This window comes from Lytechinus pictus, chromosome 1, assembly GCF_037042905.1.
Source record: "Lytechinus pictus isolate F3 Inbred chromosome 1, Lp3.0, whole genome shotgun sequence".
Lineage (NCBI taxonomy): Eukaryota > Metazoa > Echinodermata > Echinoidea > Temnopleuroida > Toxopneustidae > Lytechinus > Lytechinus pictus.
Genome location: NC_087245.1, coordinates 5,487,504 through 5,547,370, shown reverse-complemented (window position 1 = coordinate 5,547,370; position 59,867 = coordinate 5,487,504). Strand labels below are relative to the sequence as shown.

Genomic DNA, 59,867 nt, shown 5'->3' with positions numbered 1-59,867 from the left:
ACACGGTAAGCTCCTGGGCTCCCGCCCGCTGTGCGGGCGGAAGCTCCCTGGGTTAGCGTTGTGCGAGGTTAGTAAGTACAACGTTCTCGCTACCACGCGTCACGGTTGGCGGGCGCCGACAACCCTGAAAATGTTCAGGGCAAATCCGCCAACCGTGAACTTCCCCGACAACCGTGGCCGACAACTGTAAAACAGGCCTAGATCCACACTAAAAACTGAATAATATATTCAAAAGAAAAACAATCTGCTTTTCAGATCCTAAAATAAACTTGTCGATTATTTCTTCCACGATTTCTTCCCGGGATTTCTTTGCTTCGCTACTATGCTGTATACCAGGGGTTCTCAAACTACGGCCCGCGGGCCGGATCCGGCCCGCTGAGCTCCTCAATCCGGCCCGCGAGACCCTGCTGGTTTTTTTTTTTTTTATCACTTTTAAGTAAAAATATGAAACATAGCTCATAGCTCAATATGATTACATTGTGTATCCATGTAGACCTAACCGTAATAAAAGTAATGGCAGTCAAATAAATTTGACTTTTAAAAAAAGTTTAGTGGAGTCTTTTCTGTCTATTCTACTTTCTTATTTGATCACCTGCGGTAAATTGAAAAAGTAGTTTCACATCAAACGTTGATAACACGTTGCATTTGAAAACACGTGCGCACACATTCGCACATGGCTTGCGATCAATTTTGCTTTATAACGTAAACTTAAATTGCTGGTTGAGTTCTGCGGATTTTCTCAGGGGTACGCTAGTCATCATTAATTGTTAGTCAGGTCAAGATGGCATCAAATTCTGCAAAGAAAAGAAAGGTGGATGCTGAAAATCGTGTTTTCAATGAAGAATGGACAGACAAGTATGCATTCATTTTGCCGCAATCGAGCACAAGGCCGATGTGTTTGATTTGCTCGGAAACTGTCAGTGTTTCTAAAAATGCTAATTTAAAGCGTCACTACGATTCCAAGCACAACCGATTTGAGCAACAATACCCACAGAACACAGAGATAAGGGATACTAAAATAAATCAGTTGAAATCTTCCTATGAATCTTCCAGCAGACAGTTTGTTAGATGTGTGACACAACAACAAAAAGCAACTGAAGCTTCCCTCCGTGTGGCCTGGGTTCTGGGTAAAAACAAGAAACCGTTTTCCGATTCAGAACTAGTCAAGGAATGTTTGAATGAGGTTGTTGATTCCATGTTTACAGGGAAGGAAAGACAGGATTTATCAGATAAATTCAACCAAATTCCACTATCCAACAGCACTTCTACTCGGAGAACAGAACTACTGGCGGATGATGTTCTGCAGCAACTGACTGGTGATTTGAACAATGCAGAATACATTGCCCTTGCATTGGATGAATCAACTGATAATACAGATAAAGCACAACTTTGTGCCTTCGTCAGATACTTCAGTAAGGCCAAAGCTGAAATTTGCGAAGACATACTTGGCCTAATACCCCCGCTTGGTCGTACAAGAGGAGAGGATATTTATGAAGCCATCATGGAGATGCTACGAGACAGAGGAATCGATATCAAGAAAGTTGTGTCAGTTGCAACTGATGGTGCGCCAGCCATGATTGGGAGACAGAAGGGAGTTGTTAGCCGTTTGAAAGAGCATCAACCATACATGTTGTCCTATCACTGTATCATACACCAGTCAGTATTATGTGCCAGTCTTGGGAATGAGTACGCAGATGTAATGGAAACCATTATGAAACTAGTGAACTACTTGAGAGCATCTTCTGCACTTCAGCATCGTCTCCTGAGATCATTCCTGAATGAGGTGAAGAGAATACTTATCTATTTCAAGACATTGGTTATTCGTCATTATTTGTATTATCTTTAAGTATATCTCAGTATGAAAAATATCTGGACCTGGTGTGGAATAAATCGAAAATATTTGTGTACAATTTATTATAAAACATCTCAGAATATGCGAAATAAATTCACATAAAATACAAGAACATAAAGAGATACATTACCTCCAGATCTTTTTTGTTACATGTTCAAACCCAAAAAAAATCCAATAATATTGAAGGAAAAAGTAGATAGAGGCCAGGGAGGAAGAAATGTAAACTTTATCAACAAATAGAATAAGCACCTGTATGAAGAATGGTCCATCACAAATTATTAAACTTATCATTCCCTTTTTCTAACCAGGTCAATGCATCCTATGATGACTTACTCCTTCATAACAATGTAAGGTGGCTAAGTAAGGGACAGGTCCTGGGAAGGTTCTGGGCCATTAAGAAAGACCTTGAAATGTTTCTGTCACAGCAGACTACTGCCAAAGCCAGGCAGTTCCTGGACTATCTCCGTGATGACAACAAAATGGAACTTGTGGCTTTCCTGGTGGACATAACATCTCATTTGAATGAGTTTAATCTCAAGCTCCAAGGTCAGGGCAGTACTGTGTGTGACCTGATGACAGCTGTGCGTTCTTTTGAGAGGCGACTGGAGCTCTTCAAGAATGACATCACAGAGGCACATCTCCATTTTCCAACTCTACTGGGTCACACTAATGGCAATCATCATCATGACCATGTTTCATTCCTGGAGAAATTGGCTGACAATTTCAAATCTCGCTTCAGTGACTTTTGTGTAGGGAAGCAAGTACTGCTTTGCATCGGGTCACCATTCCTTGTGAAGGACCTTGTGGAACTTTCAAGAGAGACCACACGCATCTTCCCATGGGCAAACGCTGGGAAACTGCAGACAGAAATGATTGATCTCCAGGAGAATTTGGCTCTGAAGGAGAGTAGGTGTGATCATGTGACTTTCTGGACAAAGATGGTTCCAGCAACATCATTTCCAACATTGCACAAAGTGTCTATCGCTGTTCTCACCATGTTTGGATCTACATACAGGTGCGAAAGTGCATTTTCCACAATGAACATTTTAAAGAACTCATACCGAAGCACCTTGACCAGTGAACATTTGCACCAATGCCTTCGTCTGGCAATTACACCTTTTGTGCCAAGGTTCAAGCAACTTGTTGCTGACAGACAGTGTCACTTTTCCCATTGAAAGTGACTAGGAGACTGACACCCTTATTAGAGTCTACAAGAGACATATATATACTCTATTCTTCAATCTACTTTTACTACAAAAAAATATTGATACTTCAAGACATTATCTGTCTCCTCAATACCAGGTATGTATAGGTACAATTTAGATTCCTTTTTAAAAGTACCACATTTTTTCTTATTATCACTATTGACTCTTGCTGTATTTTGAAATCTTTTCTAATTTTGCCTGTGCTCCACATGAAACTGTTATAAATTTGTTGGATTAAATGCTCCCAAAATAAGGGCCAGATTGCACAAGTGAGGATCTAGGACCCCGGTCGCAAGGGGCTTTGCGCTTCGCGCACATTTTTTTTCTAAGTATCCACTTGACCCTGCCCTGGCCCTTTCAGGTTTACTTGGAGTCTCATCTGGCCCTTCAAAGAAAAAGTTTGAGAACCCCTGCTGTATACGATACGACCTCGACTCGAAGCCCAATTTAACTGTCTAAATGTAGGAAGTGCGAATTAGGTGTTTACCTCGCATTTGCGTATCGCATTGCTCTCATTATTTACGTCTTTAAAATGGTAGTAAAATACGCTCAAAAATAAAGTGAGAAGAGAGGGGTACCGTGGGTTACTGGGTTGGGCAATGTAATTTAGATGTTACGAATTTCAGTTGATATTGTCACTTATTTTGTCAAAAGTAAAGTGTGTCAAAAATAATATAAAAATTCGATCGAAATTTAGTTTCATCTCGTCCCAGGCCCCAGCCTTATTATAGCTACCGGTACATCTACATGAATTCATTGAATGCATTTCTGATGACACTGCCGTAGAGCGAATTGAGAAAATTATTAAAAGATCACGTTAATAATGACAAAGCCACAGGAATGGATTGATATAATGTCCAACTCATTTACTTACAGCAAAATGATTATTCACATTTATATTCCAATTTTACTCCATAATTTCCAAAGTCTTGATCTCTACATCGATCTTTTGAAAGTGTTGATTAATTTCGCGACGGTGTGTCTACCAAGTTCTGTGTCACTGCACTCGCGCTCGCCACGGCCACATACAGAATACAAATCGCACATGGCATCAAAATCCTTGATCCGCGGGGATCCGAGTCTTCCAAAATTAGATGGGATCCAAAACCGATTTGAATGTTTTATGTTTTTTTTTCAGATATTCATTGAATCTGTTATAATTTTCATAAGTAATAATCTTTATTAATTGTATTCACGCTTTTTATCATATTACGACTCATTTTTTAATATGAGGCATACGTACAGTGTATTTTCATTTGTATTGTTCTTTTATTACTCTTTGCCTGCCAATTAAATAATGAACGCACCTGTCACCGTCCTGAGAAATGTTTTTAGTCATTACAGTGAATGCTTCATGAATTTGTTGTACAATTGCGTAACAACTACGATTTAAAATAAAATATTATTTGAAATTAATTTGTGTAAAGGAGAAAGAGAATAATGGGAGGTGGTCGTGGGCAATGTAAATGAAAATGATGGGATGTTTGTGACTTTGTGGGGGAGGGGATTGGCGAAAAGAAGTCAATGTTCGGAGCGAATTAAATTAATATTATTTTATGGATGTGTCTACTGTGATTGTGGCTGCATAATCTTTATGGCGAGTGGAAAATCAACCCTTGGACTTGGTCGGGAGGGGTACGTGATTCAATAGATTTCAATAGAAGTACACATTCAACAAAGTGGAATGGACAATTCATTCACAGATATTCATTTCAGAGCCGCGGAAACAGGGGGGGGGGCTGGGTGGGCTTCAGCTCCCCCACTTTTTTTTTCCAAAACCGTGTACAAAATCATAAAATGGACCACCTGATTGCGTTTTTTGCACGCTGGTCAGCCCCCCCCCCCTTTCAAGACCTTTCCGCGGCCCCTGCATTTCAAGTACGAATTATTGAAGTTGATATGTGTGAACGTTTTAGAGGGTATGTATTTCGTTTGTCCACGCCCACATGAGTCGCTAGTATAATTTAAATATCGCTGGATGAATTTTTCAATTTCACTTATGTCTTTATATATGTTTTATATCGGAATTGTGTTTTATATAGAGTTATCTTTACAACGTCGTTAGCCTAATTACTGCGAGTGGATTATATTTATGAAATGAGTTGGAATGTGAACGAGACGCCCCAAAGCCGATGGCACGTGATCTAATTAGTATTCACTTTCTGGGTTGAGCCAATCATTGTGCTTGAAAACGGGTTTCCCCGAATTCCCGCCCTTGGAATGTGTACCATGTGCGTGACCTGTTAACCTGTTGTATGAATGCGAATCAGCTGGTTTCGTGACCTCAAATATTCTTTGTTGTTTACGCTGGACGGGGGCTATAAAATTAAGATCTTTCTGACTCTTTTTTTTTTCAATTTAAAAAATCTGTTCGTGAATTTCTGTAACTTAAAAACTGATGCAATTTATTGAATCACGAACCTCGATCTTCCCACTCATGGTGCAAGAAAATATTTTTAAATTTTTAAATCGCCAAAATATACATGTAAAGAAAGATTATTCAGCCGTCATCAGTAGTAGTATAGACATGTCTATAAATATGCATTCGCTTCGAATATTGACTTCTTCACCAATCCCACACACACGTACGATCTCAACATCCCCTTGTCATTGCCCACGCCACGACCCCTCCCCTTTCGCTCTCCCCCTTCGACCATCCTAGCTACAACCCTCCCCCCCCCCCTCTTCCTCTCTTTCACACACGCTGTATTTGTAGGCCTACAAATAGTGCATAATTTAAAAATACAAATCTGCTTTCCTGTCAATTAAGCTTTACTTTCAAAAATTTTAAATCGCAATTAATTATAATAAGAACAAAATCGTAATATTAAAGTATGATGAATGACTAAAAATATTTCTCCCGCTCGTGATGGACACATTCATTATTTTATAGGCGAGTATAGAACAATACAAATGAACATAGCAATAATTGACAGTGAGTATAAATCTGCTTTCCTGTCAATTAAGCTTTACTTTCAAAACATTTTAAATCGCAATTAATTATAATAAGAACAAAATCGTAATATTAAAGTATGATGAATGACTAAAAATATTTCTCCCGCTCGTGATGGACACATTCATTATTTTATAGGTGAGTATAGAACAATACAAATAAACATAGCGATAATTGACAGTGACAAGCGAATCTTGATATTATTAGTATAAACATCATCAACAGAAGTCTTAATTATGAGAGTTATAGTTTCAGTGAGTATCTGGAAACAAAACAAACATGCAAATTATATCGTCTCATGAATACCGATGCCCATTATTTGGAAGCCTCGGAAGTTTTCTTCCGAGGCTTCCAAACAAAGTCGGAACAATCTTTGGATTTAGTAAGGGCGTGGCGCGGCGCGCATGCGGTCCGTAGATGTAGTCGGTCATTGATACGCATTCACAAAATGAATCGCACTTTCTAAGGACGTCGGACGTAGCGATCTAGACATTGGAAAGTATGGAGTACATTATCGATGTCATCGATGTGAATCAATCTATAAACTGTAAGTATAAAATGAGATTGAATTTAAATCTTTTCTTTTGACCTTTTTCATCAGTACTTGCCTTTCTGTTTCAATCGCAATTCGTGCAACCGTTACGGCTGTGTGGCCGGAGAAGCATTAAATAGACATAAAATGTGGTGCATTTAGCAGCAATCTAAGCTCGTCGATATTGATATTTTCGATAGCTACCGCGCTCCGCGCGGGAGGGGGGACACCCCCCTCCCGCAACCCTCCCCCCGTGCGTGATTCGCACGCACCGAGGCCGCTGCGCGGCTTCGTCGCTTCGCGCCGCGCCGCCAAGCGTCAGAATGAACCTGGCGAGAACGTTGAGTAAGTAACCTCGCATGCTTGTTGTGTGAGTGCCGAGAACCCAGGATTAGACCCTGCCTAGCTATGACTCTAACTCAGTCACTTAGTACTGTGAGTGTTGTTAGTTTGAAGTCACACAGTGCACAGACAGTGCAGACTGCAGTGTCGGTGCACTGCATTGCACTGTCATCAATATAAATACAAACCAAATAGGTACAAATGCACAACACACTCTGGCTCTGGGGCCACTCTCTCATCTCAGTCTCAGCTCAGTCACACTCGCATTCGCAAGATTTATTTATGGCTGCCGAACGCGATTCCCACACTCTCCCTTAAACTAAATGACCCTCACCAACATCTGTATCGAACGGTGTTCCTCCAAACAACGGCATCGTGAAAATGATCGAATCTTTATCATAAAAATTTGATTTTTATACACGTTCGACTATGACTGTGACACAACATCAGATGATTAAGGGTATACTGTTTGAAATGCGCATGCGCAAAAGGTCTGACAATGACGTAATCACTGACTTTCTCACTCAATGGAATTGAGGAAGGGCCCAAGGCCATATAATTTTAATTCTTATAATTATTGATTACATTATCATTAGTTTAAAATAATATTGCTACATGTAATATATTATTAGTTATTTTTCAATTATATTGTAGTGGTAATCTCAATACAAAAACACATCGTATATAGTTGATATTTAAAATGATATGAAACTCCTTTCCAACTTTTAATCAAGCTTAGAAAAATGGCAGAGCCAGAGGGTCGTCGAGGGTTCGGTAATGACTAATTTTAATAATATATTTGCTGCACCCTTAATCTCATTTCTCTCAGAATGGTGAAAATGTGGATGACGGACAAAAGTTTGGAAACTGTGTGTCGAGTTTCAATGCTTTAGTGTTATACCCATTTCATTTGCAGTATTATCATTACCGTACTTAGGCCAGCTCACTCGACGCGAAGCTAATTGTTGCTGCTTAATTGCTTCGATCATGTCGATCCAACAGGCAACACCGAGTCGCCCGACCGGCGCTCCGGCTGAGCTTGTTGAGGAACGGTACCGTACTCGGGAGTTGGTATGCAAAGCGTCATCTTGCACATGATCATAACATAAGCGAGGGGGCCTTGCCCTGGAGGCCGGAGGATGGGCGGGACATGTTCGGGAAGGGGGCCGGGGGGCGCGTTTCCGTTTTACACCCTGGCGAAGGCAATCTCCGCAAATATAGCTAAAAAGCGACTAGTGAAGAGTCTACGTTTGTGTACATCAACGAACGTAGAGGGCAGCAACACACAAGCGTGTTGTACCAAGGAGGTAGGCACTTATGATCCAAGTTTGAAAGGAGACTCGTAAAATGACGTCACTCTCGCCGATGAATATTCATTAGATCGTGGTCGTGCGTGTTCAATACACACTGCGTGCAGGCATGCAGATAGTTATATGCGAGGAACTTTGGCTCCAGAGACAAGTTGTCAAATAACGTGTGTGTGTGTGCGTGTGTGTATCATCGGCTGGTAGTATTCCATGCTGTCTAACTCTAAGACTTCAAACGCGTCGGAGAGAGTGCATGGCAATTCGGTAAAACGAAGTTTCCGATATAAAGAGATAATAAAATAACACTATGTACAGTACGTTGAGAGGCAAATGTCAGATCAGGGGAGGCAGGAGTACAATCAGGTTTTTTTTTAAGGGAAGAATAGTGTAGAATAAAAGGTATTATATATATAGCCAAATGATCTATAGGTGAGGGAAGTGAACAATGATGTTTTTAAAAAAAGAATGAAATATATACCTTACGGCATGCAGGGCTCGACATTAGCAGTGGCCCGGTGGCCCAGGGCAACCAAAAATGAGAGTCGGACCACCAAAATTCTGTAAAAGCCAACAGTTGGTGGCCCGGTTTGTCTACCAGAATTTTGATGAATTGTAATGTTTTCTATTGTTTTAGGGCCACTAAATTTGCTCTGCGGGCCACCAAAAATATGAAATTAATGATTTTGGTGTACCGATCGGGCCACCAAGAAAAAAAGTTAGTGTGGAGCCTTGCCTTACGGTGAAGCCAATTTAAAAGGAGGTGAGACAAGTTTCAATGGAGGTTTTAAAAAATAATAAACTGTATTATGGTGAAGCCAATTTAAAAGGAGGTGAGGCAAGATTCAATGGAGGTTTTTTTAAAAAAAATAAACTATACTAAGAATTATGGTGAAGCCAATTTAAAAGGAGGTGAGGCATGTTTCAATGGAGGTTTTTAAAAAGAATAAACTGTACTACAAATTATGGTGAAGCCAATTTAAAAGGAGGTGAGGCAAGTTTCAATTGAGGTTTTTAAAAAGAATAAACTGTACTACAAATTTAAAAGGAGGCGAGGCAAGTTTCAATGGAGGTTTTTAAAAAAGAATAAACTGTACTACAAATTATGGTGAAGCCAATTCAAAAGGAGGTGAGGCAAGTTTCAATGGAGGTTTTTAAAAAGAATAAACTGTACTACAAATTATGGTGAAGCCAATTTAAAAGGAGGCGAGGCAAGTTTCAATGGAGGTTTTTAAAAAAGAATAAACTGTACTACAAATTATGGTGAAGCCAATTCAAAAGGAGGTGAGGCAAGTTTCAATGGAGGTTTAAAAAAATAAACTGTAATTATGGTGAAGCCAATTTAAAAGGAGGTGATCAAGTTTCAATTGAGGTTTTTAAAAAGAATAAAGTGTATTATGGTGAAGCCAGTTTAAAAGGAGGTGAGGAAAGTTTCAATGGAGGTTTTTAAAAAGAATAAACTGTACTACAAATTTAAAAGGAGGCGACGCAAGTTTCAATATAGGTTTTTAAAAAGAATAAACTGTACTACAAATTATGGTGAAGCCAATTTAAAAGGAGGTGAGGCAAGTTTTAATGGAGGATTTTAAAAAGAATAAACTGTATTATGGTGAAGCCAATTTAAAAGGAGGTGAGGCAAGTTTCATTGGAGGTTTTTAAAAAGAATAAACTGTATATGGTGAAGCCAATTTAAAAGGAGGTGAGGCAAGTTTTAATGGAGGTTTTTAAAAAGAATAAACTGTATTATGGTGAAGCCAGTTTAAAAGGAGGTGAGGCAAGTTTCAATGGAGGTTTTTAAAAAAGAATAAACTGTAGGATGGGGGGTCGGGTGTCCGGACACTTTATATTTTTGAAGCCTTCTTTTTTGTCTTTGGATTACACTAAAAATATGAATTCAATAGTTGTAATCATCTTCCATTTTGTTCTCTATAATATTTCCTTACATTTTGCACTAAACATTGATGAAACTTCGCTTGTAAATTTTTCCAAATGACTTTCTAAAATTGATCGTCCGGACACACAACCTGTCCGGACACACAACAACTGGGTATACTACAAATTTAAAAGGAGGCGACGCAAGTTTCAATAGAGGTTTTTAAAAAGAATAAACTGTACTACAAATTATGGTGAAGCCAATTTAAAAGGAGGTGAGGCAAGTTTCAATGGAGGTTTTTAAAAAAGAATAAACTGTACTACAAATTTAAAAGGAGGCGACGCAAGTGTCAATGGAGGTTTTTAAAAAGAATAAACTGTACTACAAATTTAAAAGGAGGCGAGGCAAGTTTCAATGGAGGTTTTTAAAAAGAATAAACTGTACTACAAATTATGGTGAAGCTAATTTAAAAGGAGGTGAGGCAAGTGTCAATGGAGGTTTTTAAAAAGAAGAAACTGTACTACAAATTTAAAAGGAGGCGAGGCAAGTTTCGATGGAGGTTCTTAAAAAGAATAAACTGTACTACAAATTATGGTGAAGGCAATTTGAGAGGAGGTGAGGCATGTCTACAATGATTTTTTTTTAAAGAATGATAAGTGTAGAATATAATTCAAATGATGAAGCAAGTTATGACATTTTAAAGTTTTGCTTAATTAAAAAAAACAGTTATATGCACATCCTGGTCTGTATGCACCTGAGGAGACTGATGACGTCATCCTCTCACTATTTCTTTTGTATTTTATTATAGGAAACATGAAATATTCTAAGTTTCTCCTTAATGTCAAGTGATACAACGATTAATTCCTCCCTGAACATGTGGAATTAACTTTGTTTAATACTATATGGTTCAGTCAAGTAGTGGGATGATAATGATGATGAGGAACAGGGCCGGTATTCAATGCTACTCTTAAAGCCACAATTTCAAGTATATTTTACTCAGTATTTTGCAAAAGTAAAATACTTATCCATCTTTGGTATTCAATTGCATTTTTTTTGGGCTAAATATTTTGCTTAAATGTAAGTCAGCCATCTACTAGACTTAAGTCTACATATACAAAAATGATACGCACAGAAATACATTCACACATTTGGCACTATTTGGCTCAAAATTTATAACATCACAATGGGTATTAGTATTTAGTTCAATTTGGATAAGGTAAATTCTGAGATCTGATCTGCATACAAGTTTAAGCATTTTGATAAGCCAGCCAAATTGCTAAGTAAAATACTTACAAAATCAAAACTGAGAATTTAATAGGCGGCCGAGGTATTATTTTCTTCCGGAGGACATGTACAGATTTCTTGTTGACAAAGGATGACATGATGATTATTTTGCAAAACATGGCTTATTAAAAAATATATTATGTATATTCCATTTCAGTGACAATTGCATTTTTGGGGAGGGGATATTACGTATTTGGGAATGGAAAAGTTCAAAATTAATGCAAACTTAACCTATTTACGCAGGGGGGGGGGGGGGGGGGCTCTGAGCTCTGCGATTTAAAAAAAAAAGTCTTTTGCATGTTTTGAGACCAGTTTTGCGAAGCCCGGGTACTGGGTTCTGAAAATTACCAAACAATTTGTAAGTGCATATCAGACAAAAATGGCTCAAAATTGTGATATTTGTGTACCACGTCAATGGAATATGCGTTTTCAACCAAAATTCATGAATGCCTAATTGTTTTTAGTTTTGTTGAACTAAACTGATTTATTTTATGCTGTTACGAGAGTCCGAGCATCGTTGAAAAAAAACAATGCAATACAAAGGTAAAAACACAAGAAATACATTATCGAAGAACACCACAAAGAGTTTCTAAACCAAAAATTAGAACATTTGGAGCTTTATTTAGGGAGTTAGAGGAATAGGTATAGTATACTAATTATGCACAAATGAGCATAATCAATTAATAGCAATTTGCATGAAATAAATAACTACACAATTTTGTGGATTATTAAAAGCAATTGCGATCTTTTTCTTCACTATTCATTGTTTTTAGAAACCTCATTGTAGACTTGCCTCATGCACCTCTCAAGATGGCTTCATCATTTGAATTATATTCTACACTTATCATTCTTTAAAAAAAATCATTGTAGACATGCCTCACCTCCTCTCAAATTGCCTTCACCATAACTTGTAATACAGTTTATTCTTTTTAAAAACCTCCATTAACTAATTGCCTCACCTCCTTTTAAATTGGCTTCACCATAATTTGTAATACAGTTTGTTCTTTTTAAAAACCTCCATTGAAACTTGCCTCACCTCCTTTTAAATTGGCTTCACCATAATTTGTAGTACAGTTTATTCTTTTTAAAAACCTCCATTGAAACTTGCCTCGCCTCCTTTTAAATTTGTAGTACAGTTTATTCTTTTTAAAAACCTCCATTGACACTTGCGTCGCCTCCTTTTAAATTTGTAGTACAGTTTATTCTTTTTTAAAAACTTCCATTGAAACTTGCCTCACCTCCTTTTAAATTGGCTTCACCATAATTTGTAGTACAGTTTATTCTTTTTAAAAACCTCCATTGAAACTTGCCTCACCTCCTTTTAAATTGGCTTCACCATATACAGTTTATTCTTTTTAAAAACCTCCATTGAAACTTGCCTCACCTCCTTTTAAATTGGCTTCACCATAATACAGTTTATTCTTTTTAAAAACCTCCATTAAAACTTGCCTCACCTCCTTTTAAATTGGCTTCACCATAATTTGTAGTACAGTTTATTCTTTTTAAAAACCTCCATTGAAACTTGCCTCACCTCCTTTTAAATTGGCTTCACCATAATTTGTAGTACAGTTTATTCTTTTAAAAAACCTCCATTGAAACTTGCCTCACCTCCTTTTAAATTGGCTTCACCATATACAGTTTATTCTTTTTAAAAACCTCCATTAAAACTTGCCTCACCTCCTTTTAAATTGGCTTCACCATAATACAGTTTATTCTTTTTAAAAACCTCGATCCATTGAAACTTGCCTCACCTCCGGCTTTTAAATTGGCTTCACCATAATTTGTAGTACAGTTTATTCTTTTTAAAAACCTCCATTGAAACTTGCCTCACCTCCTTTTAAATTGGCTTCACCATATACAGTTTATTCTTTTTAAAAACCTCCATTAAAACTTGCCTCACCTCCTTTTAAATTGGCTTCACCATAATTTGTAGTACAGTTTATTCTTTTTAAAAACCTCCATTGAAACTTGCCTCACCTCCTTTTAAATTGGCTTCACCATATACAGTTTATTCTTTTTAAAAACCTCCATTGAAACTTGCCTCACCTCCTTTTAAATTGGCTTCACCATAATACAGTTTATTCTTTTTAAAAACCTCCATTGAAACTTGCCTCACCTCCTTTTAAATTGGCTTCACCATAATTTGTAGTACAGTTTATTCTTTTAAAAAACCTCCATTGAAACTTGCCTCACCTCCTTTTAAATTGGCTTCACCATATACAGTTTATTCTTTTTAAAAACCTCCATTAAAACTTGCCTCACCTCCTTTTAAATTGGCTTCACCATAATTTGTAGTACAGTTTATTCTTTTTAAAAACCTCCATTGAAACTTGCCTCACCTCCTTTTAAATTGGCTTCACCATAATTTGTAGTACAGTTTATTCTTTTTAAAAACCTCCATTGAGGAAACTTGCCTCGCCTCCTTTTAAATTTGTAGTACAGTTTATTCTTTTTAAAAACCTCCATTGACACTTGCGTCGCCTCCTTTTAAATTTGTAGTACAGTTTATTCTTTTTTAAAAACTTCCATTGAAACTTGCCTCACCTCCTTTTAAATTGGCTTCACCATAATTTGTAGTACAGTTTATTCTTTTTAAAAACCTCCATTGAAACTTGCCTCACCTCCTTTTAAATTGGCTTCACCATAATACAGTTTATTATTTTTTAAAACCTCCATTGAAACTTGTCTCACCTCCTTTTAAATTGGCTTCACCGTAAGGTATATTCATTCTTTTTTTAAAAACATCATTGTTCACTTCCCTCACCTATAGATCATTTGGCTATATATATAATACCTTTTATTCTACACTATTCTTCCCTTAAAAAACCTGATTGTACTCCTGCCTCCCCTGATCTGACATTTGCCTCTCAACGTACTGTACATAGTGTTATTTTATTATCTCTTTATATCGGAAACTTCGTTTTACCGAATTGCCATGCACTCTCTCCGACGCGTTTGAAGTCTTAGACAGCATGGAATACTACCAGCCGATGATACACACACGCACACACACACACACACGTTATTTGACAACTTGTCTCTGGAGCCAAAGTTCCTCGCATATAACTATCTGCATGCCTGCACGCAGTGTGTATTGAAAACGCACGACCACGATCTAATGAATATTCATCGGCGAGAGTGACGTCATTTTACGAGTCTCCTTTCAAACTTGGATCATAAGTGCCTACCCTCTAAGGAAGGTCAACTCCGCTCGAATTTTGTGACCACTTTAAAAAATAAGGTGGGGTTTTGGGAAATTTGTCGAGTTGATTTTTTTTCATTTGTTAATTTCAAATATTTTTTAATGAACAATTATTTGATCGGTTATTCTGAGTATAAATATTAAGAATATTACTTTTATTTTTAAAGAAAATATTTAGCTTAGATAATCATGATTTTGACATTTTTCCTCATTTTGGAATATTAAGCCTGTAACGAGGATACCTCATATCTCTTATTTTCTTCTGCTGAATTTCGCTGCACCACTAATAAATGCATAGACAACCACCGTAATAATCGAGGTCATTTTCTGGCCTGGGTCACTGAACTAGAAATACGTATCTCTAGTTCAGTGGCCTGGGTGCGCCGAGTCTGGGCCGGTCGCGCAGCTAGCTAGTGACGTTGATGATGCGCTGGGGCTTCAGGCGACTCGTCATAGATCTAGCAACCTAGACAATGACGTCTAATTTGCCTGGCCTGATTTGAAATGTAATGGCTTCAGGGCTGATGTTTATCAACGATGATTGTTCAAGGTTAGATTTCAAATTTTAAATGTCATTTGACTTTTAAGTCTATAAATCTGAAATAAAGGCGCTGTATCCCCGAAATCCGGGTCTAAATTTCAACTCTGAGTCCGAGACCATGGCATGGACGGCGAAAAAACAACCCATGCATCGGATGCATTGCATTGGCTGCGCTGTGATGATGGGTTCAGCGAAGAGCTCAGAGAAAATAAGGTGGTTATATTCAATCCCGAAATGCTTTGCGAGTGGTCACAAAATCGTCTCGACGCAAATCACCTAATACAGCCGTCTGGTGAAATCGCTGATAACAACAATCACCGATTTGGTAATGATTTTAGTTTCCTGAAACTTATATTTGTAAAGTTTTAAATATCAAAGTATGTTTTTATATGTATGTATATTCCTCAACATATTTTTTAATTTATATTTGATATTGTTGTAGTCATATTCTTTCATATTCGTTTTTTGATCACTACTAATTTGTTGTTGTATTTGATCGGCATTTGATTTCGTTGGCATGAACAATAAAATACGCGCGCAGCTCAGTTGCATGCGCGTATCGAGTTGACCTTCCTTATAGCAACACGCTTGTCAAGGCCCTATATAAACAAGGTTGCGACACCGGAAGTAGCCGTCATTTGCTCATGGAGCTTTTGAATAGTTCCAAATTCACCGAAGTTTGTGTACAAAGTCAATGGGGGAGATTTTTCGACAGCAAATTTCAGGTAATTGAAATTGTTATTAAGAAAAACAAAATGATAGTTTTTAAAGATAATTTTATGTGCTTCATTTTGATATGATTGGTTTGCAATAATTTTGAATTTTAACATGCTTTTTTACTAATTTTTAATAGTTCCAAGGCGTAAACATGACAGTAAAGATACGGTATGGGACTGGCAACTGTAGCCGGCAGTGCTGCTGGCTCAGTAGCCCGATATACGCTGTGGTTGTGTTTCCTGACGGGTTGGGTGTCCGGACTCACGACATCTCCTTTAATTTTGAAAAGTTTACAAAAAATACAAGCAATGTCTTTGATTTTTTTTAAGCTCAGAATGTAAGAAAATATTATAAAGAACAATTAATGATGGTGATAAGCATTATTCAAGCTATATTTTTTGCTTTATTTTGCTGAGAAGTGAGATAAAAAAAAAAAAAAAAAAGTCAGTGAGATAAACAACAGCAAGCCTAAACTTCTACAAATACAAGGCTTCATTTTTCAGTGTCCGGACACCAAACCCCTCATCGATGTTCCACAGATCCAAAACAAATTTCCTGAAAATGAATCCCAAATTTTCTGAAATTCATAGACAATTCCTGGAATTTTCCATTTTGATTTTTAATGAAAATCTGGCAATAATAATTAATACAGTGAGCCTAAATTTGGTCCAAGAAGTGACCAAAATCAAGAAATAAAACATTTTTGTTCATCATGTCCTCTTGAAAAATAGGAACAAAATTACGAAATGACGAGCGCAGAAAATTTTGAGCTCCGACGACGGAGCCTATGTCTGGATCCGGAGGAAGATCTAATGTTAGATCTAAATCTTTGTAAAATATTACATGAATATTTTAAAGTTGCTACGGTAAATTGTCATTTAATTGTAATCATGGGCGGATCCAGGATTTTCCAAAAGGGGAGGCACATTTTCCTGAGGAAAAAATTGACATGCAAAAATAAAAGGGACTTCACGTTCAAAGGGGGGGGGGGCACACTTCTGCATTTCTACATTACAATTTTAAATTTTGCTTCTCAAGAGTCAAGGGGCCCCCCTTGTAATTTTTGGATTTCCCTGAATTTCCTGGAATTTTTTTCATTTCTGGAACCTTTCCTGGAAAAAGTAAAAATTTCTCGAATTGCGGGAAGAGTGGAAGCACCCCATCCTCTTGCACTCTCCAACCACTCTTTCTGTCTTGAGTATATGCAACATTCATGTACAATGCACACTCAAAAAGACAGATCCATTCAGTTATTTGTTTTCATTCTAGACTTAGAAATTTTTTTTTTATTCACAAGAGCGCTCAAAAACTTTTAATTTTGAGCATATTTTTGTGAGGCCCTCTGTGACTGATGCAGATCTTCATCTCCACAGACTCTCTTTTTAATCTCTTTTTAATTAGAATTTTTTTTTATAAATTTCAAGAATTCAATTTAGTTTTGTGCCAAGGCATTTTTTTATGATGATGAATTCACTGTATGGTCAAAATTGTTCACCACACAGGTTACTAACTGTGGACAAGGTTATCACAACCTTGTGATAAAAGTGGTGTTAGCTTAGCACTGCATTTTTTAAAAGTGGTTTAAGACCACATGGATGTTATCACAACCTTGTAGTATTGGACAAGTGCCCCTATCATACCACTAGGTGCATGTCCGGACAGGTTGGGTATCTAGACCAAAAATTTCTTCGACTAGGCCAAGTAATTTGAAATGGTTTGGAATTAAAATCAATTCTTTGTAGTTTTTCAAAGAAACTTTAAAGGCCTAATTTAGCATACATGCACATGTAGACCTCTACTCTGTTGATATGTATGGTGTGATAACTAAGTAATTACAAAAGCCAATGATAATACGTGCTTAGTTGACAAGATAATCATTGATGCACCAAACTTATCTAAGTTAGATCTAAATGTAGATTTTTTTTTCAATTTGATTGTGGAAAATAAAATAGGCCCTACATGTAATTGCTGCCGATTGATCTGTTTTGGATGAGAGGAACTACTGGATAAGCCAGTAAGCTGTGTAAGTATGATTGTTTGATTTTCATCATGATTGTAATAAGATGTGATTATATTACATACATGTAGGGCTACATTGTGCAGTCAATCTTTCTTATTTCCTTGAAATGTTCTCCTGTAAATCTTTCATCATGTATCATTCCGCCTGTCTTCTGACCGCATTTTGTGCAATGTTGGATGAGTTCGACTCTCATGAAGTTCCAAATTTAAATTAAGAACTTTCATTGGTGGCAACAGCATAAAATGAGGGTCAATCTCTCACTCTCTACCTATTGTTTCTTCTATTTCATATTTAGTGTACATGTAATGATAATATAGTTGGATCATGCGTTAATTTAGATAGTTGCCCTTGTAAAAAAGTACTGCGGTAGTACTGCGGTACAAGTACCGCAGTACTACCGCAGTACAAGTACTGCGGTAGTACTCGTGGTAAATTGGTCGGTACTACTGCGGTAGTACCGCGGTAGTACCGCAGTATCTGTACTGCGGTAGTACCACGGTACCTATACTGCGGTAGTACTGCAGTAGTACCGCAGTACAGGTACCCTGTACTGCGGTAGTACCGCAGTACCTGTACTGCGGTAGTACCGCGGTACCTATACTGCGGTACTACCGCAGTATAGGTACCGCGGTACTACCGCAGTACCTATACTGCGGTACTACCGCAGTATAGGTACCGCGGTACTACCGCAGTACCTGTACTGCGGTAGTACCGCAGTACCTGTACTGCGGTAGTACCGCGGTACCTATACTGCGGTAGTACCGCAGTAGTACTGCCGTAGTACCGCAGTACCTGTACTGCGGTAGTACCGCGGTACCTATACTGCGGTAGTACCGCAGTACAGGTACTGCGGTAGTACCGCGGTACCTGTACTGCGGTAGTACCGCGGTACCTGTACTGCGGTAGTACCGCAGTAGTACCGCTGTACCTGTAAACCTGTACTGCGATAGTACTGCGATAGTACCGTGGTACCTGTACCATGGTACTACCCTGGTGCTACTGCGGTACTTGCACACCTTTATGAAAACGATCACAATTTCATTTAGCTTAATCACAGTAATAAGAAAATTACAAAAGTATTAATATTATAAAAAGTTTATTTTGAGATATGTATATATATATATATATATATATATATGTTTTAACATCTGTAATCATGTACTTTCTTACTAACATGACTAAGTTTTGGCACACACAATGGCTAAATGGTTGGTTGAGGTAACGGGATTCCTGAAGTTTTAGCACACACAATGGCTGAATGGTTGGTTGAAGTAAAGGCAAGTTAAAGTTATATGCTTAATATTTTACATGATAAAAACTGTAGTGAAAATCATCTGTACTCGAGTTGCAACAAAAACAAAGATATCTAACATCTCTACTTTAGTACTTTTATAACAACTATGACTAACGAGTTTTAGGTTCACGCACAATGTTTGTGGTGAAGGCAAGTTGAGATTACGCTTCATATAAAAAGTCTATACAATTTCCAAGAACTGTTGAGTTGTAAAACACTGTCCACGTACTTGTATCAAAGTTGCAACAAAAACATAAATCTTCCAATCTTTGACAAGGTAAGTAAATAGAAGTAAAACATGATTATTTAAAACCATTAAAACTAAACACATGCATCATATATGTAGAAATTGCAGCAGATAATCTATCAATAATATCTCAAAACTGTAGTTAAAAACATCTCTACTGAGTTGCAACAAAAACATGTAGATATCTAACATCTCTACTTTAGTACTTTTTTATAACTACTATGACTAACGAGTTTTAGGTTCGAGCACAATGTTTATGGTAAAGGCAAGTTGAGATTACGCTTCATATAAAGTCTATAAAATTTTCAAGAACTGTTGAGTTGTAAAACACGTACTTGTATCCAAGTTGGAACAAAAACATACATCAATCAAGTTCCTTCCAATCTTTGACAAGTAACACGAATAATACAGTCAATTCAATCTTTATTTCCAAATAAAGATTGAATTGAGCGGAGAATTAAACTGACCATAAATATATATTATAGGTAATAAAGAGCAAAGAAAATGGGGTTCCATCGGGATTCGAACCCGAGACCTCCGGATTGCTAGCCCGGTGCTCTACCGACTGAGCTATGGACGGCCCTAGTCGATAATTCGTCCCATAAACCCCTTAACTTTCAATGCTCGTATGGTCAGAAGCTATAGAAACCTGACATAAACCCAAAGGATAGAATCAACTTTATAGGCCTATGCGAGGGATCACGGCGAAGTGATGCAGCTTTTTGAATATATAATTAACACGAATAATACAGTCAATTCAATCTTTATTTCCAAATAAAGATTGAATTGAGTGGAGAATTAAACTGAACATAAATATATATTATAGGTAATGAAGAGCAAAGAAAATCTTTGACAAGGTAAGTAAATAGAAGTAAAATATGATTATTTAAAATAATGAATCATAAATAAATAAATGAATCATATATGTAGAAATTGTAGCAGATAATCTATCAATAATATCTCAAAACTGTAGTTAAAAACATCTGTACTGAGTTGCAACAAAAACATGAAGATATCTAACATCTCTACTTTAGTACTTTTTTATAACTACTACAGATAATCTATCAATAATATAACAATATTTGTTACAGCACTTTATCAATGTGACCTTACACAACAAATAAGTAGGGTAAATATATTGTGTACACATATAGAAGACAATGCCTTTAAAATGTTACATGAGCATACTTTGTTATTTGGCACAAGGCAAAGTTTTTAAAGGACGAGAGGAAATTTGCCACTTAAATAAATGGCGTCAAACGCATACACATTATCAAAGTTATTTTTCAGCACACAATGAATACATTTCAGCAATATCTTTGGCAAATAGAGTACGGAACAATCAGGAACATGAAATAATTTGGTATATTCCCGTCATTCAAAATCATAACAAAAGCAATTTTAATTCCATTCGCTTTTGTTTAAAGACCAGATTAACAATACCAAATGTCTCAAATTTTAATGCATGTTTGAGGCAATTTAGGTTCCCCATATAAATTTTGATGTCTTCCAAGAGACGTAGTTTCTTGTTAGTCTGATTTGATTCCATTCTTCAAGGTGAATTTGGGCTTTTATCCGTAGATCATATATAAATGCCATTTTTTGCACAAAAAAATCTCAAATTGTTTCCTTATCAGATCAAAATTTACTCAACAAGAAAGTTCTTGACACTTATTTGTTTAGAAGGGTGCCAACAAAGAACACTGATTGATGCGTGCGCACTGTCATTTGATATCCACATGCCAAAACATAAAATTTAATATATTAGTACCAGCTGGACGGAAAACACAATACATGCCTAGAATTGATGTGATGGCCCATGAAGAGCTTTTTATCAAAATAGCTTTAGAAACAGGTGAAATGTTAAAGATCATCAAGCGTTGGGATGCTACGCTACAGATCGCCATTTTGAACTAGGCTAGTTTGTGCGCAAGATGGCACTGTGTGTATGATAAACGATGCAGGAGCACCTTTAATATATCAGATAAGGATAATTCTGGCCCCTATTAAAACATTATTATTATTTTTTTTAATGTTGGTCTGTAGCAAGCATTATAGCAATGCCTGTGGTCTAAAACATATTCCAATCAACCAAAAAAATACACAGGAGCGACGGGCGATTCAGAAGTGCCAGAAACGTACCAAACATGGCATACTCGGATAGGTCGCATCATGATGATCATACTAAATTATATTTGGAACAGAATATGCATGTGCTTGTTAAGTCCTCTGATGCTGGCAGTGTTCGGCAGGCCCATGTTACTGACCTCGTCACTGAATGGTGCGAAGAATGTGGCAGGTCGCGCAAATTTGCCTCCTCTGGACAGTGAACAGGGGATAATTAGTAAGTAACAAGACTTAGCTCATTATTAATTAATTAGTCATCTTGACAAAGTGCTTCATTTGGTCTCATCTTGTGGTTCTTGGTTTAATTCTTTGGCTTGGTTTTCTTTGGCTTGGTTCTCTTTCGGTTATAACGATGCGGATTTCCGATGATGACACTCCTGGGAACTTTGACTTGACATGACCTGCAAAGGAACACGTAAAAAACAAAAAAAAAAGATTATAGTCAAGGTAGGTAAATGAGAATCATAGCACGACTTGGGTGCCAATGGCCACTTGAAATTTTATTTGGCCACTAGAAATAAGAAAGAAGCTCTGTATTAGCCACAAACTTGTTAGGTTCTACAACACACAAGTCTATGATCAAATATATTTAATGTGTTATGTTCACCTGTAAATAAAAAGCTAAGCACTAGCCCTGCATAGATTGGGCAGTGATATCTTTTTATAATAAGTAGGCTGATACGGGCTATTCCAGAGTCAAAGACATTACAAATATGAACTAGATGGATCTTCGATTGCGAACTATAAAAAATCCTGCTTCCGCTATCGCACAATTTAAAGGATGTAACTTGTACTTTGAATACAAAGCTATGAACAAGTTTATACACTACAAGTTTACAAACATTTGGCTCATCAAATGTTCAGCTATTTCATAAAATGTGTACCATCAGGATCCATTACATAATTTGCCCAAATATGTAATGTCCATGATGGCACACATTTTCCACTATAAACGAACAATGAATGAAGAAAATATTATCAAATCAAAATTGCTGGTAGCTTTGTAATCTGAGTAAAAATTACATAATGGACGGGTACATCTGTCAGAAGTGATCATGATATTGGGAAACCCTGTTATAACGAGCTCGCTTATAATGAAGTACAGGTAACCCTGTTTTAACAAGGTGGTCGGGACCATCAAATTTACCTCGTTATATTAAGCGGTACTTCGTTATAAACGGCAGATTTAATAATACATATAAAACACAGATTTACGATCGGGACCAAAGGATTCCCCTCGTTATAAGCGAGTTCGTTATAACGGGGTTTCCCTGTACCGCTTATAACGAGGAGAATCCTTTGGTCCCAATTGTAAATGTGTTTCTATATGTGTTATTGAATCTGCCGTTTATAACGAGATACCGCTTATGACAAGGTAAAATCGATGGTCCCAAACACCTCGTTATAAGGGGTTTCATGTGCACATGTACAAATTTTAAAATTTTAAAATCCAACCACTTTGTTAGCGGAGGGTTAATGATTAAAATGAAACATTAATGGCATTGCATAATATTATCTGCACCCACCAAATTTGTAAAGCTGACAAATTTAAACACAAAAACCAAAATTGTACATCTTGACAAATGTTTAATCAATAATGAGCTAAGTCTTGTTACTTACTAATTATCCCCTGAAGCTTGTCACTGTCCAGAGGTGGCTTTGCGCGACCTGCCACATTCTTCGCACCAGTCAGTGACGAGGTCAGTAGGGTAGGCCTGCCGAACACCGCCAGCATCAAATCGCAGGTGTACTTGCGAAAATCACCAGCGTTGCACCTGTCGAGGACGTTTCGACTAAGAGAGACCTTCGATCCAAGGGCAATCTGTTGGGACTTAAGAAAATACAACATGGTTAGTGATTATATGCTGATATACCCTACTGACTTAATCATGGCCAACATAAATGAGGGTAAATTTACTGTAACATATTTAATGCAATGGTTGAAATTAACAAAGATTTATACAAACCATTGTTCACATCTATGAAATACCATTTGTAAACTGATGGATAAAATAGATGGATCTTTTGACTGTGCGCAGGAAGGGGAGGACGGGGGTTGGATTCCACCCCCTCACTTTTTGCACGATAATTCTGCAACGCACGCAGGTATTGCCGCGCGACTTCAGGAGTTTTTTCATCGAAGTCTTCCGCATCGTATGAGACCAAATTTCGCAACGACCATGTGTATACCCTTTTGTAAGCGATTGCTAGCCCGGAAATCGCTAAATTTTGTGATTTGTGTACAAATCCTATGGAAACTGATTTTTTTTTCCAATAAGAGAAAAAAGCTTCATTAATTTTTTTTTCAATCAAAACTATCTTTTGATTTTGGGCTAAAAATTGTTGACTGATGGTAAATAATTTTTCCATCGAAAAAACAAACAATAAAAAATAAAATAAAATAAAAAAAAAACATAAGAAATTCCAAAAACAAAGAAATACACCAGGAATTATTTGGCTGTCGCAATTTTGAAAACATGTTATAAGTTATAAAATATGATGATGCACAAATTGAGCATATTGTCAATTATATTTCGAGATTTATAGACAAAAGGGATTTCGCATAATTTTGCATAATTAACAATACTGATTTTTTCAAAAAAATATTACAATCTTGTAGATTATGTCGCAGGTTATGGTGCCAACTTTCGTGGCGGCGGCGCGTTCTGCGGCCGAGATTTCTTGTGGGGGGGGGGGTGCGGGCTATAGACTAACCTGGCCTGGTGAGGACTAAATACTGTTAACAATATTGACAGTACACACTTAATGCAACAAATAAATGTTTCTGAAATATTTTGCCGATTTGCAAGCTCGAACCATCATATAATTAGAAATTGTTATCTTGTATACGAGCAGTAATCAATGTTAATCATGGTTATGTACAAATTTTCTTTTTGAATCTGGGCCACTTAGTCGAACTAAAATATTTATACATGAAGTAATTACCTGTGGTCGTGCTGATGATGGCGAGGATTGGGTGGAGGACTGGGTGGAGGAACGAGCGGGCGAGGATGATGTAGATGACCCTCCTGATGGACAGTGCATCTCTTCATGATCAGCCTGCCAATGAAAACGAAAATCCATATTTCATACCATCAAATATTTACCAAGATTTTACTGCAAAGTAGGTCAAGCAATCAAAGGAAACAAAAGCAAACAGAAAATAGCAAATAGCATAAGAGATTTGCATGCATGTTTCCTCCTCTAAAAAATGACTTCTAAATAGTTACTAATTCCCACTGATTCAGTTTTCATAGACCTATACAATATAACGATCCATCCAGAGTAATTCATCATAAACACAAATGCACGCTGGCCTGGAATCGCTTTGCCTAAAGGAGTGATCACACAGTCATGACTATACCCACAAATGCTGTACACATTTGCCTGCGGTATTAACCTGTACGATCGTAGTTCGCCATGTATCGACCATACCTACATATGCTCAATGCATACTGTATGCATATTTGCGAATGCCACAAGAATGCAGTGAGACAGCAGTAAATATGCGATACTCTTCCATCAAGAAAGAAGAACCAGTACGAGGGTTACACACTTGGTACAATTGCAGTAAGAATGTCATAGGTATTGTCCACCATTCTTACTGCAATCATACTGAGTTCGCAAGACATCGTACTGGTTCTTCTCCATTCTTGATGGAAGTGTTATCGGATTCTTACTGCTTTCTCATGGCATTGGCAAATATGTGAACAGTAGACATAGAGCACTAGTTCGTACCACATGCATACAGCAAATTCGTGGGTATAGTCATGTCCAGTGTGACCACCCCTTAAGATTCACAACATACCTTGAGTCTCGACATCTCCTCCATATCCACTATGAACCCTTTAAAGGTTTCAATGAATTTAGGCACTCCTTGAACAAAAACAAAATAACATAGATATTTATTCATACCACTAAAAATTGAACTATTTAAAACTATGAAGGTATTATATGAAGAAAAATTTGCCAAACCGAAGCTGAATACTCTAGAATGGAGAAGAGAGCTGGAGATTTAATACAAACATAAGATCATGACACAGATAAAAAAAAGTAGAAAACTTCTTTGAGAGATTGGGATACCTCAGAAAAAGAAGCCACTCCATGAATTTCACAAAGTTCAGAAGGCTTATACAGAGTTGTTAACATATGGAACAAGTCCCCTCATTCCAACTTTTTTTTTTACCAACTATTCAACATGAATTATTTAAATGGGCTCAAAAGGGCACCATAAACTAAAGGTTTGTTTAACGAATATGTGAGGTATATGACTATGAGGTATTGTCCAAGCATTTGAATACTAAATAATGGGAGGAAATACTGTACCTTGCAAAAACAACAGCTGTTGCTGTATCTTTTCCCTAACTGCCTTCTCCTTAGTCAGCTTCACCTGCAGATCCTCAGTCTCTCTCCTTGATTTCTCCAACTGCTTTTTCAGGTCAATTATCTCACCACTTGTTCCACTTCCCGTTGCCGTACGTCCATTTGATTTTTTCTGTCAGAATGATAACAAATCGGACACTAGTTAAAAAGTATGGTTTATGAATGTGAACCAGCGCAATTACCTCGTCATAACAGGATTTAGTTAATTTTGACCAATAACAAGGTTTCACTGTGAATTAGGATTTGTAAGATTTTACATGGCAATTAGCATACTTATCTAACTAAATATATTGACTTTGTACATTTATAATGTTTAATTACTTAGCTAAATATGTTCAATGAAAATTTTAAAGGATTCATTCAAATGTGTTAAAATTGTAGCAATCAATAGGAGGGCAAGTCCAAGATAAGGTCCCCTGAGAAGACAAAATTTCATCTTTGCTCAACATTGAAATGTTTGGTGTCATTTTGAAGCATGATAGTTGAAATTTAAAATTCTGTGAAGGAATAAATTGTATCATGCAAATTTATGCAAATTTCAGTGACTTAATTTGCATAAATTAGAAATGCTGTGTTACGTATGGGACAAATATAAAAAATCATTATTATTTAAAGAGGAAGATCAGTAGTGGGCGAGAGGGCGTTGGAACCATTTAACTATTTTGGGAGCTGGAATGAAAATAACTAAAAATACTGAAGTAAGATCATTAATTTTAAACAAATGTCACGTTTATTTGATCAAAATCGGTTCAGAAATGGCTGAAATATCAAAGAAAACAGATATTTACTTTTGTACGTGGCCCACGTACAAAAGTCGATAACGGCCGTGTGTATTGATATTTGAATTTTACGAACGAATTTTCGCTCTTCGATGGATACAAGATCAACCTTTTTTCATTCATAAAATCACACAGAAGTAAAATTAGGTGTCCAAAATTCCACGATAGTTCTTTAATGATGTTTTCTTTATATAAATACCCATTAACCTGATTTCAAATACATTTCGAGTTCCTAAACCACTACTGATCTACACCTTTAAAGGAACACAATTGAAATTTTATTAATATGTGGACCTAAGAGGTTCATCATCTATTTTAATTTGGTATGAAAATTTATGCACGACGCAATTAATTATGCAAATTAGGTCGCGTCCTATCAGCGATTGTCCCATACGTAACAAATTGAGGACATTTTTTTAGTTTATTTCTGAATTTGTAAAAGTTATTGCAGTGCTATTCTGGGAAGTTCTAATTTATTGTGTTAAGAAGTTAGATACTGGTTAGAAAGAAAAGAAATAACAATTAGACCCATTTTTAATTAGCAAATGAAATAATGTTACGTATGTGACAATGTGTTACGTATGGGACATCCCCATATATATTGCATGCGAATGTACATGCAGCAGGCATCAATAGTTTCTCAGTACATGAATGGTCAATGAGCCTGCAGCATGCATCCCAATCTTGCAGCCACTGTCTTGAGACAATACTAGACTGCTGCATTCTAAATGGGGAGAGGTAGGTAAAATAAATCAGCATGAAATGTGTAAAATATATTAATTTAGGTAGAGCATAATCCATACAGAAGTCATCACTTCATTTGAGAACAATCTGAATATGAAGGAGCACATTTGTTCTTCAAGAAATGCAACAACATTAAGCCATCCAGAAGAACCTGATTCAGATTGAAAGAATGCTATAATTTGATTTAAAAATACCCTCTTATTTATTAATTTGTAAGAAAGGTGAAAATATATGACAATCAGACAGTTGCCATTACTGTCAGCCTCGGAATCATGAGGAAGAAAACAAGTCTTGCAAAACAAAGTTCAGCTTTGCTAATGAACCAGAGACAGATTTTTTTTTTTTACCTCCACCAGTTACTACCAATCAAGAAATTCACATCTTTACAGAGGAAAGTGTAGCTACTGAGTAAGATAAATACAGTGAAGAGGGATAACAAAAAAAAAAAAAGAACAAATTTTACAAAAATTATGTGATGATGCAGAAGATGCCCATAAAAAATAGCCTTTCAGAAAAGTTTTGTTAGAAACTGTGACAACATCAAGAATTTTAACTGTGTATTATTTCATATTGTGGCCCCCCTGTTCAAGATTAAATCTACAGGTAGTAAAGATGTATTTGATAAAAGCAAGGGTGTGTATGCTTTCATTTTAGAAATCATGCAACTGTTTCATGGCATTTCATATTTAGGGAAAATACACTAATATAGACCAAGAACGGTGCACGGTGGTTCATTATATTCGCACAGAATGATCATACTTGTTTGTAGATCTATAGCTGGTATTACTCAAGTGGTTCTTCTTGAACAATAGAAAAGGCATTTTCACACAGTTTAATTATACAACTTAAAAGCCCAGTGAATGTATAAAAATTGCCCCCACCCCCAAATAAAAAAAACAAAAAAATATCATCAAAACTTCTATAATAATTAGCACTAGTAAATACATGTTCAAATCAGTTAGTGGTTGATTAGCAGCATGCCCGTATGAAACAAAATAGATAAAAATGAAAAATATAATCAAATATGATTATGGTTGTAAATTTTATTGGAATTTCATTTTCCTGACAATTTGCAAACAAATCTGATTAATTACAGCTTATTTCACTTTGGTAACCAGACCAAAAATCCAATATACGCTTTCCACACACTAAACGAATAGGGGAAAAAATGTCCCATACGTAACACGTCATATCTGTCTTTAATCAGAGCCTGTACTTAGAGCTTTCTGCCTTTTTACATGAAATTTATCCTTGGTAAACTTGAGTGCTGTGACTTTTATCACAGTGAGTTTCAAGGTTTTAAATGAAATACTTTCTGAGCAATTTCAACTTAAAAAAGAAATTTAAAAAATCTCTTTTCTTCTGGTCCCATACGTAACAGCACACATTTTCTCTTCTAAAATCTCATTGTCAAGGTCATTTCTCACAATTTTTTACATGAATACACTTCTCCTGGATATCAATCACCATGGTTAAATTCAATGCAATCAAAGTTCCTTTACACCATTTTTCTGGAAATAAAAGCCTCTGAAATGTCCCATACGTAACACGCGCGTTATCTTGGACTTGCCCAGGACTGAGCATTTAGTTAATTGTCATATAACAGTGATTTTAGGACACTTTGCATATGTGAACAAACTTATAGCTTACTATGCATCAACAGGTACCTTAGATTAATCACGCTTGCAAGTTGCAATTCCAAGGTGTTTAAATAGCTGCACATACCGTTTCATTGGCACCAAACATTTGCTTCCTGAGATCCCTGGCCATCTCATTGCACTGTGAAATTTTTGATTTTGATTTCTGAAAAAGGAAAAGATAGAAGTAAAAACAATTTTATGATTTTTTTTAAATAGTACTGTTTAGCATCTTGGGAATTGTCTAGGCACACAAGTTACACAACCATTGGCGATTGCAGTTACTTCATGAAGAAAAATTTAGCAATATGTAGACGCTTAGAACCATCTGTATTAAGCACCCAAGAAATTTAAAAAAAGAGCAAAAACATGTTATTCTGTTTCTACAAATTGAAAACAAATATCCCTCCTTATACATTTTAACCAGAACATTTGTTTATAAATATGATTGAGCTGCATAATATTGAAACAAAGCCAACAATGTTATTTCTGTAAACTGTAAAGGATTTATTGACTATGTTTGTTGATGAGTTTGTAAATGATAACTGGATAGAAAGATTTTGTTAATCTGTCAGTCATCAAAAATTACTTCCAGTGTTGGGATATCATATGACACATGTACACACACCTTTGTTTCTTTTGGTTGAGGCTCCTCATCATCCGTCTCCAACTCCGAAGATGAATACATGTATGTGCGTGTTGGTTTCTTCTTTCTCTTCCCTCTCCCAGTTTCCTTATCAGTCTCCATTGATTGCCCGTCACACATCTTGTTCCTTTTTCTGATGAGATTATCCTTGGATCCTTTAAACAATTTTGAAACAAATTAAAAAATTAACTATACAATTTCAAACAAACTCACTTGGAGCTTTCCCACTCCTCATTTGGTTTGGTTTATGGAAATAATTAATACAAAAATCACTTTTCAAATGTCTCCATAATCATGATAATTGCTTTAACATATCAGGGAGACCCCGAAAAATTTTTTTAACAGGCTAGGGCACTTCTAAAAAATAATCATGCACATAATCATGTTTATGTCAGATTGTCAATTTCTAGTACCTACCTCATCATTCATGCAGCTCGTCAGCGCCACACATACAGACATAACTCTGGGGCGATCCGAATCCACTCAAAAGTGAACAAAAAACTAAAAAAGTTCACATTTGTGCAGTTGGCCACGGGAGGGAAGTCTCGGAAGCCATTAAATGACTGAATTTGTGCCGAATGGAGGGGGAAATCCGATTCTTTTATGGAGGCACAGCAAAGCTAGCATATTGCGTCATATTTTGGTGGTAATTAAGTATTGCATGATTTTATTATTTTAAAGCTGAATTCAGCTGCACAAATGTGAACTTTTTTTGTTCACTTTTGAGTGGATTCGGATCGCGTGGCAATCCTCGGAGTTAACAGACATGTAACTCCGGGGATCGCTAGCGCGACAGCGCTAGTGATCCGGAGCCAAAAATGTCTAATGGGAGTAATGCGCAGCGAAAAACTGCTTTAAAATAATTTAAAAAAAAAAAAAAAAAAAAATCTGCTAGCGATGCCCGGAGTTAAATAACAGACATGTTGATAATGCATGTGAGGCTTGGTCTTGGAAATTTACTAGTACTACGTGATCATGTGGTCAGTGCCACTGTTTACATCGCACTCACTGCAATATACCAACATCATGGCAATGTACGAACATCAGAACATAAATCACAGACAATGTTTATAATATAGAAGAGTAGCTAGTAGAACATTCAAATACAAAGTCAAATTCAGTTAACAAAAATAACGGTAAAGCCTAAAGGTCTACAATTGCACACCCCCCTGGCATTTCAAAAGTGTATGGCCGATTGAGATGAAATTTGCACAAATTGATGCTCTAATAATGATTAATACATTACGATATCGGCATCGACATCCAATGCGATCGCAATGGAGAGTAGTTGTTGCCTCCGATCGTACAACCAATTGTGATCAATCCCAAACAATAATAACGCTGATCATAACATGTGATAAACTTTTTTCCATTATGAATATAAATTATAAGGGAAAAAATAACAGAAAAAAATGTAAAAAGTCTTGTTAATGTTATCACACTCACAGCGTTATAATTGTTTGTGATCCATCACAATTGGTTGTACGATCGGAGGCAACAACTACTCTCCATCGGCATCGCAATCGCAGCCATTGCCATGTTGACACCGATAAGGCGATATCGTGAGTTCCCGCCTTCGAATTTCTTTGAAATTTTTGTCACATATCAATCATTATTAGTTAGAGCATCAATTTGTGCAAATTTCAATCGGCCAAATATTTGTTGAAATGCCAGGGGGGTGTGCAATTGTAGACCTTTTTTTACCAAAATAACAATTTGAATCAATATAGATCTAATTAAAGGGGAAGTTCACCCTGAAGAAAACTTTGTAGTAAAAATAGCAGAAAAAATAGTAAAAAATATTGGTGAAGGTTTGAGGAAAATCTGTTAAAGAGTAAGAAAGTTATTAGAGTTCAAAGTTTGGATTTGTGACGTCATAAACGAGCAGCTGCCCCATGTGTCATGTAATATAAAATGCATGAATTTCAAATTTTGTATGGTTCCTGATGACTTAATTTCGTTTTCTATTCATGATCGGGTGTGAAATGATTTGTCTATTGATATACAAAAGGTACAGTGAAAACCATTTTCAATTTTCTGAGAAAATGACATTTCATTGATTTTTTACCATTCGCTATGTAGGAATGCTGCTCGCATATGACGTCACAAATCAAATAATTGAAATTCCAATAACTTTTTAATTATTTGATGAATTTTTCTCAAACCTTCGGCAATATTTTTTATTATTTTTTCTGCTATTTTTACAATAAACTTTTTGTCAGGGTGAACTTCCCCTTTAATAGTACATTGACTGTAATACTGGTAGTGGTAGGCCCTACAAGTCAATGGACCATGTCAATTGACTGTTAACCCATCAGTGCCTAAGGCTAAGCCCCGCATATTTGTGGGATGGTAGTGATATTTTAACGAATAATGGCCAACAAAATTTACGACAAATACGAGTTGCCAATTTGTAGAGGAAAACAATGATCAATTTGGCCTTTAGCCTTTAGGCTTTAAATAGCTCTCGTCCTTGATGGGTTAATAATGAGTCACAAGTAGATCTACTAACATACACAAGGTGTTTTACACATATGACAAGAATATATAGGATTAGGAATGGTGGCAGTGAGTGAGCATGTCAACAATAATGTTACATTCCCATGGCCATGCACACGTTTGTCTTCGGCTTCGCAGACGCAGTTTCTTTTTGGAAGGTTTAGATCTAGGCCTATTTGAAAGTCGATTTGAACTTGAAGAAAAATATGTAGGCCTACGTTAAATTCTTTAGACTTAAATATTGTATGACATCAGATGTGTTCATTATGAGATTGTGCAGCCGATCATATAATTTTCAATTTGATTTTATGCAGAGAATATGTATTTTTGACATTATTCGTTGACATGTACGTCATTGTAAATATGTATGACCACAATTATCGTATAGTAATGCATGCATGATGCATGGGACTGAGTTGCATGGGTACACCGTACGGACTTACTATTTACAGCCAACACTGTTGCTCGATACTTCTCCGTTTTGCTGCCACTGACCCACATAACTTCAACAGCTTGATCGACATAGCTTTCAGGATCCACATCCTTGTCCGTGTCTAATATCCAAGAAAATGGTCCAATTTCGACGCTGTCATCGCTTTCAAATTCAAAAAGACAGAAGAACTCGTCTGAAGCTGGTGGCGGCATAGTGAGGCTGAGATCTTGAATGAAAAATAGACGATCGCGCGCGCCTTTCTACGATCCAATAAAAAAGGTGCACGCGCGTCACGTGATTTTTCGAGATACGCGCATGCGTCCTTCAGGTGATCACGATTGTCAAACAATTATCCCGTGTAGCTTAATTATAGATCACTAACTTCATGAGTTTTTTCATTGAAGTCTTGTGCATCTGTTGAGACCAATTTTACGTTTGTGATGAACGGGTATACTGTTCTGAAATTACGAGCTTTTAGTTAGTCAGTGCAGACCATAACTGGCCAAATTTTGTGATTTGTGTACAAATCCTGTGGGAATTGTTTTTTTTTTCAAAGAATAGTCAAAACCCTCATTATTTTTCTTTTTCATCACTGCAATCATTTGATTTGGGGCTAAAAGTTGTTGAATAATGTTCAATTTTTTTTCCATAAAAAGAAAAACAAAAAAAATATAATATCAAACAAATACATAAGAAATTAAAAACCAAGAAATACATGAGGAATTTGTTGGCTATCACAATTTGTAATGTTAAAAACCAGTTTATTTAGTAAAAATGGATGTTGATACAGATAATAAGCATATTCTGAGCCATATTTAGTGATTAGGAGTACCACGGTAGTACCACGATAGTACCACGGTTCTACAAGTACTTCAATTGTACCGCGGTACTATTGCAAGAGTACCACGGTAGTACCACGATAGTACCACGGTTCTACAAGTACTTCAATTGTACTGCGGTACTACTGCATAAGTACCACGGAAGTACCACGGTAGTACCACGATAGTACCACGGTTCTACAAGTACTTCAATTGTACTGCGGTACTACTTCATAAGTACCACGGTAGTACCACGATAGTACCACGGTTCTACAAGTACTTCAATTGTACTGCGGTACTACTGCATAAGTACCACGGTAGTACCGCGGTAGTACCGCGGTACTACAAGTACTTCAATTGTACCGCAGTAGTACTGTGGTAGTACCGCAGTAGTACCGCGGTAATCGCAGTACTTTTTTACAAGGGTGTAAAGAGGTTGTTTTATTAAGCAAATACATTTTAATGCCAATATGAACTTTATATGGCGTTGGATGGGTGAGGAGGTGCCATGGCCACATTAGTTTAGTCTGCAGGCACAGACCGAATGAAACTTGTTCTAAGTGTGGCTCCACGTAAGGACTAGCACATACAATACTTGCTGTCTGAGCGAGAGGGCTTTCAGTACACAAGGCATGAGTAGGACAACAAGAACACACTTGTCGCAACGTCAAGATTGGGTGGTCCTTTTCAGGACCAACATTTGCCCAAGAAAGATACATGATGACCATGAAACCTACTACACTATCTCAGATGTTTTTTGCTACACTATTCTTTTTTGCCATGGAAACTTCCAGAACAACATCTGAGATGGTACAGAGATTGAAGATTTTTGGTCTAGAAAATGTGCAAAGTATTGGCAGTGCAGAAATGAAAGTAATATTAAAAAAAAAAAGGAAGCTACATGCAAACCAACTGGATTACTAAACTCATTTGTCCATGTACTGACACCATGAAAGCATTTAGGGTTATCATAGACTTGGTGGTCAATGATGTTCGAATATGCCTCGTGAGAATTGAACTCACCCAGTACACAACAAAGAGTTTATAGCCAAATTGGTATTAGGCTAGACAGGAATAACCATTTCTAGGGATTTATTTAACAATTTCTGACATTTTACTAAGTGAGAGAAGCCAACACAGTTCAGCAAAACAACCAGATACAGATACTAAAGCTTTTGGTCTAGTACTGTACTAGGCCTACTTGGGTATTTCACTTTCCTTCGGAATAGTTTTACATCACGGTGGCAACTATAAGGATAACCCTGGCCTGTATCATATATGAAAATAAAATAAAGCATGTTGATCTCGACAGCAACGAGGTACATGTATGTAAGGCATTGAAATGGTATAAAATCCAAAGAACACCATGGTATGTTTTTACAGGGCATAAAGGGTAGAAATATTAAGAACGCTATGAAAAATTCTGTAGCGATAGGAATATAAGGGGAAACTAGCACTAGCCTTATTCTGGTGACAACTGACAAGACCACTTATCCAATGTAAAATTTTATAATTATAAGTAACCTAACGTTATCCTGTAAACCTTGTGCTGTGTGGTGATTGAAATGAATAAATATTTACTTTCTTTTTTTATGTTCTTTTGATCTAAACTGGATAAAGCACTTCACTAATTGGTACAGTCCTGGTTGTAAATTCATTTTATGCATTGGCCCCAAGCCCCCAAAATGAATTGAATTCTTGAAATTAATTTTGTTCTTATTAAAAATAAGGTTAGTAGAATTGAATATCTGCATTCTGCACAGCACTTATCTCACTTTCCATCAATTAATAGGCAATATATGTTTCATCTTCAAAATCTAAATTCACAAGCTTGATTCAAATTGTCATAGGAGTTGATTTTAATATTAAATGAACATAATTCCCAATTAAGGATACCAATAATCTTTCTTATAACATGTTTGCATACATTTTTTGCCTGTACATTTTGTCATGTTTATTTCAACTCACTGCATGTAGATCTAGATCTAACGTTAGATCTATTTGGTATTATTAATAGATCTAGTAACATTTTTTGCTGTACTTTTTGTTAATAGGGCCACATGGAAAACCACCAAGTTGATGATATGTGCCGCCCTGTGGCCTATTTAAACATGTTAAATATCAGAAATAAAATAAAAAATAAATAAATTAAGGAATAAGGGCCCACTCAGTCAAACTCAAACTAGTAAAGAAAGACAAGCACAAAGATATGCTCAAAATAATCATTCATGTTTTTGAGTGCTCTGGTAAAAAAAATCAAATTCAGCTAAATTTTCAACGGCGCAAAATCTACAATAAGAATTTAGGACATGAAACTAGTATTTATGGCACCACATGACATTCCGGTACATACTCACCTCTCGCTCTCCAAACGACCCGTGGGGGGCCAGCAGAACCTTACATCCAGCCCGACAGTTCCGGGGAAAATTAGTGCAGCGTCCCGCTCGCTACCAGCAGCAGTGAGCATTTGCGGCTTGCGACGAACTCGGTTGCCATTTTTCAAATCAACGATATTTCACGGATTTTGTTATAAGATTGTACAAATTTGATAAATTTAGGTGGTCGCTAATATATTGATATGGATGTGCAGTGTAAAAATGAATTTCTAACGTCGATTTCCGATATAATTATAAAAAATGATTCAAAATTTTGCACGCATTTCCAATGGTAGCAGTCGACAAAAAGGCCCGGTTGGAACTATTCGAGATCCTTCAAATTTGACCTTTGACCCCTGTTGTCGCAACCTTGTTTATATAGGGCCTTGACGCTTGTGTGTTGCTGCCCTCTACGTTCGTTGGTGTACATTATCAGCTGGGCGCGCACGCGATGCAAAACTTAAAAGTCCGCACCGAAGAAATATGCAGAACATATACAAATGCATGTTCAACACGAACGTTTGCCTTGATCATTTGCCTTTGCCGAATTGCTGGTAATTTGCCCTCTCACTGTCATGGAAGAAGAATAACATATTCCGTCACCATTGTTGCATGTTGTGGTATGACACTGCATTATTATATGAGTAGGATGTAAAATAGACCTTTTTTTGTTTATTTTTATATGAAAGAAAAGCAATCATTATTATAGGTATATAAGAGTAAGACAATGTTTGTTGATGCATTGTAATGTAAGATTAAGATTCTTACAAGTTTGATGAATATGTGTTCAAATAAAATTTATGTTTTCAGTTGTTGGCAAGAAATTAAACTTTGTTTGATGTAAAGTACTGTAGTTTGAAGATGGTATATTCGGGGCATGCAGGTATAGTGAAAGTCCTAAAAAATGACAAAACTTATCAAAACAGTTAATATGAAAAATATATAAATTTAAGAATCTATTTTCTTTTTATGCCTCCAGTCTACACCATTAATTCAATTCAATTCAATTTATTTTATTGCATTATCAACAGAACAAAGTAATGCATGTGGTCAAAATAGTTACAATGAACTTATCATACAGGCAAAATAAATTGAGGCATGTACAATATATGATATTTATCTATAAGTAACAGTAAGTAACAGAGTATTATATATAAGAAAAATATCATAACCATTATAAAACAAAATTCTGAGAAAATGGAGGGATCCACTAAAAAGCAGTGCTTTTTATCAGGAACACCTGATAACCATGGTATCAGGTGTTCCATAATAAAATCTGTCTGTCTTACCGTAAATGTTACTGCAATAACAGTGATTGGATTTTTTTACTACAGTGAAGTTGCTGGAAGCATCATGTTTTCCATCTGTTTGTGCACCGTTTGTCTGTCCATCTGTTACCAGTTCTCATTATCGCGACAACAGAACAGCTATCATATTGATGAAACTGGAACTTCATTATTTGTTATCCGATTTTGATAAAATTTTCAGCATTTTGCTCTGTGAATTTTACTCTATTTATTAAAATAGAAATATTTTCAGCCTGGACGATCCCTTTAAGGGGAAACTAACTGGACAACACTTTTTATGATTTTGTTGATTATAAATTGCTATACAAGTAGTTTTTACTTTGTTTTCATATTATAATTATAATTAGTTGTAGTGGTGATTATTTTAGTAGTATTATTCAATTAGTATTATTAGTAGTCGTCGTGGTAGTAGTAGTAATAGTACAATAGAGTAGTTAATGTAGTTATATATTATCAATATTATTATAATTTATTATTATTGTTATTATTATTATGATTATAATTATTATTATTATTGTTATGTTTTTATCATGTCGTAGAAGTAGTATACTTTATTATCATTAGCATCATTTTGAAACTGTTATTAATTATTAATTACATAGTTTGTCAATATTATCATGATTACTATTATTATTATCACTACTATTATTATTATTATTGTTAGCGCCATTGTTTTTATGAACAGAATTAGTAGTATAGAAATAGTATAGTAGTAGTACATGTAAGATTATTATTATTATTGGTAGTAGTAGTAGTAGTAGTATATTATTAATTATTTATAAGTATTAAATTTTTTTGTTCTTGTTCTTCTTCGCCTTTGACCTTCTTCTTCCAAGTTTTCTTCTTCTTATCATCATCAATATTATCATTACATGTAAGAATTGTAGTAGTAGTAGTAGTAGTAGTACTAGTAGTAGTAGTATAGTAGTGAGTAGTACTATGATCGAGTGAGTAGTAGTAGTAGTAGTAGTAGTCTATTATCATCATTGTTATAATTAGTCGTAGTAGTAGTAGTAGTAGTAGTAGTAGTAGTAGTAGTAGTAGATAGTCGTTGCAGAAGCAGTATATTGGGATTTTAATTCATCGCTTAGAATCATTTTGAAACAATTTAAAACAACTGGACTTGTATGATGCTGTAGATTCTCCTTCGTTTTGTACTATTGTTATTATTCTTGTCTTAACATTATTATTACTGCTTTCTAAATTAATTTTGGCTACTTTTTTTGCCCGAATTGTAGGTTTTTCACCTCCTTGTGCATCGGGATACAAACGCCACGGCAAAATATGTTCGGATTTAATCCATATGACTGCTCTCTGTACATTAAGTGCCGTGGCCGCGTAGCCACTGAACACTGTGCTATTTTCAGTGGCTGTGTAGATTGCATGCGGTGCAGTGTTATGTGCATATCTAACCAGCGACGTGTGTAGACTCTTCACTAGTCGCTTTGTAGCTATTTTTACGGAAATTGCCTTCGCCAGGGTGTAAAACGGAAACGCGCGGCCGGGGGAGGGGCGGGGAATGGTCATGTTTGCACGTCTGAAGACTGAAATTTGAACTTCACTTTTAGAAATTTAGGCTAGGCTACCGTACTATTAGTATAGTCACGTATATCGTATTGTATTACCGGACACTATTATGATTCCGGACGCGCATATTACTGCGTTCTAAAACAAATTCGTACCGTAAGACTTACGCAATTCAATTTCTCAGAGCAATACATAGAACAAGATTGCAAAAACAAGGCGAAAAATCCAGCTTTTACCTAATTATCTCTAAAAATGACAGAAAATGCTTAAAATATCATATAACATAGTTTTGTATTAACAATTGATATATTTTCTAACGGAAATATGGGCCTGATTTGCCGAATTTCAATCTCGTCCACTCCTTTGATCGAATGATGAGGTGTGGTGTATTGTGGGTGATCGTCGACGGCTAGTTCTCAAGGTACCAGTGCGCGAGGTTTACCGTGAGTAGAGCCGTCGATCGGCAGCGCATCGATAGAACTTGATGAGCGTCACGTTACGAACGCGAGCATATTATTATTGGAAAGTGCCATGGAACATGCAGCTAACAAGACAAAATAAAATAAGTTATCAAACACGAATTTATTACCAACATCTGCTCAGATTCGATATAAAAAAAAGCAAATAATACTTAGAATTTACTCATGATATGATATAAGAAGAAAAAAATCACAAAAATTTGTTCTTACATCATTATAATCAAGGATATCTTTACCCGTCCGGCGCGCGTCCAGAATCATGATGTAATTTGTCGCGCACGAAAATAATTGTTTTTCGTGGAGGGGTATGCGGCAAGTGCGATGCAAAGAAAATGGTTGGCAAATATAAAATAATTTTATCATATTCATAATTTTCATAATATTTGGAATAGCAAGTGTGAATTTTTCTTGATTGTATTTCCTCTAGTTGTCATTTTTAAAGCACTGAAATAAAGGTGTCCGGCAATAGGATACACTGCCATACGTATTACTTAGTACAGCCCGGTACTAGATAGAGCCGAGACCAAAAGCTTCACACTTCAGACAGTCTCTGTATTTCGGTTGTTCCGCTGAACTACGTTGGCTCCACTCACCAATAGTAATACAATAGTAAAATGTCAGAAATTGTTAAATAAATCCCCAGAAACGACGGTTATTCCTGTCTACTGGAGCCTAACCCAGGGAGCTCCGGCCAGGAGTCCACCGTGCATTTAGGCCTATGTCAAGTGAGCCAACAATAAGCCAGCCAACAGCAAGCCAGCCAACAGTTCCAGCCAACAATATCGCGATATAAGATAGATCAGATACAGGATTTTGCGCACGAAGAGAAGCGTGCATTCTTGTACAAATCAAACAAACGGGGTCAGGGCTACACAGGCCTAATCTCTAGTGGCAGGCCATAGATATTCATTCGAGCCAACCCATCGCTATTTTTTTTTTTTTGATATTGCTGATTGACAAAGTGTATGCATATGATTTTCCATCTAACACTGATTCTATTTTTGGTAATTACTGAACTTCCTTTTCCCAAATTGGAAAGAAATATTACAAATTTTGGACTATATTTTGACTGGCGGAAGGATTAGGGCTATTTTGCTGTTTGAGGTGATGAATCTCCTCTTTATAAAATACAATTGGAAGATTGCTCCTGAAATATATTTTGGGTGTGTGTAGGGGGGTTTCCCTTCTTTCAATTTGTAAAGAAAAACAACGGGCTAGTGCTTTAGTTTTAGTAGCCCACACCCCTATATACTCTATGTTTTTTCGTATATTGAGGAGTAAATTTCAACTAAAAGTCCTCTTTATAAAATACAATTGGAAGATTGCTCCTGAAATATATTTTGGGTGTGTGTAGGGGGGTTTCCCTTCTTTCAATTTGTAAAGAAAAACAACGGGCTAGTGCTTTAGTTTTAGTAGCCCACACCCCTATATACTCTATGTTTTTTCGTATATTGAGGAGTAAATTTCAACTAAAAGTCCTCTTTATAAAATACAATTGGAAGATTGCTCCTGAAATATATTTTGGGTGTGTGTAGGGGGGTTTCCCTTCTTTCAATTTGTAAAGAAAAACAACGGGCTAGTGCTTTAGTTTTAGTAGCCCACACCCCTATATACTCTATGTTTTTTCGTATATTGAGGAGTAAATTTCAACTAAAAGTCCTCTTTATAAAATACAATTGGAAGATTGCTCCTGAAATATATTTTGGGTGTGTGTAGGGGGGTTTCCCTTCTTTCAATTTGTAAAGAAAAACAACGGGCTAGTGCTTTAGTTTTAGTAGCCCACACCCCTATATACTCTATGTTTTTTCGTATATTGAGGAGTAAATTTCAACTAAAAGTCCTCTTTATAAAATACAATTGGAAGATTGCTCCTGAAATATATTTTGGGTGTGTGTAGGGGGGTTTCCCTTCTTTCAATTTGTAAAGAAAAACAACGGGCTAGTGCTTTAGTTTTAGTAGCCCACACCCCTATATACTCTATGTTTTTTCGTATATTGAGGAGTAAATTTCAACTAAAAGTCCTCTTTATAAAATACAATTGGAAGATTGCTCCTGAAATATATTTTGGGTGTGTGTAGGGGGGTTTCCCTTCTTTCAATTTGTAAAGAAAAACAACGGGCTAGTGCTTTAGTTTTAGTAGCCCACACCCCTATATACTCTATGTTTTTTCGTATATTGAGGAGTAAATTTCAACTAAAAGTCCTCTTTATAAAATACAATTGGAAGATTGCTCCTGAAATATATTTTGGGTGTGTGTAGGGGGGTTTCCCTTCTTTCAATTTGTAAAGAAAAACAACGGGCTAGTGCTTTAGTTTTAGTAGCCCACACCCCTATATACTCTATGTTTTTTCGTATATTGAGGAGTAAATTTCAACTAAAAGTCCTCTTTATAAAATACAATTGGAAGATTGCTCCTGAAATATATTTTGGGTGTGTGTAGGGGGGTTTCCCTTCTTTCAATTTGTAAAGAAAAACAACGGGCTAGTGCTTTAGTTTTAGTAGCCCACACCCCTATATACTCTATGTTTTTTCGTATATTGAGGAGTAAATTTCAACTAAAAGTCCTCTTTATAAAATACAATTGGAAGATTGCTCCTGAAATATATTTTGGGTGTGTGTAGGGGGGTTTCCCTTCTTTCAATTTGTAAAGAAAAACAACGGGCTAGTGCTTTAGTTTTAGTAGCCCACACCCCTATATACTCTATGTTTTTTCGTATATTGAGGAGTAAATTTCAACTAAAAGTCCTCTTTATAAAATACAATTGGAAGATTGCTCCTGAAATATATTTTGGGTGTGTGTAGGGGGGTTTCCCTTCTTTCAATTTGTAAAGAAAAACAACGGGCTAGTGCTTTAGTTTTAGTAGCCCACACCCCTATATACTCTATGTTTTTTCGTATATTGAGGAGTAAATTTCAACTAAAAGTCCTCTTTATAAAATACAATTGGAAGATTGCTCCTGAAATATATTTTGGGTGTGTGTAGGGGGGTTTCCCTTCTTTCAATTTGTAAAGAAAAACAACGGGCTAGTGCTTTAGTTTTAGTAGCCCACACCCCTATATACTCTATGTTTTTTCGTATATTGAGGAGTAAATTTCAACTAAAAGTCCTCTTTATAAAATACAATTGGAAGATTGCTCCTGAAATATATTTTGGGTGTGTGTAGGGGGGTTTCCCTTCTTTCAATTTGTAAAGAAAAACAACGGGCTAGTGCTTTAGTTTTAGTAGCCCACACCCCTATATACTCTATGTTTTTTCGTATATTGAGGAGTAAATTTCAACTAAAAGTCCTCTTTATAAAATACAATTGGAAGATTGCTCCTGAAATATATTTTGGGTGTGTGTAGGGGGGTTTCCCTTCTTTCAATTTGTAAAGAAAAACAACGGGCTAGTGCTTTAGTTTTAGTAGCCCACACCCCTATATACTCTATGTTTTTTCGTATATTGAGGAGTAAATTTCAACTAAAAGTCCTCTTTATAAAATACAATTGGAAGATTGCTCCTGAAATATATTTTGGGTGTGTGTAGGGGGGTTTCCCTTCTTTCAATTTGTAAAGAAAAACAACGGGCTAGTGCTTTAGTTTTAGTAGCCCACACCCCTATATACTCTATGTTTTTTCGTATATTGAGGAGTAAATTTCAACTAAAAGTCCTCTTTATAAAATACAATTGGAAGATTGCTCCTGAAATATATTTTGGGTGTGTGTAGGGGGGTTTCCCTTCTTTCAATTTGTAAAGAAAAACAACGGGCTAGTGCTTTAGTTTTAGTAGCCCACACCCCTATATACTCTATGTTTTTTCGTATATTGAGGAGTAAATTTCAACTAAAAGTCCTCTTTATAAAATACAATTGGAAGATTGCTCCTGAAATATATTTTGGGTGTGTGTAGGGGGGTTTCCCTTCTTTCAATTTGTAAAGAAAAACAACGGGCTAGTGCTTTAGTTTTAGTAGCCCACACCCCTATATACTCTATGTTTTTTCGTATATTGAGGAGTAAATTTCAACTAAAAGTCCTCTTTATAAAATACAATTGGAAGATTGCTCCTGAAATATATTTTGGGTGTGTGTAGGGGGGTTTCCCTTCTTTCAATTTGTAAAGAAAAACAACGGGCTAGTGCTTTAGTTTTAGTAGCCCACACCCCTATATACTCTATGTTTTTTCGTATATTGAGGAGTAAATTTCAACTAAAAGTCCTCTTTATAAAATACAATTGGAAGATTGCTCCTGAAATATATTTTGGGTGTGTGTAGGGGGGTTTCCCTTCTTTCAATTTGTAAAGAAAAACAACGGGCTAGTGCTTTAGTTTTAGTAGCCCACACCCCTATATACTCTATGTTTTTTCGTATATTGAGGAGTAAATTTCAACTAAAAGTCCTCTTTATAAAATACAATTGGAAGATTGCTCCTGAAATATATTTTGGGTGTGTGTAGGGGGGTTTCCCTTCTTTCAATTTGTAAAGAAAAACAACGGGCTAGTGCTTTAGTTTTAGTAGCCCACACCCCTATATACTCTATGTTTTTTCGTATATTGAGGAGTAAATTTCAACTAAAAGTCCTCTTTATAAAATACAATTGGAAGATTGCTCCTGAAATATATTTTGGGTGTGTGTAGGGGGGTTTCCCTTCTTTCAATTTGTAAAGAAAAACAACGGGCTAGTGCTTTAGTTTTAGTAGCCCACACCCCTATATACTCTATGTTTTTTCGTATATTGAGGAGTAAATTTCAACTAAAAGTCCTCTTTATAAAATACAATTGGAAGATTGCTCCTGAAATATATTTTGGGTGTGTGTAGGGGGGTTTCCCTTCTTTCAATTTGTAAAGAAAAACAACGGGCTAGTGCTTTAGTTTTAGTAGCCCACACCCCTATATACTCTATGTTTTTTCGTATATTGAGGAGTAAATTTCAACTAAAAGTCCTCTTTATAAAATACAATTGGAAGATTGCTCCTGAAATATATTTTGGGTGTGTGTAGGGGGGTTTCCCTTCTTTCAATTTGTAAAGAAAAACAACGGGCTAGTGCTTTAGTTTTAGTAGCCCACACCCCTATATACTCTATGTTTTTTCGTATATTGAGGAGTAAATTTCAACTAAAAGTCCTCTTTATAAAATACAATTGGAAGATTGCTCCTGAAATATATTTTGGGTGTGTGTAGGGGGGTTTCCCTTCTTTCAATTTGTAAAGAAAAACAACGGGCTAGTGCTTTAGTTTTAGTAGCCCACACCCCTATATACTCTATGTTTTTTCGTATATTGAGGAGTAAATTTCAACTAAAAGTCCTCTTTATAAAATACAATTGGAAGATTGCTCCTGAAATATATTTTGGGTGTGTGTAGGGGGGTTTCCCTTCTTTCAATTTGTAAAGAAAAACAACGGGCTAGTGCTTTAGTTTTAGTAGCCCACACCCCTATATACTCTATGTTTTTTCGTATATTGAGGAGTAAATTTCAACTAAAAGTCCTCTTTATAAAATACAATTGGAAGATTGCTCCTGAAATATATTTTGGGTGTGTGTAGGGGGGTTTCCCTTCTTTCAATTTGTAAAGAAAAACAACGGGCTAGTGCTTTAGTTTTAGTAGCCCACACCCCTATATACTCTATGTTTTTTCGTATATTGAGGAGTAAATTTCAACTAAAAGTCCTCTTTATAAAATACAATTGGAAGATTGCTCCTGAAATATATTTTGGGTGTGTGTAGGGGGGTTTCCCTTCTTTCAATTTGTAAAGAAAAACAACGGGCTAGTGCTTTAGTTTTAGTAGCCCACACCCCTATATACTCTATGTTTTTTCGTATATTGAGGAGTAAATTTCAACTAAAAGTCCTCTTTATAAAATACAATTGGAAGATTGCTCCTGAAATATATTTTGGGTGTGTGTAGGGGGGTTTCCCTTCTTTCAATTTGTAAAGAAAAACAACGGGCTAGTGCTTTAGTTTTAGTAGCCCACACCCCTATATACTCTATGTTTTTTCGTATATTGAGGAGTAAATTTCAACTAAAAGTCCTCTTTATAAAATACAATTGGAAGATTGCTCCTGAAATATATTTTGGGTGTGTGTAGGGGGGTTTCCCTTCTTTCAATTTGTAAAGAAAAACAACGGGCTAGTGCTTTAGTTTTAGTAGCCCACACCCCTATATACTCTATGTTTTTTCGTATATTGAGGAGTAAATTTCAACTAAAAGTCCTCTTTATAAAATACAATTGGAAGATTGCTCCTGAAATATATTTTGGGTGTGTGTAGGGGGGTTTCCCTTCTTTCAATTTGTAAAGAAAAACAACGGGCTAGTGCTTTAGTTTTAGTAGCCCACACCCCTATATACTCTATGTTTTTTCGTATATTGAGGAGTAAATTTCAACTAAAAGTCCTCTTTATAAAATACAATTGGAAGATTGCTCCTGAAATATATTTTGGGTGTGTGTAGGGGGGTTTCCCTTCTTTCAATTTGTAAAGAAAAACAACGGGCTAGTGCTTTAGTTTTAGTAGCCCACACCCCTATATACTCTATGTTTTTTCGTATATTGAGGAGTAAATTTCAACTAAAAGTCCTCTTTATAAAATACAATTGGAAGATTGCTCCTGAAATATATTTTGGGTGTGTGTAGGGGGGTTTCCCTTCTTTCAATTTGTAAAGAAAAACAACGGGCTAGTGCTTTAGTTTTAGTAGCCCACACCCCTATATACTCTATGTTTTTTCGTATATTGAGGAGTAAATTTCAACTAAAAGTCCTCTTTATAAAATACAATTGGAAGATTGCTCCTGAAATATATTTTGGGTGTGTGTAGGGGGGTTTCCCTTCTTTCAATTTGTAAAGAAAAACAACGGGCTAGTGCTTTAGTTTTAGTAGCCCACACCCCTATATACTCTATGTTTTTTCGTATATTGAGGAGTAAATTTCAACTAAAAGTCCTCTTTATAAAATACAATTGGAAGATTGCTCCTGAAATATATTTTGGGTGTGTGTAGGGGGGTTTCCCTTCTTTCAATTTGTAAAGAAAAACAACGGGCTAGTGCTTTAGTTTTAGTAGCCCACACCCCTATATACTCTATGTTTTTTCGTATATTGAGGAGTAAATTTCAACTAAAAGTCCTCTTTATAAAATACAATTGGAAGATTGCTCCTGAAATATATTTTGGGTGTGTGTAGGGGGGTTTCCCTTCTTTCAATTTGTAAAGAAAAACAACGGGCTAGTGCTTTAGTTTTAGTAGCCCACACCCCTATATACTCTATGTTTTTTCGTATATTGAGGAGTAAATTTCAACTAAAAGTCCTCTTTATAAAATACAATTGGAAGATTGCTCCTGAAATATATTTTGGGTGTGTGTAGGGGGGTTTCCCTTCTTTCAATTTGTAAAGAAAAACAACGGGCTAGTGCTTTAGTTTTAGTAGCCCACACCCCTATATACTCTATGTTTTTTCGTATATTGAGGAGTAAATTTCAACTAAAAGTCCTCTTTATAAAATACAATTGGAAGATTGCTCCTGAAATATATTTTGGGTGTGTGTAGGGGGGTTTCCCTTCTTTCAATTTGTAAAGAAAAACAACGGGCTAGTGCTTTAGTTTTAGTAGCCCACACCCCTATATACTCTATGTTTTTTCGTATATTGAGGAGTAAATTTCAACTAAAAGTCCTCTTTATAAAATACAATTGGAAGATTGCTCCTGAAATATATTTTGGGTGTGTGTAGGGGGGTTTCCCTTCTTTCAATTTGTAAAGAAAAACAACGGGCTAGTGCTTTAGTTTTAGTAGCCCACACCCCTATATACTCTATGTTTTTTCGTATATTGAGGAGTAAATTTCAACTAAAAGTCCTCTTTATAAAATACAATTGGAAGATTGCTCCTGAAATATATTTTGGGTGTGTGTAGGGGGGTTTCCCTTCTTTCAATTTGTAAAGAAAAACAACGGGCTAGTGCTTTAGTTTTAGTAGCCCACACCCCTATATACTCTATGTTTTTTCGTATATTGAGGAGTAAATTTCAACTAAAAGTCCTCTTTATAAAATACAATTGGAAGATTGCTCCTGAAATATATTTTGGGTGTGTGTAGGGGGGTTTCCCTTCTTTCAATTTGTAAAGAAAAACAACGGGCTAGTGCTTTAGTTTTAGTAGCCCACACCCCTATATACTCTATGTTTTTTCGTATATTGAGGAGTAAATTTCAACTAAAAGTCCTCTTTATAAAATACAATTGGAAGATTGCTCCTGAAATATATTTTGGGTGTGTGTAGGGGGGTTTCCCTTCTTTCAATTTGTAAAGAAAAACAACGGGCTAGTGCTTTAGTTTTAGTAGCCCACACCCCTATATACTCTATGTTTTTTCGTATATTGAGGAGTAAATTTCAACTAAAAGTCCTCTTTATAAAATACAATTGGAAGATTGCTCCTGAAATATATTTTGGGTGTGTGTAGGGGGGTTTCCCTTCTTTCAATTTGTAAAGAAAAACAACGGGCTAGTGCTTTAGTTTTAGTAGCCCACACCCCTATATACTCTATGTTTTTTCGTATATTGAGGAGTAAATTTCAACTAAAAGTCCTCTTTATAAAATACAATTGGAAGATTGCTCCTGAAATATATTTTGGGTGTGTGTAGGGGGGTTTCCCTTCTTTCAATTTGTAAAGAAAAACAACGGGCTAGTGCTTTAGTTTTAGTAGCCCACACCCCTATATACTCTATGTTTTTTCGTATATTGAGGAGTAAATTTCAACTAAAAGTCCTCTTTATAAAATACAATTGGAAGATTGCTCCTGAAATATATTTTGGGTGTGTGTAGGGGGGTTTCCCTTCTTTCAATTTGTAAAGAAAAACAACGGGCTAGTGCTTTAGTTTTAGTAGCCCACACCCCTATATACTCTATGTTTTTTCGTATATTGAGGAGTAAATTTCAACTAAAAGTCCTCTTTATAAAATACAATTGGAAGATTGCTCCTGAAATATATTTTGGGTGTGTGTAGGGGGGTTTCCCTTCTTTCAATTTGTAAAGAAAAACAACGGGCTAGTGCTTTAGTTTTAGTAGCCCACACCCCTATATACTCTATGTTTTTTCGTATATTGAGGAGTAAATTTCAACTAAAAGTCCTCTTTATAAAATACAATTGGAAGATTGCTCCTGAAATATATTTTGGGTGTGTGTAGGGGGGTTTCCCTTCTTTCAATTTGTAAAGAAAAACAACGGGCTAGTGCTTTAGTTTTAGTAGCCCACACCCCTATATACTCTATGTTTTTTCGTATATTGAGGAGTAAATTTCAACTAAAAGTCCTCTTTATAAAATACAATTGGAAGATTGCTCCTGAAATATATTTTGGGTGTGTGTAGGGGGGTTTCCCTTCTTTCAATTTGTAAAGAAAAACAACGGGCTAGTGCTTTAGTTTTAGTAGCCCACACCCCTATATACTCTATGTTTTTTCGTATATTGAGGAGTAAATTTCAACTAAAAGTCCTCTTTATAAAATACAATTGGAAGATTGCTCCTGAAATATATTTTGGGTGTGTGTAGGGGGGTTTCCCTTCTTTCAATTTGTAAAGAAAAACAACGGGCTAGTGCTTTAGTTTTAGTAGCCCACACCCCTATATACTCTATGTTTTTTCGTATATTGAGGAGTAAATTTCAACTAAAAGTCCTCTTTATAAAATACAATTGGAAGATTGCTCCTGAAATATATTTTGGGTGTGTGTAGGGGGGTTTCCCTTCTTTCAATTTGTAAAGAAAAACAACGGGCTAGTGCTTTAGTTTTAGTAGCCCACACCCCTATATACTCTATGTTTTTTCGTATATTGAGGAGTAAATTTCAACTAAAAGTCCTCTTTATAAAATACAATTGGAAGATTGCTCCTGAAATATATTTTGGGTGTGTGTAGGGGGGTTTCCCTTCTTTCAATTTGTAAAGAAAAACAACGGGCTAGTGCTTTAGTTTTAGTAGCCCACACCCCTATATACTCTATGTTTTTTCGTATATTGAGGAGTAAATTTCAACTAAAAGTCCTCTTTATAAAATACAATTGGAAGATTGCTCCTGAAATATATTTTGGGTGTGTGTAGGGGGGTTTCCCTTCTTTCAATTTGTAAAGAAAAACAACGGGCTAGTGCTTTAGTTTTAGTAGCCCACACCCCTATATACTCTATGTTTTTTCGTATATTGAGGAGTAAATTTCAACTAAAAGTCCTCTTTATAAAATACAATTGGAAGATTGCTCCTGAAATATATTTTGGGTGTGTGTAGGGGGGTTTCCCTTCTTTCAATTTGTAAAGAAAAACAACGGGCTAGTGCTTTAGTTTTAGTAGCCCACACCCCTATATACTCTATGTTTTTTCGTATATTGAGGAGTAAATTTCAACTAAAAGTCCTCTTTATAAAATACAATTGGAAGATTGCTCCTGAAATATATTTTGGGTGTGTGTAGGGGGGTTTCCCTTCTTTCAATTTGTAAAGAAAAACAACGGGCTAGTGCTTTAGTTTTAGTAGCCCACACCCCTATATACTCTATGTTTTTTCGTATATTGAGGAGTAAATTTCAACTAAAAGTCCTCTTTATAAAATACAATTGGAAGATTGCTCCTGAAATATATTTTGGGTGTGTGTAGGGGGGTTTCCCTTCTTTCAATTTGTAAAGAAAAACAACGGGCTAGTGCTTTAGTTTTAGTAGCCCACACCCCTATATACTCTATGTTTTTTCGTATATTGAGGAGTAAATTTCAACTAAAAGTCCTCTTTATAAAATACAATTGGAAGATTGCTCCTGAAATATATTTTGGGTGTGTGTAGGGGGGTTTCCCTTCTTTCAATTTGTAAAGAAAAACAACGGGCTAGTGCTTTAGTTTTAGTAGCCCACACCCCTATATACTCTATGTTTTTTCGTATATTGAGGAGTAAATTTCAACTAAAAGTCCTCTTTATAAAATACAATTGGAAGATTGCTCCTGAAATATATTTTGGGTGTGTGTAGGGGGGTTTCCCTTCTTTCAATTTGTAAAGAAAAACAACGGGCTAGTGCTTTAGTTTTAGTAGCCCACACCCCTATATACTCTATGTTTTTTCGTATATTGAGGAGTAAATTTCAACTAAAAGTCCTCTTTATAAAATACAATTGGAAGATTGCTCCTGAAATATATTTTGGGTGTGTGTAGGGGGGTTTCCCTTCTTTCAATTTGTAAAGAAAAACAACGGGCTAGTGCTTTAGTTTTAGTAGCCCACACCCCTATATACTCTATGTTTTTTCGTATATTGAGGAGTAAATTTCAACTAAAAGTCCTCTTTATAAAATACAATTGGAAGATTGCTCCTGAAATATATTTTGGGTGTGTGTAGGGGGGTTTCCCTTCTTTCAATTTGTAAAGAAAAACAACGGGCTAGTGCTTTAGTTTTAGTAGCCCACACCCCTATATACTCTATGTTTTTTCGTATATTGAGGAGTAAATTTCAACTAAAAGTCCTCTTTATAAAATACAATTGGAAGATTGCTCCTGAAATATATTTTGGGTGTGTGTAGGGGGGTTTCCCTTCTTTCAATTTGTAAAGAAAAACAACGGGCTAGTGCTTTAGTTTTAGTAGCCCACACCCCTATATACTCTATGTTTTTTCGTATATTGAGGAGTAAATTTCAACTAAAAGTCCTCTTTATAAAATACAATTGGAAGATTGCTCCTGAAATATATTTTGGGTGTGTGTAGGGGGGTTTCCCTTCTTTCAATTTGTAAAGAAAAACAACGGGCTAGTGCTTTAGTTTTAGTAGCCCACACCCCTATATACTCTATGTTTTTTCGTATATTGAGGAGTAAATTTCAACTAAAAGTCCTCTTTATAAAATACAATTGGAAGATTGCTCCTGAAATATATTTTGGGTGTGTGTAGGGGGGTTTCCCTTCTTTCAATTTGTAAAGAAAAACAACGGGCTAGTGCTTTAGTTTTAGTAGCCCACACCCCTATATACTCTATGTTTTTTCGTATATTGAGGAGTAAATTTCAACTAAAAGTCCTCTTTATAAAATACAATTGGAAGATTGCTCCTGAAATATATTTTGGGTGTGTGTAGGGGGGTTTCCCTTCTTTCAATTTGTAAAGAAAAACAACGGGCTAGTGCTTTAGTTTTAGTAGCCCACACCCCTATATACTCTATGTTTTTTCGTATATTGAGGAGTAAATTTCAACTAAAAGTCCTCTTTATAAAATACAATTGGAAGATTGCTCCTGAAATATATTTTGGGTGTGTGTAGGGGGGTTTCCCTTCTTTCAATTTGTAAAGAAAAACAACGGGCTAGTGCTTTAGTTTTAGTAGCCCACACCCCTATATACTCTATGTTTTTTCGTATATTGAGGAGTAAATTTCAACTAAAAGTCCTCTTTATAAAATACAATTGGAAGATTGCTCCTGAAATATATTTTGGGTGTGTGTAGGGGGGTTTCCCTTCTTTCAATTTGTAAAGAAAAACAACGGGCTAGTGCTTTAGTTTTAGTAGCCCACACCCCTATATACTCTATGTTTTTTCGTATATTGAGGAGTAAATTTCAACTAAAAGTCCTCTTTATAAAATACAATTGGAAGATTGCTCCTGAAATATATTTTGGGTGTGTGTAGGGGGGTTTCCCTTCTTTCAATTTGTAAAGAAAAACAACGGGCTAGTGCTTTAGTTTTAGTAGCCCACACCCCTATATACTCTATGTTTTTTCGTATATTGAGGAGTAAATTTCAACTAAAAGTCCTCTTTATAAAATACAATTGGAAGATTGCTCCTGAAATATATTTTGGGTGTGTGTAGGGGGGTTTCCCTTCTTTCAATTTGTAAAGAAAAACAACGGGCTAGTGCTTTAGTTTTAGTAGCCCACACCCCTATATACTCTATGTTTTTTCGTATATTGAGGAGTAAATTTCAACTAAAAGTCCTCTTTATAAAATACAATTGGAAGATTGCTCCTGAAATATATTTTGGGTGTGTGTAGGGGGGTTTCCCTTCTTTCAATTTGTAAAGAAAAACAACGGGCTAGTGCTTTAGTTTTAGTAGCCCACACCCCTATATACTCTATGTTTTTTCGTATATTGAGGAGTAAATTTCAACTAAAAGTCCTCTTTATAAAATACAATTGGAAGATTGCTCCTGAAATATATTTTGGGTGTGTGTAGGGGGGTTTCCCTTCTTTCAATTTGTAAAGAAAAACAACGGGCTAGTGCTTTAGTTTTAGTAGCCCACACCCCTATATACTCTATGTTTTTTCGTATATTGAGGAGTAAATTTCAACTAAAAGTCCTCTTTATAAAATACAATTGGAAGATTGCTCCTGAAATATATTTTGGGTGTGTGTAGGGGGGTTTCCCTTCTTTCAATTTGTAAAGAAAAACAACGGGCTAGTGCTTTAGTTTTAGTAGCCCACACCCCTATATACTCTATGTTTTTTCGTATATTGAGGAGTAAATTTCAACTAAAAGTCCTCTTTATAAAATACAATTGGAAGATTGCTCCTGAAATATATTTTGGGTGTGTGTAGGGGGGTTTCCCTTCTTTCAATTTGTAAAGAAAAACAACGGGCTAGTGCTTTAGTTTTAGTAGCCCACACCCCTATATACTCTATGTTTTTTCGTATATTGAGGAGTAAATTTCAACTAAAAGTCCTCTTTATAAAATACAATTGGAAGATTGCTCCTGAAATATATTTTGGGTGTGTGTAGGGGGGTTTCCCTTCTTTCAATTTGTAAAGAAAAACAACGGGCTAGTGCTTTAGTTTTAGTAGCCCACACCCCTATATACTCTATGTTTTTTCGTATATTGAGGAGTAAATTTCAACTAAAAGTCCTCTTTATAAAATACAATTGGAAGATTGCTCCTGAAATATATTTTGGGTGTGTGTAGGGGGGTTTCCCTTCTTTCAATTTGTAAAGAAAAACAACGGGCTAGTGCTTTAGTTTTAGTAGCCCACACCCCTATATACTCTATGTTTTTTCGTATATTGAGGAGTAAATTTCAACTAAAAGTCCTCTTTATAAAATACAATTGGAAGATTGCTCCTGAAATATATTTTGGGTGTGTGTAGGGGGGTTTCCCTTCTTTCAATTTGTAAAGAAAAACAACGGGCTAGTGCTTTAGTTTTAGTAGCCCACACCCCTATATACTCTATGTTTTTTCGTATATTGAGGAGTAAATTTCAACTAAAAGTCCTCTTTATAAAATACAATTGGAAGATTGCTCCTGAAATATATTTTGGGTGTGTGTAGGGGGGTTTCCCTTCTTTCAATTTGTAAAGAAAAACAACGGGCTAGTGCTTTAGTTTTAGTAGCCCACACCCCTATATACTCTATGTTTTTTCGTATATTGAGGAGTAAATTTCAACTAAAAGTCCTCTTTATAAAATACAATTGGAAGATTGCTCCTGAAATATATTTTGGGTGTGTGTAGGGGGATTTCCCTTCTTTCAATTTGTAAAGAAAAACAACGGGCTAGTGCTTTAGTTTTAGTAGCCCACACCCCTATATACTCTATGTTTTTTCGTATATTGAGGAGTAAATTTCAACTAAAAGTCCTCTTTATAAAATACAATTGGAAGATTGCTCCTGAAATATATTTTGGGTGTGTGTAGGGGGGTTTCCCTTCTTTCAATTTGTAAAGAAAAACAACGGGCTAGTGCTTTAGTTTTAGTAGCCCACACCCCTATATACTCTATGTTTTTTCGTATATTGAGGAGTAAATTTCAACTAAAAGTCCTCTTTATAAAATACAATTGGAAGATTGCTCCTGAAATATATTTTGGGTGTGTGTAGGGGGGTTTCCCTTCTTTCAATTTGTAAAGAAAAACAACGGGCTAGTGCTTTAGTTTTAGTAGCCCACACCCCTATATACTCTATGTTTTTTCGTATATTGAGGAGTAAATTTCAACTAAAAGTCCTCTTTATAAAATACAATTGGAAGATTGCTCCTGAAATATATTTTGGGTGTGTGTAGGGGGGTTTCCCTTCTTTCAATTTGTAAAGAAAAACAACGGGCTAGTGCTTTAGTTTTAGTAGCCCACACCCCTATATACTCTATGTTTTTTCGTATATTGAGGAGTAAATTTCAACTAAAAGTCCTCTTTATAAAATACAATTGGAAGATTGCTCCTGAAATATATTTTGGGTGTGTGTAGGGGGGTTTCCCTTCTTTCAATTTGTAAAGAAAAACAACGGGCTAGTGCTTTAGTTTTAGTAGCCCACACCCCTATATACTCTATGTTTTTTCGTATATTGAGGAGTAAATTTCAACTAAAAGTCCTCTTTATAAAATACAATTGGAAGATTGCTCCTGAAATATATTTTGGGTGTGTGTAGGGGGGTTTCCCTTCTTTCAATTTGTAAAGAAAAACAACGGGCTAGTGCTTTAGTTTTAGTAGCCCACACCCCTATATACTCTATGTTTTTTCGTATATTGAGGAGTAAATTTCAACTAAAAGTCCTCTTTATAAAATACAATTGGAAGATTGCTCCTGAAATATATTTTGGGTGTGTGTAGGGGGGTTTCCCTTCTTTCAATTTGTAAAGAAAAACAACGGGCTAGTGCTTTAGTTTTAGTAGCCCACACCCCTATATACTCTATGTTTTTTCGTATATTGAGGAGTAAATTTCAACTAAAAGTCCTCTTTATAAAATACAATTGGAAGATTGCTCCTGAAATATATTTTGGGTGTGTGTAGGGGGGTTTCCCTTCTTTCAATTTGTAAAGAAAAACAACGGGCTAGTGCATTAGTTTTAGTAGCCCACACCCCTATATACTCTATGTTTTTTCGTATATTGAGGAGTAAATTTCAACTAAAAGTCCTCTTTATAAAATACAATTGGAAGATTGCTCCTGAAATATATTTTGGGTGTGTGTAGGGGGGTTTCCCTTCTTTCAATTTGTAAAGAAAAACAACGGGCTAGTGCTTTAGTTTTAGTAGCCCACACCCCTATATACTCTATGTTTTTTCGTATATTGAGGAGTAAATTTCAACTAAAAGTCCTCTTTATTAAATACAATTGGAAGATTGCTCCTGAAATATATTTTGGGTGTGTGTAGGGGGGTTTCCCTACTTTCAATTTGTAAAGAAAAACAACGGGCTAGTGCTTTAGTTTTAGTAGCCCACACCCCTATATACTCTATGTTTTTTCGTATATTGAGGAGTAAATTTCAACTAAAAGTCCTCTTTATAAAATACAATTGGAAGATTGCTCCTGAAATATATTTTGGGTGTGTGTAGGGGGGTTTCCCTTCTTTCAATTTGTAAAGAAAAACAACGGGCTAGTGCTTTAGTTTTAGTAGCCCACACCCCTATATACTCTATGTTTTTTCGTATATTGAGGAGTAAATTTCAACTAAAAGTCCTCTTTATAAAATACAATTGGAAGATTGCTCCTGAAATATATTTTGGGTGTGTGTAGGGGGTTTCCCTTCTTTCAATTTGTAAAGAAAAACAAATGGTTAGTGCTTTACTTTTATTACCATACAGCCTTCTCCCCCATTAAACCCCACTTTGTTTTGTTTGAAAGTAAGATAATACGCGAAAAAGAGAGGCTAGATAGGGTTAAGGGGGCTACAGCCTTCTCCCCCATTAACCCCACTTTGTTTTGTTTTGAAGTAAGATAATACGCGAAAAAGAGCATTGTGAAACAAAAATATAATTCGCACTGTATAGGCTATTTAAGTGGTGTATAATGCAAAATAACTTTCAATACCCAAGAAATTTTCTCGCTTGGTCACTTGTTTCTATAGCTGTTATTCTGACTCTCTTTTGTTATCAACACTGGCGTACAGATGGAGAGGGGGAGGGCTTTTGTGGGCTGGAGCCCTCATAAATTCCAACCATTTTTTTTTTCAATTTCCTCGAAGTTATAAATAAAAAATATGAATATATATATATATGTATATATGTCCGTGTGAGGGTGTGTCAGTGTGATGGTGTGTGTTTGTGTGTTTGTGTGTGTGTGTGTACGCGCACTTGCCACTTGTTAATATAAACGTATTGAAGGAATTAGGGAACTCGCTCCACATACCAGAAATTTCTTTATGGATCAATCTTCCCAGGAGGGTGGGATCACTATTTTTTTTTTACTTTAGGACTAGCCCCTTGTTTGTAACCCTAGATTGCAAATATGTGAAACCCCCTACAAACAACTGAAAGCTCTACCAGGAGCAATCTTTCTATTTGCTTTCAACAGGCAATCTTTTTCCATTATATAATTCTCAATATTTTTAAAACATCGAGTATATTATAGGAGTGCGGGCAACTAAAAAAAATCAGCCCTAGCCCTTCTTAGTATCCAAAAATTGAAATGAGGTTTAATAAACTTCCTACAAACAACCGAATGGTCTTTTAGGAGCTATATTTCCGTTTGCTATCAGGAGGTTTTTTAATTTTATTTAATCCCCAATTACTGTCAACACTAAAATAAGGACAAAAAAAGGATATAAATAATATATAGGAGTGTGGGCTACTGAAATGTAGGCACTAACCCCCCCCCCCCCCCTTTATAAACGAATTGACAGAAGGAAAACTCCCCTCCACAAACACCCGAAATTTTTTTCAGGGGCAATCTTCACTTTTGCTTTTCAGTCAAGAATACTTTCATTTTTATTCACCCCTCAATAGTAAAAAAGAAATACTTTTTAAAAGGGCGCAAATAATAAGAGAGGGCCAGTGAACCTTATCAAAGGACAAGCCCCTTCATTCTATCAATACAGTGCGTATCAATAAAAACTGGACAGTTTTGAAAAGTCGATCAAAAATTCTTTTCAAATTATGATGTCTATATTTTGATGTTTATAGATGCTCTGAAACCTTATATTTTAAATGCAATTTTGAGAAATGAATTTTGTTCATGCTTGAACAAACACGAGATTTGTCAAGGGTTCAAAAATAGGTTTGTGCAGAAATGAGAGGAAACAAAATATATGGTCATTAGACTTCCTGCTAAGCAGTAAACTTCCACTTAACATTTTCATTATCTTTGCCATTGTTTTTAAAATTATGTTTCAAAATTAACTCACAAACTTATTTAGTTACTTAAAAAAAAAGTTATTTTTTAGGATTGCATATTTAATAATTAATAAAAGTCAACCCAAGAAATGCCTAATTGCATTTTTTTTTGGCCTCAATTAGAGGATTTTATTTACAACAAAACAACATAACACATTATGAAAATGAGCATACATGACATTACAGGAAATTTCAGAAATTAAAACAAAAATTTACATAATAATGTAATTGTGCAATAATCTTACGTAATCTTTAACATAAATTTAAAAAAACATTAAATGGAAACATGAAATTCACAGTGTTTCAAATATATTCCATAATTTCTTTGGGTAGATGAACATATATTTTCCTGTACCGAGGTTTCATTTCTATTCTTCTTTCTATTTCTCTTAAAAATATGAATTTCAGATCCAGTTTAATTTGACCAGTAAAATTATTACTGGTCCAGCCAAAATTGTACTGGTCCAGTTTAATTTGACCAGTAATTTATTACTGGTCCAGCAAAAATTGTACTGGCCCAGTTTAATTTGACCAGTAAAATTATTACTGGTCCAGCAAAAATTGTACTGGTCCAGTTTAATTTGACCAGTAAAATTATTACTGGTCCAGCAAAAATTGTACTGGTCCAGTATAATTTGACCAGTAAAATTACTGGTCCACCACAATTTGTACTGGTCCAGTTCAATTGGACCAGTAAAATTATTACTGGTCCAGTTAGTTTGACCAGTATATTTGTTACTGGTCCAGTTAAAATTATACTGGTCCAGTTAAATTTGACCATCAAAAAATTACTGGTCCAGCTTATAGCAGACAAGTATATTTTGTTCCAATTTCCAGAGTTACCAATTAAATTTTACTGGTGTAACTGGTCCAGCCGTACTGGTTTTTCCTTCTGGGATTGCCTCTCTTTTCGTTTCCACTCATGTTTCTTAAAACGATGACTTTGTGAATGCAACAAAGTGCGATAGTCAGAAGTAAAACTAATTTTTCGTCTTCTTCATGTTTAAACAAAATTTTAATGATTGATTTCTAAATCTTTATGAAATATTTGCTGGATTATTTTTTTCAAAAATTCAAAGAATGGTTTGTTCAAATCACAAGAAATGAAAGCGTAATGAATATCTTCCTCTACTTCACAACGAGAACAGATGTTATCATTCACCAAACCCCTAATTGTTAGTTGTTAATAGGGTGAATTTGCTGTACTTTATTCAAATCATTATAAATGCACCAAAAAGCAATTATTAATTGCTTTTTGGTGCATTTATAAATGTATACTTATAAGAAACAAAACAGGAAAAGATTGTCGAGAACTAAATTTGGAATATTTGTTTGAAAAAGAAATATGTAAACATGTGATGTGATTTTGAATGTTCAATTATGTATATAATAAATGCCCATGGTGGGTTAAAAAAAAATATATAATTGTGTGTTAGATAGGATATTAAATTATCAATTCTAACAGAAAAGGATTTATCTGCTTGTTGCATAAAATAAAATGGTTTGAATTGATTACAAGCTCTCAAATTCCTAATTACAAATTGGATCATTCTTGATTGACAAAAAATGTTAGTATTAAAGAATGTTCATTGCTAAAAAAATAATTTATTAAAATGAAAAAGTAAAGTAAATATACAGCTTTGTACGTGACATTTGCGACCAAAATATGAAAACTATGGCAAAAATAATCTGCTGATTGGCAAGAAGTCTTATAACCATACACTTCATTTCCGACCACTTAGCGCAGTCCTATATTTGAACCCCCGACAAAACCATCTCGTGTGCACTCAAGCATGAACAAATTAAAAAAAAAATATTGAATTTGATCGATAAGATTTCAGAGCATCTATGAACATCAAAATATAGACATCATAATTCAAAAGGGTATTTTGATCGACGTTTCATAACTGTCCCGTTTTTATTGATACGCACTGTAAAATTGAATAAAAAGGGTCACCCCCTTCAAAAATACGATCGCTCTCTTCATTTATCAGGAAATTTTTTTTTACATACTCCTCAATATTCTTAAAACTGGAGTATATAGGGGTAAGGGCTACTAACACTAAAGCACTAGCCCGTTGTTTTTCTTTACAAATTGAAAGAAGGGAAACCCCCCTACACACACCCAAAATATATTTCAGGAGCAATCTTCCAATTGTATTTTATAAAGAGGACTTTTTGTTGAAATTTACTCCTCAATATACGACAAAACATAGAGTATATAGGGGTGTGGGCTACTAAAATTAAAGCACTAGCCCGTTGTGTTTCTTTACAAATTGAAAGAAGGGAAACCCCCCTCCACACACCCAAAATATATTTCAGGAGCAATCTTCCAATTGTATTTTATAAAGAGGACTTTTAGTTCAAATTTACTCCTCAATATATATAAAAACGTGGAATATATAGGAATGTATATGAGTGTGGGCTACTTAAACGAAGGCACTAGCCCCTTGTTTTTCTTTACAAATTGAAAGAAGGGAAACCCCCCTCCACAAACCCAAAATATATTTCAGGAGCAATCTTCCAATTGTATTTTATAAAGAGGACTTTTAGTTCAAATTTACTCCTCAATATATATAAAAACGTGGAATATATATGAATGTATATGAGTGTGGGCTACAAAAACTAAGGCACTAGCCCTTTGTTTTTCTTTACAAATTGAAAGAAGGGAAACCCCCCTCCACACACCCAAAATACATTTCAGGAGCAATTTTCCAATTGTATTTAATAAAGAGGACTTTTAGTTCAAATTTACTCCTCAATATACGAAAAAAC

The 59,867-nt window shown here is 35.7% G+C and overlaps 2 protein-coding genes and 1 non-coding gene across 6 annotated transcripts; 1 reads left to right on the top strand and 2 right to left on the bottom strand.

Moving 5' to 3' along the window:
- The first annotated feature begins 781 nt into the window (after positions 1–781).
- Positions 782–3,516, top strand: LOC129263102 (general transcription factor II-I repeat domain-containing protein 2A-like). The gene is made up of 3 exons (XM_054901024.2): positions 782–1,783; positions 2,161–2,758; positions 3,419–3,516. The coding sequence occupies exons 1-3, from the start codon at positions 782–784 to the stop codon at positions 3,514–3,516; spliced, it is 1,698 nt and encodes a 565-aa protein (XP_054756999.2).
- Positions 3,517–18,904: 15,388 nt separating this feature from the next.
- LOC129274604 (uncharacterized) lies at positions 18,905–32,921 on the bottom strand. 4 transcript variants are annotated; one of them, XM_064111509.1, is made up of 8 exons: positions 32,625–32,921; positions 29,665–29,837; positions 29,125–29,202; positions 25,820–25,988; positions 25,302–25,369; positions 24,440–24,553; positions 23,114–23,324; positions 18,905–21,894 (listed from the first exon to the last, which is right to left on the bottom strand). In XM_064111509.1, the coding sequence occupies exons 1-8, from the start codon at positions 32,824–32,826 to the stop codon at positions 21,776–21,778; spliced, it is 1,134 nt and encodes a 377-aa protein (XP_063967579.1). In that variant the 5' UTR covers positions 32,827–32,921; the 3' UTR covers positions 18,905–21,775. The 4 variants fall into 4 exon arrangements, with proteins under 4 accessions (XP_063967579.1, XP_063967628.1, XP_063967682.1 ...); XM_064111558.1 differs by having other exon boundaries at positions 32,677–32,767; XM_064111612.1 differs by lacking the exon at positions 32,625–32,921 and adding an exon at positions 30,100–31,848.
- TRNAA-AGC (transfer RNA alanine (anticodon AGC)) lies at positions 19,874–19,944 on the bottom strand. The gene has a single exon. It is a non-coding gene; the product is annotated as a tRNA-Ala (tRNA).
- Positions 32,922–59,867: the final 26,946 nt, after the last annotated feature.

Excerpts from the sequence above, each read along its gene's own strand:
- LOC129274604 (XM_064111509.1), bottom strand. The coding sequence starts at position 32,826 with ATGCCGCCACCAGCTTCAGACGAGTTCTTCTGTCTTTTTGAATTTGAA. Across the intron at positions 25,989-29,124 it reads TGTTTGGTGCCAATGAAACG|AAAAAATCAAATGGACGTAC; the intron begins GTATGTGCAGCT and ends TCATTCTGACAG. Across the intron at positions 23,325-24,439 it reads CATCATCAGCACGACCACAG|TCCCAACAGATTGCCCTTGG; the intron begins GTAATTACTTCA and ends TATTTTCTTAAG.
- LOC129263102 (XM_054901024.2), top strand. The coding sequence starts at position 782 with ATGGCATCAAATTCTGCAAAGAAAAGAAAGGTGGATGCTGAAAATCGT. Across the intron at positions 1,784-2,160 it reads TGAGATCATTCCTGAATGAG|GTCAATGCATCCTATGATGA; the intron begins GTGAAGAGAATA and ends TTTTCTAACCAG. Across the intron at positions 2,759-3,418 it reads GAATTTGGCTCTGAAGGAGA|GTTTACTTGGAGTCTCATCT; the intron begins GTAGGTGTGATC and ends TGGCCCTTTCAG.